Raw genomic sequence first — 72089 nt, forward strand, 5'->3', positions numbered from 1 at the left:
TGATCTTCACTGCTTTTGAATGCTGAGGTGTTATAACGGCTGCAAACAGAGGGTGAGTTAAAAAAATATGATAATTATAGCGTTTTTTAAATCATGCCATGCTAAACAAAAGGAGCAATCAAATCCTCTAATTCTCCACCACCACCTAAAATAACCCCCAGTCCCATTGCAGGAGATGGAGGTTTCCTACATGGAATTTGACTTTCGTATTTGGTAGCAACAGGAAGGTGGAAGTAGAAGTAAAATCGGTAACAAGTCTTTATCTCTTTTTTAAGCCTGTCATCATAAGCGAAGAGAGGAAGAAAGCCATGAGCAAAGGTTATCATGGATGTGACCATTACCCAGAGCTGACCAGAAGCAAAAAATGTGGACTAGAAATTTCCCTGGCTGTTAACCTAGGATTTATTAATTGGTATATATCCTGGAGAGGGATTTGTGAGCATAATGATTAGAGGCATCGGAAAGAAAAATGTTTGAGATTGAAGTGTGATGAAATCATAGCTGTGGATTTTTGAGCAAGACAGCTCCACTGTTTGTCTTCACTGTATTCAAGGGGAATAAATTTTTTTTTAAATGCAAGATTTCAACTCTGTATCTGATTTTTGTCATGGAATATTTTATTCATACAAAAAAATCCTTGAAAGGTCTAAATGTTGACCGTAAAAAAGTCAATATAGGGCTAAACCTTAAGCTTTATGGGTTATCTGAAGTCATTATTCTATTATTCAACAGCAAATGAACCTGAGATTTAAGATTACAGATACTATAGAGCATGTGGAATATCACTGAGATGCAGAGGACATTACAGCTAACCACAATAAAATGGCTCTCAAACAGAAGTTCGGAAACAGTGAATCACAAAGCACGAGTAGTCTGTAAGCAATTCATAGCAGAGCATATGTTATTATATTGTTGACAACAAGATCATAATACAGTTAAAACAGTTTTGAAAAAAGAGTACTGATCTATTAGAATAAAAATGTTACCTACTCTAGAATAACCGTCTTAAGAAGTAAATCATAAGTTTATGGCAAATTATTAAAGTTTACTTGCAGTTTCACCTGTTGGACTAAGACAGGAATCCAGATAGCTGACAAACAGGCAGTCCTTCTATTTTGATAAGGATCTCACCTGGTTTGTGCAGTGCTTTCAGCTGAAATACTGTAGCAGTTGATAGGCTTATATTAGCAGCAGCAGGCAAAGGCAGTTCCTGATATCCCTTTGCAGCCCCTTGTAAAATTTACACTACTTAATTGTTTTCATTCATCTTCTTTCAGCTCTTCTATATATGTAATAGCATACATTCCCATAAAGAATAAATCCTCTATTTTGTTTACTTCAAGAAGTCTTGCATAAAAATTCCATCATTTTCCCTCACTCTGTAAAGGAGGTATGATTTTCTTTGTTAAAGCAATTGGAAATTAAATTGTGTTAGTCTTATTATCATGTTTATTTTTATGTTGTATCTAAATGGGCCCATACCAGCAAAAACTGGTAAGGCTGATCAGTGATAACACAGTACTGTACCTATCTGTAGCCTCCTCTGTAGATGTATTTGAACCCCAGCAAAAAAAGTAGCTTGGGAACGCATTTCTGATTTTTCTCATGATTGAAGTCAAAGACTTCCTTTTGCTGTATGTGTGACTGATTTAAAATCTATGCTTAAATATTTTGTGAGCTATAATGTTGTAATTATTGCCCTTACAAAACTCAGTCAAGAATAGAATTTGATTGTGCCTGTAGGGAAGATCCATCAATACTCCTATTTCATTTTCTAATATTCCATATTTCTGGACCAAAGAAGCAAGAAGAGCTGGAGGGTCAGATAACATAGTTTCAATGTTGTCTATCTACAAGCTGTCAAACACTTATCATTTTGAGGCTGAGATTTTTTTGCAGCTGAGAATTCATTAATCTTAGCTTGCACTTAGTATGTGGGCACTGTAATGGGAATTGCTGAGACTAAGACTGTATAAAAAGCACTGAACAATAACAAATCGTGTGACTATACTGTAGTCATCACCATGATTTGTGTAATGCAAATCTATCTGCACTAATTTTTAGCTAGACGAGTTCTCAAAACATGGAAGTCGAGTGAAGGCTACTGACTCAAGAATTATATTCGACAGGTTTTCTTAGTTGCTAACTCAAATGTGTCTAGATCTCACTATAATTACAGCAGCTGTGTTGCAGACACTGGTGGCAAAGGTTCATACATATCCTTCCTGCTGTCCAGGAAGATTTTGAGACTTGTCTGTGTGAAACCAGGATGTCTGCAAAAGCAGGTGGTCACTGTGTGTAGTGCACAGTATGTATGCAGAGAAATCCCAGATGATAATGTATAAGTCTGATGAAGGAATAAGCCAGAACTCTGCAGAGGAAGATTGAAGTGACAATTTGCTTATATCGAATGAAGTAGGAGGTTTTGTGGTTAAAATAGGGAGTGAAAACACATCTGTTTGTATCCCAGAAACCATTGTTTCTTCAAAATCACCAAGAATGGAATGATTTTATGAAAGTTCTCATAGCAGAAAATAAAACATACTTTTATTTGTAGCTTGGGCTAAAGGTATTATGTTCCAGCTTTGGCTTTTATGGCCTATGGTACAATACAAGCAAAATGCACTACAGAAACTTAGGCCATATGGGGCAAGGAGACTATTCAGGATTAATGATTTGGCTATAAAAATGAAAAGAAAGAAAAAAGTTCTTCCAGAAAGGTATAGATGGAGCTGAACAGACTAGAATTAAGACTGTAATACAGTAAACGCTGTATTTTATCAAATACTCATACATCCATAATGTTTGCAGTTATTTATTGGTCTAAAACTAAGTTAACTAGTTTACATTTTTTCATCTTGGGTACTTTGACTGCATTTTCTGCTGCTGTTATGCTTCAAAGTCTACAGAGGAATTGAATTCCACGAAAAAGTACAATTATAAAGTAAACACTGTGCTAAAATTTATTCATCTTTGACATTTCTCTTTAAGATCTTGCTCAATAAATTTATTGACTCATTTTTTGGCATTCCCAGTAAATAAAGTTTTATTAGACATTGAAACTCATTCAAAGAGGTAAGAGAAAAGTGAACTACATAACTAGAAAAGTGGGTTTGCTGGATGACAGTCAGGTATTGCTTTAATATGATTTGCCCATCTACCCTTCCAGAGAAAGAATAAACAAACATATAATCTTATAAATGGATGAAATGCAAACTTGAGAGCTTATGCTATTTATTATAGATTGCTCTGGCACACAAAGCAAAAGTTAAAGTTAAACTGAGACATCAGTTCCTTGCTTACATGTTCTCACAATATCCAGAGAAACAAATGCTTTAATTTTTTCAGAAAAACCAAGATTTTCTTATCCCTTCCCTCAAAAACAAACAAACAAACAAACAAAACCCTAAAACTTTCACCTCTTTGAGTGATATGTAATTTTTATGTTGAAGATTTTTTCGCTCACATGGCTCAAATATCAATTTTTGGTCAAGCTCTTGAAAGTAAAAATTATATATTCAATCATTACCTAATTAACATGAATTAATGAGTTGTTCTTAATCACTTATTCAAAGACTGTACCAGTAGAAAACAAAAAAATCAAACACCTGGTCCCCCACTTTTAAACCAAAATAGCAACAGTAACAAGACTTAAAAAATCAAATGTAAAATATTCTTTAAAATAATAGCAGTCTGTAATGCATAGCACATGTACTTTAAATATACAGTGTGCCACCTTCCAGAGATGGCTAGGAGTCCTGGCTTGCAAATTCCTAGTTTGTGGTTCACAGATTTCTACTGTCTATTTCTACTGCCTTATTATAACACAGCTCAAAGCATCATGTGTTAGACTCTGACCTGCAAAGTTCCTCAGTAGGTTTTCTGATATATACCCTGATATAACCATAGTACAACTGAGTGGAATGACATCTCCTTCCTTCTTTCCCATATAACTTCTCCAAGATCCTACATGAACTTCGCAGGATTAGCTGTTGGGAAGGATGACATGGATTCCACAATGTGCTTTTTCCACCACCCAAACGTCCTAAAAGGAGCAGAACAGGACAGACCTTTTTCATGATACTTATTATAACTGTATGCTTTTTGCTGATATTTCACTTTGAAAAAATAAAGTTGTTTATATTATTGACTGTGAAACTACAGAACTACTGTGAAATTGATAGAGCAGGTTTAATACAAAAGCTTGTTATTTATAATCTTCTACATACTGCATGAAAAACAGCCCTTGAAGTTTCACAAGAGTTTTAATTCACCACATGTGGATTACATAGCAGTTGTCTCTGCAATTAATTCTTGACTCCATGTTCTGCTAAAAGAAAAAAAGAAAAGATCTTCTATTTGCAGTTTATATACTAGAATACCTAAATGAAGGTATTTCAAGAATGCATATTTCCTGACTCAAGAATGTATAGAAATATTGTAGCTGCAAAAAAAAAAAAAATATTATAGCAATAACAAGCTGAGATGTGTGGGTATGTGGACATGCATATAAATATATACGTCTATACATATATATAAGTATATACGCACACCCACAGATAGATAGATAGATAGATAGATAGATAGATAGATAGATAGATAGATTTGCACAACATCTATCTTATGTATTTTGTATATAATATATATAGGTAACTTTGTTGGTCATGAGCAAAATACTTCCTTAGCCATAAAAGAGCAAAAGGGCATAAAAAGATTGATTCCAATGGATTTTCCAGAATGATTCATTGACTAAAGGCTGCCAGGGATCACAATGGTAGCTGAATAAACAAGCTCTTTGTAGAAACTGTAAAATTATTCTAAAACAACATACTTAGAAAGTTACCTCATCTTGCCATAAATTTACATTTGTTCCTTTACCATCCTTTGCAAGCTATTCCCATATTAATTACATAATTATATTTTGTGTTGTTTAAGGTTAAAGTTGCTAAATTGTGCCCAAGGGACTTCGTTCCAGTAATGCCTGCCACAACATTGCTCTGAGAGCGCATTGTGAAGCAGCCTTAAAAGGTGACCTCCAAATCTTTTATGAGTTACTGCTTTCTAAGATAACAGTTCTTATCTGGTAGTATAACCTGTGGTTCTTTGTTGCAAAGTGCATTAATCTGTACCTGCATTTTGTTGGATTCTGGCAATTTGACCAAGTGATTTAGATTAAATTCTAACAGTAAACTGCCCTCCTTTTTATTTACTATCCCATCAATCTTCATGTCATATGCAAATTTAATCAGCTAAGATTTTATTTCATCATCTAGATTGTTTGTAAGAATGTACTGAATACTGTTGGACCAGGAATCTCTCTCAGGGGACCTTGCTTGGAACAGCCCTGCTCATTGATATCTGCCAATAAGCCCGTTTTTAATTCATCTAATGTGTGCCCTCTTGATTAACAATCTTGCATTATAGGAAATTAAAAATGCTGTGTGACACAATTGCAAAAGCCTTAGAGAAGTCCAAAGATGCTATATTTTTCACAAAGGATACTCTTCCATAAGACATGAGCAGTATTCATGATATTTTTTGGTTTATGTTCTTGAGTGAAAGAGCCCTGAAAAGAGGTATTATTTTGTAAGATCAAGGTGAAATATCTTTTGCTTCCTCAGTCACTTCTTTTAGAGTCTTGAAAATATTTTTCGCTGCCTCTTGTTTGTCTCTGAATACTGACATGAGCTGGGAGAACCCAATTACAACCACTGGTAATTAAAAGGTTTCCTTTTTAAGTCCGAAACATTGTACATACAATACACATGTATCTACACACATGTACAAACACATGCACTGTATGAGTAACAATCTGTATCTGTAATTCTTATTTTCTTTAGACCCTGCCAAAATTTGTTTGAGCTTTTCAGTTTGTTTCAAGAAGAAAGACATTAATATCTCATGTGTCAAAATGTGATTTCCTTACTTGGAATACACCCATTCATTACAATGGAACAATGGGTGCAAATACAGAAATCATTTTAGCTCTCTATGATTATTGTTCTGCCATATTGTGACAATATTTATGACAATCTACATTTTTTTTCCTAAGTCTTCTTTTCTGCATTGGCCTGCAACATTTGTGCATGTTTTCTTCTATATCAAGGAAAGGAAGTGAACTTGAACATGTAGTGCATTTTGTCCCTTTTTGATCTTAGGAGAAAACTGGCCTTTGACATGCCAATTCATTATGTTTAGAATTTAATTTACTGGTAGGTTATGCAGTATTATGAGCAGTGAAGTCTGGTTCAAAGTGTCCTTACCTTTTGATCTTTACTGAAGTTTTACTTCTCTTTCAAATGAAGATGCAGTTATAGCTGTTCACCTTCACCAGTCCTTTGAATGCTGCTTTGGATCATAAAATAAAGACATGTTCTTGTTTAAAGTTCATAAAAGACTTAAAAATCTTTGTAACTTTTAATAAGATGCATACTTTAATTAGGTTAAAGGGAAACCTACTAAATATATTTACTATTTTAACTGTTGACTCTCTAAATCAAATTCAGAAAAGTAGGAAATTGACAATTTCTACAAAAGTTAAAAGACTATTTTTATTTTTATGTTTAAAACCTATAGACTTTTTGTAAATGTTCATAGGAAAAACTGTGCAGATATAATTCTCATCAAGATGTAAACTCTGTACAACTAATTAAATCTTAAAGGAAGATATATTAATAGAAAAAAGCTTAGAATAATACCAAAGCTAAGTAATATTTAAAGGGAAGGACAGATATGTGACAACAAATAAAAATAGAGACTGAAAAGCCAGCTTTCACAGAATTAATGAAAAGCCTAATTTAATTAAGATGGTCACTTCTGATTGTCAGGCAAAGCTGATCTCCTAGCAGCAGCAATGCTGTGGTAATTTTATATTTGTTTCTTTTAATTTTAATAAGCTGGTACAACTTTGAAAAACAAATATAATATAAAAGCCTGAGCAAATTGTCTGGAAACCTGTACCTGCCATACTAACAGGGGGATGAGGGAAAGCAAGGTATAGAGCTAAAGAAAGAAAACAGAAATCTGTCTCATTTGTTTTTCTTTCCTCTCATTCATACATGAACACATGTTTAAATTAACCTCTCCAAAGGGTAAATTAAGAACAGGGGCTCAAAGGGAAGAATGGTATAAAGAAGGAAGCTTGTCCACTCACTGATCCCTCTCTGTACATAGCAAACATAGCATATGTCCTGTGAAGCAAAGGGCGAGCTTCAACTTTTTAGTCTTAGGGAATTATAACACAAGGAAAGTTAAATTCAGTTTTTCTGTAAGAGGAAGAGGAATACATTTGCATCTCGATTTGGATTGACCAGTTGCTTTTGGTCTGGCTACTCTGGTAGGTATTATGTACCTCAGTGTGTGGTGCAGGACCTTAAGGTGGGCAGATCATCCTTCCTCCTATACACATGGTATTTTCCAGAACATATGAAGCCTAGGTTAGTATGTCCTTTTTATGCATACTGATGCTTGTACTTGGTGGTGGATCCAGAAAGATAGGGTAGGCTTCTATATATGGGCTTCTTAGTAGAGTAAAGGTTCTGATTTCCAATGAATTAGTCTGCAATGCACTTAGGACAACTGACACCTCTACCATACTCTAAATGAACATCACTTAGTGCATTGCTGGAAGTGCCTTATCAACTAACAACTTGCTCAGCTCACTTTTTTCAAAGTGATATTAGCTCATTTTAAATGAAGTCCAGCTATTGGACAGCTATTGGAGCAGGACAACTGTTCAAAGAGATTCTTTTGAATATTTTTGTGGTAGTACAGAAATTAATTAAAGATTCTTGACATAGCAAGTATAGAGAAAGTGTACAAAATAGAAGGGAAGTGTGCTGAATATTGCAAACGCAGCCTTATCACTAGTCACACACCAGAAATTCTGGGATAATTATCAGAGACTCCAGACTTCATGGGCTATGCAAAGACTTTGCTCTAACTGCCTGATAGCACCATTACGCCTTGGAAAGAACTTATAGTGATAAAGGATCAAGCTGCTATTCCTATCTAGTCTGTCACAGGTCTAGTAACCGCTCAGTTTTGTATTAGCAATGGTTGGGGTCGGTATTAATGAAGATGTGCAATGTTGTTATTACAGCTATTTATTGCAGGCTATGAAAATAAGATAAAACCTGACTTTTGGAGAAGTGTCACTCCAGACGGCTGTGGTACCATGACATTTTCCTTCCGCATGCTTTTCATCTTCCTGTCATGCACACTTGAAGCTGCTTGTTGAAAGTGTTAATAGTTAAAAGTACTGTTGTTGGCCTTTGCTATGAGAGCAAGTCCATGAAAACCACTGCAGGGAACACTGTCAAGATCCAGGACACCAAGATCCTGAGAATATCTGAGATCTGGCCTTTACAAGCTTGGATGAACTCGTACAATATTCCTTCACAATCATTCAGCCACGAGTAGGGTATCTCAGCTCCATGCAGCATTGCTGTAGCCCCAGAAGCCATATGCAGAAGCAGTAAAGGCAGAGCACATCGTATATGGCATTTACAGTAAACCTTTGAAAGACAGACACCAAACAGTTCTGGAGGCTCCTGTCATTACTGCGAGACCCCTAAGTATTTCACACAGTCCAGACTTCGTTCGCATTCTGCTCCCTACAAAATTGTTCTCATCTCTAGTTTTACAATGTACAATAGTGGATGCTGTAACCAAGCCACCCAAGCAGAAATATTAATGATGTATTTGATTTGCTATGACAAAAAGGCTGTATTAGATTAGTATTAGATATCATTAGACATTTTAGGGAAGATTAATTTCACAATAGGTAAATCACTACCATCATCAATTTGAATGAAACTCTCTAAGAGCATAGGGTACCATTTCATCAGCTGATGGAGGCTGCTTCCTTGGGTTTTCATTTTAATGAATGTCATTTGGCATAGCACAGAGGTTTTGCTATCTTACAGCACAATAGACAGCAGCCAGAACTGTAAACACAGAGTTTTATTCATCCTAGAAATTTATGCAAGAACCTACTCAGATCTGCCAAGAACTGAACAGAAATAAAATATGTGTTTTAAACTATGAATATAGAGATTTTCTGTTTGGATAATAACTTCGTATGGGCAACAACAGGAATCTGAATGCATTGATATTCTGATATGCCTCCTAGCACTTCCACCATTTTCCTCAGAGAAGAAAGCAACTGTAAAAAACCCTTTTGGTTCATTATAGCAAGAACGCTTCTGTATCACTTCCATTTCCATACCCGCATAGGCAGATACATATACTTCATGGATTTAGAAACATTAACCACATTTGTCCCCAGTGATATCAGGTAAGTCTTTTTGCAACAACATATGCAGTCTGGGAATATTAGGATTCTTTTTCTGCTATAAGAAAAGGAGAAGTTTTAGAGTTGTTTCATTTTTTATTTAGAATTATTTGGTAGTATTTTCCTTGCAGAAAAGAAAGTTTTAAAATTGGCAATATTGCAAATTGCCCAGCATTACTAGAGTCTCTGACAGAATCTGTGTCAAATACTCTGGCATTCATTAAAAGACATTCAAATACTTGTGGGATTCAGGAAAGCTGGGCCTCTATTCTTCATTGAGAGCTCTACAGATTCTTTTTACTTCTTAGTTTTTGGGTCACCTGATCTGTTTTTTCTGTTAGTAATTTTTAGGGTACGTTGCAGGAAATTTTTTTTAGTCTATGAGGAGAGGTATTATATTAAAATATTTGTAAATTTATGTAAATGCATTCAATTTAAAACTTTTTTGAAACAATTTTTGTTTTAAAACAATGCTGAAGTGGCATGGTTATAATAACCAGGTATCTTCAGTAAAAGAGCACTGTTAGAGTCTGTGTCTGAGTACTGAAATAAAAAGATACTTTAGCATTTGTGACTCTCATAAACCAGAGGGACAAAGAGTCTGACACATGAAAGCAGCATACTGTTTAGTAATGGCAATTGGTTCAATTGTTTGCATAAAAGATTCACTCTTCAGACTTGCATTATCTTTGAACTCTTTTGCATAGCACCAGTATCAGTGATACATATTCTTGCATTGTAAAAACAGGGGCAAAGTGGCACTGACATATTTCTGCTGTTTCTCGGGGCACAAGGTCAGACTTGCAGTGGTGGTGACATTTGTGGTGGTGACATCAGGGCATCTTTGTTTCCAGACCTGCACTGACAACGTTCTGCCTTGCCTCATAACAAAGCATCATCTCTAACTCTCTTACTTTTTGCTCAATAAAGCAGCAAGGACAACTTACATTTGCTCCTCACATATCCTCCTCCCATGATCTTGATTACCACAGTCTTTACAGATTCAGTTTTGTAGAATTGCTCTAAGCACAGAATCTACATCAACTCCAGTTTCCAGAAGAAACCCCAACGAAATTCAAGGAGAGTTTCTTTAACAGAGTTTTGCAGAAAATAATTCGTCTGCCTCCAAATTAGAGTGGCCATGATATTTAACTTGAAAAGTTAGGCAAAGGTGTGGTAAAGAAAGAAAAAGTGTGGTCAAAGGCCTTTTATGCTGTATTCCACTACATAACTGCAAGTGAGCACCTGCAGTTGCATCTTTAGGCTTTCCAACTGACTTTAGTATGTGATATTATTCATTGCCCAGATGAGGCTTTTAAGCTGGCTTTCAATGGAATTGATCCTCAGATGCTCTAAAAACTCTGTCTTTGGAAGCCTGCCTCTAGATTTAGGTGTTGAAGTCTAAGTTTTATCTTCAACAACTCTGCTCAGTTTCCATCTAGCTCTGGGGGACATTTATTTCAGCTGCCTTTCAGTAGCTCATTCCTGGTCTTTTCCAGAATTTCACATTTGCATGTTTTTGTAGTTTAACCCTGGTAGGCAGCTAAGCACCACGCAGCCTCTCACTCACTCTTCTCCAGCGGGATGGGGGAGACAATCGGAAGGGTAAAAGTGAGAAAACTTGTGGGCTGAGATAAAGACAGTTTAATAGGTAAAGCAAAAGCTGAACACACAAGCAAAGCAAAATAAGGAATTCATTCACCACTTCCCATTGGCAGGCAGGTGTTCAGCCATCTCCAGGAAAGCATGCGTAATGGTTACTTGGGAAGACAAGTGCCATCACTCTGAATGTCCCCCTCTTCCTCCTTTTTCCCTCAGCTTTTATTGCTGAGCATGATGTCATATGGTATGGGATATCCCTTTCGTCAGCTGGGGTCAGCCATCCTGACTGTGTCCTCTCCCAGCTTCTTGTGCATCCCCAGCCTACTCGCTGGCAGGGCAATGTGAGAAGCAGAAAAGGGCTTGACTCTATGTAAGCACTGCTCAGCAATAACTAAAATATCCCTGTATTATCAACACCGTTTTCATCACAAATCCAAAACACAGCCCCATACACAATACTAAGAAGAAATTTAACTCTATCCCAGCCAAAACCAGTACATGGGTATGTTAATGGGTGCCACCTTAGGGCCCATGATAGCTGATGCCATAAAACTTTCTGAGCTGGCAACTCTTAACTTCTGCTGGCAAATCAAATCTGAAGATTTAAGCGACATCATTAAACTTCTGTCTCACAAGCTTCTGCACTCTTTTCAGCTTAGATTCTCTCGTGTGGTGTAGTGCTCCTCTGGAGAGTATACTCATCATCTGAACAAGCGATATCATCTCCTCCACTATTTCCACTACCTGCCTTCTGCTCTGGGCTTGGCCTCAGGCTCCTTCATTCTAATGTATCTGGTGAGAGACCCTTTCTCCAGTCCCCTGAAACATGTGACTCTACTCATCTGCATCACCTTGATTCAAAATGTATTCTTCCCTCTACAAGGGATTGTGGGGAGCTAGATTTTTGAGAAGTAGCTTGTTTTACCTCTGAACCTTTTTAGAGTACAGAAGTGATATTTTTGGAGCTGAAAGCATTTCTGCTTTAAATTTTTGTGGCATTGTAATTTGAAAGAGTAGAAACAGAAATTCCTACATTCAAAATGGAACCTGCATCCTGATGCAAGCACTCATAAAGAGTTCCCAGCCATCAACCAGAAATCATTAGCTGTTTTGAGACAGATTTCCTAAATTGTCACACAGGAGCAAGCAATAAAAATGTTTTGTAAATGAGAGACAAAACGTCTGCAGTATATGATTTTTGACAACCGGTGAAATGATTTCTTTGCATTTCACTAATAATCAAATATCCATATGTGGAATTACCAGAGACTGAAATTTACACATTTATGAAAAATAAATCAATGATTAAAATAAAGCATCCATTTATTTCTCAAAGGCTACTCTCTTGCAATAATGAAACTAAGTGAAGTCACAACATTGATGGGACAATCATCAATTCTGTTCCAGCTGTTTTGAGACATTCCAGCTGAGAAAGCAGAAGTAAAGCTTAATATTGTTCACTTTCTAACTCTTGCATACAGGCTCTTTTGGGAGAAGTGGAGAATGACCTTAGGCTCCGGTGCTTCTCAGCTGCCAGAATAGCTCCTTGGGCAGCTGGGCTGCTGTAAATTGCAGTATGGATTAGATTGCCCCTGGCTGATTCTGAAGTCAGGGGAATAAAAGTATGGCTTTGTTTCCATTTTCTCAGCTATGCCAGCTAAGAAGCCAGCCTTAAAAGTTCATTTCTTGCTAAAGGCATGCAAGGGTGCCACAGACGGAGCTGATAGTCATGTCTGCCTGAAGGACTGAAGGCTATCAGCTAGCCTGTGAACTGGCACATTCACTTGTATCCTTCCATGTGTTTGCACAGTGCTTTGTGCAATGGATGTCTAATGTTTTCTGGTGCCTTTAGGTACCCTTGTACTTCAAATAAATAATTCTATGCTATATATATGTGAGCAAGAGAGAATATTCCTCAGTATTTGTCCAATAAACTGTCTTATTTTACAAATATTGAATATTCTGAGAATTTAAAAACATTGACAGGAAGAGAGGATGTGTATGCATCTCAGGACAGAAAATCTAATTATATGCTTAAAAATCTAGAAAATGATAATGTTTAAAATATTCTGAAAATGTATTGTTTTCTAAGAAGAAAACTTTAAAATTATTAGATTATAATGTTTTAAATTGCTTTTTAAGAACTGCAAACTGATTCCTTTTTCAGTGATTTAATTTCAATAAGAAGAAGACTTCTCTAAGCTCTGGGATGTTCGCTTTGATGGATTTCAGCTCAAACATGAGCTAGCTCGCAAATTCAGCTATCTCCACCCCATTTCTGTAAGCATTCAAAACTAGTAGTAGAATCCCTTGTGTGATTCAGCATGCTGTGTGAGCTCTGCTACACAAGGAGCCTTACCTCGGATGTCTCAGGTCAACAGTGAAATCTATTAATAAACATGTATCATGCATCTATCTCAGTAGCCTTTCACCTTTGATTTTTACATATGTACACTCACACAGGAAGGAGTATTAAAAAGCTTTCTATTTAGAACTTACACTGTATAGACTCTTTGAAAGTATATAAAGCAAGATGCTGCAAAGTCTACAAAATGATACCAATACCCCCATGATACATCTATTATAGAAGAAGTAAAATATTATAAGAGGTAAATATCAATGTATGTCTTCCTATACCCTTAAGAATTTAGTCCCACAAAGAAACAGCTCAAACCTTTTTCAAGTTTTATGAGAGCTTCTTTAAATATTTAGAGTTGGGAAAGCCACTTCTTTTCTACCTCAGGCCGATGAAAGAGGAACTTCCCTTTAGTCTTTTTAAAACATGAAAGGGGCAAGATCACTAACATCAGAAGCCTCCTCCCTTTTCTCTAAGAATGGTTCTTTCAAATCTTCAAGCAAGAAAATACTTTTCTCTATAGTTTCCTGATCTCCCACAAGATGTTGAGCCCCATACAGTGCTTTAATCCCACTGGGCTCTGTGTGGGGGTGTGCTGGTGTGGTCATGTCCGTGTGTATGTTAGAGGAAAAGATAACCCTTTCACTTTCAAACACTAGGAAGACTGTAAGAAAGGATGTTTTAGTTATATGCTATTACTTTAGCTAGTCTGCCTGCTTATGTAGTCAAGAATTAAGAACAACAAAATATTATTATTTATTATAGTAAAATAAAACAAGGAAAAACTATACCATAAAAATTGTACCATAAAAAGGGTATAACGCAATTCTGTTCATTTTTCAACAATGAATGTACCCAGACTCCCGTCATTTTGCAAAATCTCACCTGTTTTTAAATACCTTGGGAAAACAATGTATATTTATTATTTAATGTATAATGGCTACCATACATTAAAGGAGTTGGTACAACTAAAAAAGGGAGTACCCATCTCTCATCGTCTCAGCAGTCCCCAGCCTTTCACATCCTACCTTCACAGTAGTCTACAGAATATGAAGCATGTGAAAATGCAATGTGAGTGTGCATAAATACGGTGATTGAAAGAGGAAAAAAAAATCCTAGATCCGTGCCCCCTCCCAGGTTATATACCCTCAAAATTCAAGCTGAAGGGAATCATGCTAAACATCTTTGTGCAATCTAACAGTAACAGTATAGAAAGAGATGAGGTTGGACTCTCAAACCATCAGACCCCAGTAGTTCAAGCCATAAAATCTGAGATTAGATCTTAAATCAGACTTGAGTGGTAATTAGGTCCTCAGGCCTTACAATGGTCCTGCAGACCTTCTCCTTCTATGTCCAGAGCAGTGTCTTGCTTACATAATTAAAATGAGTTACTTTCATACACTTTTTAAGCATGTTGAAAAATGCCTTACACACACTCTTAAAGGAAATAGTCCTGTGGTGTCATAGGGTTAGCTGATTTACTTCAGTTACATGCACTTACTGAACTTTTCGAAGTGCTCGACACTAAAAGCTACTTATACATAATTTATATCATACTTGCTGGCTGAACTCTGTTCTCATACTTCATGCCTGCCGTTCTCATGAGCATAATAGCAACAATCTATCATGTATATGTATAGCGTTCTGACGCTGTTTGTAGGCTGATAAGGACAAAGATACAATGAAAAGATAAATAGATGGTGGTTGCACCAAAGCCCTGGGTTTATTAGAATTTAGGAGGGGAAACTTTATTCTTTCACATTTGCATTTACTCTTGGGTACCATGTCTTATACTGCAGTACAGTACTGTAGTGGTAAATGTTAACTGTCCATGTTTCCTTATAGGACACGGTTAATTAATACAAATTCCAATTGTCTTCTGTTCTTATTAGGGCAATTCCAGCTTTCTTGGAGCCACTGGGGTCTTGCAAATTCATAATAGCTATGGAGCTGGACTTTATATATATACTTTATTCCCAGTAACATCAGGGTAAATAAATAAAGATTTGTATTTAAATATTACCATCTCAAAAGGATTTATTGAGAGTTAGCTGATCATGTGGGGTAAATTTCATGTTTGTGGTATATAGGACTGCAAATACTTTTTTTCTCAACTTAGTGATGGAGGCCAAGAGGTATGATCCTTCTCAGTGAGTCTTCCAGAAAGCTGGACCTGTACAACGTGCCTTCTTAAGGCAGCATGTGGATGGCCTGAACTCCATCTTCTTTAATGTGTGCCTATGTGATTCTTTCCACAAACAAAAAGAGAAAAACTAAGGATTATAACAATCAAGCAGGGAAAGAAACTGGCCTGAACTCATATGTTAAAGCAGAGCTGACTATAAATTTCTAAATTTCAGTGAATGCATAGTCTCTTTCAATTGCCCCTATCTGTCTCAAACCTTTCCCTAATTTTTTCAAAAAGTGTACAAGATTGACAAAGATTTACAGACCTCTAATATTTATGTTTTATTGGTTCACTATGGACACACTGAAAAGCAAAAGCCTTCATTTCATTTTTCAGCAGACAGGAGATTATATTAACAAAGCCTTCATAGAAGCTCTACGGGAATCTTCTATAAAGTACTTTCATTGTCCTCTGGGTAACTACTGTCACATGACCAACTGCATAAAGAGAAAGTAAAATGTAATGATTTGACCGGACTATCCTGCTGGCAGAAAATACTAAATCAAAATGTTTCTAGAACTTTGCAGCTTTGTGGTTCATAAGTACTGATCTTAATGTCTGTATTGTCCGGTAAGAAAAAAAAAAGGATCATCTTAAAAGAACGTGCAGTAAAACATGACTGTAATTAATAATAGAGGGTATTTATCATATGCATTAGTTTTTTTAAGGTTATAAGTGATTATTTAGGATATATTGAGGATATGTTACTCAGTGGCACTGCTGTCAGAGATTAGCTGTGAATAAAGTTAGTTAGCTCTGAATAAATCAAAAACTTTTTGTGTGACAGAGCAGCTCCATGCAGAGACACCAACAAACTATGAATCAGTTTCCCACTGAGAGGCAGGCTTAATTAGACAGGTGGAGTGCTGCACTAACATAACTACGCTGCCCTTCATTCTGATGGTGGTTTGGGACTCTATGCATGGCACTGCTCTGCCTGGAGGGCCTTATTAAAACCTTCACATTTTAGGAAGAAATCCCGTCTCCATTCAAGTCAACGGTGAGATTCCTATTGCCTTTAACAGGACTTCTTATCTGTTTTAGAATCCATTCCATTAAATGTGTAGGTACTCTGGTGCTCTAACAATAAAGATGAAAGTGTGCATGAACAAACTTAGAAAGGCTGAGGAACAAAAAGATACCACAAGAAACTTACATAAAAAGAAATATGAGAAAGTTCCACAAATTCATTAAAATAAAGAAAAGATGAAAGAAAGCAAATGTCTACTACTTGACAGAAAGGAGGACCAAATAACAGTTTGTTGTGGTTTAACCCCAGCCAGCAACTAAGCACCACGCAGCCGCTCACCCTTCCGTCCTCCCAGTGAGATGGGGAGGAGGATCAGGGAAAAAAAGTAAAACTCATGGGTTGAGATAAGAGCAGTTTAATAACTAAAGTAAAATAAAACATAATACTAACAATAATGACAATAATAATAATAATAATAGTAATAATGAAAAGGAATATAACAAAAAAAGAGAGAAATAAAACCCAAGGAAAGACAAGTGATGCACAATGCAATTGCTCATCATCTGCTGACCGATGCCAGAGCAGCAATCCGCCCCTCCTGGCCAACTCCTGCCCGTTTATATACTGAGCATGACGTTCCATGGTATGGAATACCCCTTTGGCTAGTTCGGGTCAGCTGCCCTGGCTATGCTCCCTCCCAGCTGCTTGCACACCTGCTTGCTGGCAGAGCATGGGAAAAGAAAAAATCCTTAACTTAAGATAAGCGCTACTTAACAACAACTAAAACATCAGAGTGTTATCAACATTGTTCTCACACTAAATCCAAACCACAGCACTATACCAGCTACTAAGAAGAGAGTTAACTCTATCCCAGTTGAGACCAGGACACAGATGACACAAGGAAGTGCAAAATCTTCACTGTATTTTTTCTTCATTCTTCACCAAAAAGGTTAATTGTGACCAGAAGCTTAACATAATTAATATTAGCAACTAAGTGCTAGAACTATAAGCCAGAATCTGTTAACACACAGAAAAGTTCTTAGATGAATCCGATCTGTTCAAATCACCACGACTTAACAACATTTTCCCCTAAAGTATTTATGAACTAAAATCCTCTCTGAACCATTAGCAGTCACCTTTGAGAACTTTTCAGAACAGATAAAGGCTGAGGGAAAATATAATGGAAAAACACAACTAGGAAACTAGAAAGGGAAAGAATATTATGTACCATCTGCCTAGCTTATACATAAAATGATACTGCAATAAACAATTAATCAGTGATTTTCTCTCTTAGTACCTAGAAAATCTGAAGTTGATTAAAAGTAACCACAATAGAGTTACTGAAATCACAACATAACAAAAGGACTACAAATCACAACAGGCCAATCTGATATCCTTCCATGACAGCACAAATAAGTGGGTAACAGGGAAGTATTTACATACTTTTTCTTTGCTGACATATGACGATTCCATGTGACACTGTCAGAAGTATGGAAATATGTTCTCACTGGAAATTACTGTAAAATCAGTTGAATCTCTTAGCAGAGACATCTTAGCATCTGTTCACTGTCAGACTGAAAGAAATACTTGAGTGCAACATTATGCAATATTTGCATTTACAACTGGAGGACTAGTATTTGTGGATAACATTAACCAGGAAGGTTATAGACATTCTGGAAGCTAGAATTATATTCAGCATGATTTTGATAAACTGGAGAAATGGTAGAAAGCAGTAAAATACAATACAACAAAGATAGATGCAAACTTCCTAGGAAGCAAAAGAAAATGTGAAATACAGAATGGCTCACTAGGCAGATATACTGCAGAAAAGGGTCTAAGGATTACAATGGGTTGCAAATGGAACATTAGTCTATGTTGCAAAACCAGCAGAAAAAGGATGATTTAAAATATGTAAGTCCTGAGACATACGGAGTAACTATTTCACTCTAGTCAGCATTTGTGAAGCCTTCACAGGATTACTGAATGCAGTTTTAAGTACTAAGGAAAGAAAGGGATGAGATAGAAGCAACAAAAGGTTAATAGATATGGAAAATATGACCACTGAGCAAAGGCTGAATGAAAAAAATGAAAAACCTTTCTTATTTAGTCTTGAAAAGAGAACCTTGGGGTGAACTGATAACAGTCTTCCAATATACAAATTGTTGTAAGGAGAGCAATCACCAAAAGCAAACAAAAAATAATCAGTTGCAGTAGGAGAGATTTATGTTATATATCAGGAACACCTTTTTATTACAGTTAAGAACGGATTACCTACATCGCTTGTGGAGTGCCTGTCATTAGAGATTTTAAAGAGTAGTTTTGATAGATTACTGTTAAGATTGGTCTAAATATACTTGTTCCAGCCTCAAAGCAAGATGATGTGATATTCTGAGTTCCTTTGCAGCTCCACATTTCTAGGATTCTGCATTTCTTTGAAAAACCTTTTAATTTAAGCTTTTAAATTGTGGTTACTCTCAAAATGTCTTTTGCGTATTTAACAAAATGCTAAGGATTTTTTTTTGCTCTACCAGAAAAAAAGCATTAAAAATATGATACAGCCTTGAAATTGGAAGATTTAGCAGTGTTTCTACTTGTTTGTTTATTTAATGCAACACAGTGTATAAGTGAGGGAATAATATTTTCCTTACAGCTAAAAAAAGGTTTCAGTAAAAGAGTTTAGTAAACCTTTTTCTAGCTCACTGTTGAATGAAAGGAGCAATCTTACAGCATAGCAATTGTAGAAGTAACTGTTACTTCAGCATATCTTCTCTAATGTATGTATTTGTATTTCACCATAAAAATTTTTTTCTGAGTGACTTGGATCATGAAGCTTCTTGAAAAAATTCCACATTATCTGTATTTATAACTTCTCTTAGGTCTCCATACAAAATAAATGTCACAGAGACAGGAACTGACTTTTACTAACTTGTGTGCAAATGGGAAACAAATCTTTGATCAAGATCTTTAGTCACTAAATAAATAAGGATTATCATAACGGATAAAATCTTGGCAAAACTTCCCTGAACATCAGTGCAGTCCTGATTTGGTTGAACGGATTAATCTATGCCTTTAAAGGTGTATCTGTTTCACTAAGAGAATGAAATTTAATTTAAATGTGAAAAGGTAAAATGAGCTGGCTTTTATGTTGGTGACTTAATCATGAACAGAAGGAGAGCTCTGATGTGTGAGGTGGTCCAAGAAGAAAAAAAAAAATTACTGTTCCACCTTAACCATGGATCTGTTAGCATTAAAAAAATAAATTTCTTGCTTTGTATTGAAAATATAATGGCTGTTATATCAAGTCATTCCTGTTAATGATACTGGAATATTCTTTACATTAAGTTCCAGTTAGCTATGCTTTTCATTCCATCCCTGGTATTTGTGGGATGTTTAGAGTCAGACATAATTTCATTATTATTCTGATTTCTCACAAACATTCATTGTTAAACTATGCGGGCATCTTACATTGACCTGTAATGTGACACCTCCACCAGGATGAGATCTGTACTGCTCTAATTGTGAATTTCAAGTTGCTTACAATGAACTGAGAACGCCATACACTTTTTAATGTACTCACAACTTGTTTTTGAGTTAAAACAAAATGAAAAGTTAATGCATTAAACTACCTCACTCTTTGGGTAGTCCCTTGAAAATACCTGTCATCTTAACAGGTTCAATCATTAATCAGACACTTAAGAGTGGCTGAGTAGTAGCAATGCAGCTTATTTTTGGATTTGCTTTTTATGACTGTTACTTGAACTCAATCTGGACAACACATACCCAATGGATATAAAATGCCTTCATTTACAACCCCTGAATTTTGCCAACATTTTTTCAAAAATATCACTGAAATAAATGAAACATGTCATAACAGAATTCACCTCTTTTTCTGTAACAATAACACTAAAGATTAAACACAAAAAAAGCAAAAATAAAGATAATTTCAAAATTATGTTTTAAATAATTTTTTCCAAGAATCTTTTTAGTGTTTACTTCTAAATACTTTACCCTCTAAGAATAGATTCTGAGGGGAATAAAAGTTGCATTTTACTGCTTTTGATGTTGGAAATGAAATAGGCGGGCTTACCTTTCACTGACTGTGACTTAGGTTATGGACTAGGATCCAAACAATGATATTATTTGGTCCCTATTCACATATATAATAAGGAACATAGAGAGAATAATTTCAATAAGGTCTCCATACTTGTGGTTGCAACCATGTATGTTGAAGCAAATACTGTTTCGGTGCAAAGCAAATGAGTCCTCAATTACTGTATCCAGCTTTCGTATTTGTCTTTTTAGAGGTACTTCACATGGTCTACAGAATTTTAACGTCCCTGATCAGGCACCAGCTGAATGGAGTTTTTTTGTGTACAACCCTGTTTTAGTCACCTTCATTTGACCTCATTTTTTGCTACATCTGGTATTAAGCTTAACCATGATATAAAGTTTTATCTCCCTCAGTATACAACTGAAGTAGTTATAGAAATAATGAATATTTTTCTTAGAATACTTTGGCCATAGAATGTATAAAAATGTCTGAAACATATTAAAGAGATTTGCCTGGAAAGTCTGTTTTCAAGCCCACATTATCACTGAGAACATTCCTTAAAACAATATTTGAAATGTTTTCTAATTTATCTTGAAGTTATTTAACTGGGACAAATCAGGATAAAAAAGGAGAAGAAAGTATAGGCTTCTTTGAGCATTTGTTGTACTGAAAAATACCAAAACAATGTGTTAATAATTATTAGTCCATAAGGTATGTAGTATTTCTGGTCTCTAGTATTTGGTATTTGTGTACCATCTATGAGTTTTGAATTTTGTTTGATATTGGAAGCAGAAATAATAATCATCTAACAGATTTTTAAAAAAAATCCCCTAAACCACCTTAAATGTGTGTTTCTTTCTTTCATATTATATAATCTAGTATTATTTATCTGAGTGATTATTCACAAAAGAAATCATATATTTATTGGAGGTGAAATGTTACTTTACAACACAACTGAGGAACAGGACTTTCAAAACCTTCTAACTGTCCTCTTACTGAGGCAATTAAACGAGTCAGATAAGAGATCTGACTGCACAGTTCACTACTAAGACAATGCATCCAAATGAGACTGTCATTTCGAGACCATCTAAAGAACCTGAAGGTGCACAAGTCCATGAGACCAGATGTAATACATCCGCAAGTCCTGAGGGAACTAGTGGATGAAGTGGCTAAGCCACTTTCCATCAAATTTGAGAAGTCATGGCAGTCCGGGGAAGTTCCCACTGACCGGAAAAAGGGGAACATAACCCTATTTTTAAAAAAGGAAAAAAGGAAGACCCAGGGAACTACAGGCCAGTCAGTCCCACCTCTGTGCCCTGCAAGATCATGGAGCGGATCCTCCTGGAAACCATGCTAAGGCACATGGACAATAAGGAGTTGACTGGTGACAGCCAACATGGCTTCACTGAGGGCAAATCATGCCTGACAAATTTGGTGGCCTTCTACAATGGGGTTACAGCACTGGTGGATAAGTTAAGAGCAACTAACGTCATCTACCTGGACTTGTGCAAAGCATTTGACACTGTCCTGCATGACACCGTTGTCTCTAAATTGGAGAGACATGGATTTGACAGATGGACCACTCGGTGGATAAGGAATTGGCTGGATGGTCGCACTCAAAGAGTTGTGGTCAACAGCTCGATGTCCAAGTGGAGCGCAGTGATGAGTGGCGTTCCTCAGGGGTCGGTATTGCGACCAGCAATGTTTAACATTTTTGTCGGCAACATGGACAGTGGGATTGAGTGCACCCTTAGCAAGTTTGCCAACACCACCAAGCTGAGTGGTGTGGTCGACACGCTGGAGGGAAAGGATGCCATCAAGAGGGACCTTGACAGGCTTGAGAGGTGGGCCCGTGTGAACTTCATGAAGTTCAACAAGGCCAAGTGCAAGGTCCTGCACATGGGTCAGGACAATCCCAAGCACAAATACAGGCTGCGGATTGAGAGCAGCCCTGCAGAGAAGGACTTGGGGGTGTTGGTTGATGAGAAGCTCAGCATGATCTGGCAATGTGCACTGGCAGCCCAGAAAGCCAACTGTACCCTGGGCTGCATCAAAAGAAGCGTGACCAGCAGGTCGAGGGAGGTGATTCCCTCTACTCCGCTCTTGTGAGACCTCACCTGGAGTACTGCATTCAGCTCTGGGGCCCCCAATATAAGAAGGACATGGACCTGTTGGAGCGAGTCCAGAGGAGGGCCATGAAGATGATCAGGGTGCTGGAGCACCTCTCCTATGAAGACAGGCTGAAAGAGTTGGGGTTGTTCAGCCTGGAGAAGAGAAGGCTCCGGGGAGACCTTCTAGCACCCTTCCGGTACCTAAAGGGAGCCTACAAGAAAGCCAGAGAGGGACTTTTTAAAATGGCGTGTAATGGTAGGACAAGGGGCAATGGCTTTAAACTGAAAGAGGGGAGATTCAGACTAGATATAAGGAAGAAATTCTTTACTACGAAGCTAGTGAGGCACTGCAACAGATTGCCCAGAGAGGTGGTGGATGCCCCCTCCCTGGAAGCGTTGAAGGCCAGGTTGGATGGGGCTTTGAGCAACCTGGTCTAGTGGAAGGTGTCCCTGCCCATGGCGGGGGGGTTGGAACTAGATGATCTTTAAGGTCCCTTCCAACCCAAACCATTCTATGATTCTAGATTCTATGAAATTAATTACTTCATAGAAACATGACGAGCAATTAAATGTAAGTGTTGATCCTGGCAAGTGTATCTTGCCATAGCTTACTCCAAGCTTCTGGGTTGTAAGATTAAAAGATTGAACAGATTTAAAGTTTGTTAAAATTACCTTCTCCTGTTTATCTACAGTGTATAAACAGGTATAAATTTAATTTTTTAAAAGTCTTAGTTAAAAGAGACCAAAATACAATATACTTTTGGACCAATCATTATTAATCCATATATCTTGAATTTTTAGTAGTAAATATTGTCAAAAACCTGTTATTGAATTCTACTTTGTACACTCAATCCATTGAAATAATAACAATTTTAAAAAATCTTGAAAATGGCATTAAATAGTTCGGGTAATGAGTACATTCTGTGAAATCTATTTGTAGTAATTCAATGGGAAAAATGAAGTAAAAGTCATTGCCTGATGAACTTCATTGTACTTTAAAAATCCATTTCTAAAGAATTGGATAGCACTTCATGCAATTACAGATGCTGAAAAATAATAAATTAAAAAAATTAAAATTTTTGAAAGTTTATATGGAGCTTTATATTCATAATCCCAAATTTATTTCAGACAAAAATCAGTAGTAAGATACAGTAGAATCATAAGGTTTGGAATTATTTGCAGCTGGCTTTGGGCACCATGGATAATGCATTTTGGTTAGTATCATGTTTCTTTTGAAGAATCTTTTAGAACAGAAATGACACATCAAACTTCCCAGTATGGATTTGTGTTCATGTACACAGACACATTTTTCAATGATATTGAATGATACATTGAGTACTGTAATTATGGAGGGATTTGAAAAGAAACATGTCACAAAGCAATACAGAAATATACATTACAGTACAAAATGTAAAGTAAGACCAAAAAAAAGTTGGAGTATTGAAGTATATTAAAGGATTAATTTTTAAGTTACAAAAAATATTTGCGTTGTTTGTAAGACAAAATGTATTTATTAAGTAGTGAATGATAGCTTTCTTCTAGATGATAAAATAAGAGTGTATACATTATAGAAAAATAAGCAAAAGCATAAAACCACTGACAAGCCAGCATTTGTGTCAGTCTCTGGGAGGGATGCACTGACTGATTTTAAAGAGAGATGTAATGAAACTGATATGTAACATGGTGCAACACAAAGTGTTATTCTGATTTCAGCAGTCATGCAGATGGTCCATGCAGTGGCCCTGACTCTTCAGGAAGACACAGGAGAAGTCGTTTTAAGAGAGGGCAGTTCCACAGGGATCTCACAGATGTTTCCAGCAACCATTCTAGGGCTGGCAGGTGTATCTATACCCTGCCATGGAGAATGGCATAGAGATGTTCAAGCTAACATCATGTCAGTAGGGATAGCCGCCTGGCACAGAAAAGTACTGTGTAGGAATACTAATTCAGACACTAAAATCAGTGCAGATGAATTAGCAATGCTAAATGACATAGACGGTGCCTCAATGAGGCACTTGTACTGCTTTTGGTACTGGTGCTACTATCGCTGCCAAGCTTTGGTGATTGCTTGCGTCATGTGCTAGCCTGAGCACAGAGTATTTGTTCAGATGGAACTTCTTTTGCATCTACAAGAATGTCAAGTGTTTTAATATCTTTCTTCAACTTTAAAACTCAATATATAGGGACAAAGAATACTAGAAATACCAAAATAAAACTGTTACTAGGGCATATATGACTAGACTTTTTAAACAAAATTACAAAAATAGATTAAAAAAATTGGGGTAATAAGAAGAAAGTATTTTATGCTTATTGCCTAGATAAGAAATAGTATTTTCCCTATATCCTCTATGGTCTTAGAATTATTTTTATTTTTGAACTTCAATATACATTTTACTCAGAAAAAATATTTCAAGATATTGCCTTCATAAAGTGCAGTTATAACATAATCATATGGGATTTTCTAAAACAATCACGTTGACCATTCACCAAAGTCAAAATTGCTACTGACTTTGGTTATGGCAAAGCCTGATGATCACTAAATGCTCCACAAAGTGTTATGAAACCAAATTTCTGAGAAATTTGAAATGGTAAGACTTTTAAATTTCTTCTAAACATATACTTCTGCTGAATTTTTGATCCTCTGATTGTGTTTACTAATCTTTATTTATTGATCTCTATATACTGGTAATCTGTTATTCATGCTGTCTTTGAGATCTCTTTTTTAGTTTTAAGCAAACTGTTGCAATCTGTTTGCTTAGAGTCCCATGCCAAAAATATGCAATGAGAACAGCATGTGTTATCATGATGTATTAGAATTCAAGCAATAGGTGTTTTTCACTTCTAATCACCAGAATTTGCATTTTATGAAATAGCAAAAATTTATCTTAATACCTTTCCTGATTATTGTAATTGGAGTGTAACTACAAGAATTGTGTCCATGCAGTAGAAAACACATAAAAGCTCCCTTTATAAATGCTATGATGATTTTTTTCAAAGCACTCTTATATTGAAAGACTACTGCATGTTACAGTGTGCAGTTCTTGTATTAGAGCCAGTTTTGTCAGCTCAACAGAGCCTTGAGTGTGTTTAGCATCAAGGGAGGCTGACGCAGGGTTCTGCTTCAGGGATTTGTGAGGCTCATTATCATACCATATGAGTTATAATTACACTTCTTGAGAGTAGGAGGATGCTTTGTCAAAATCTCCAGGATGTATAAGATAACATTTGAAGACCTATTTGTAGCTCTGGAACAACAGACAAATGAATACATTGAAAATATAATATGGGTCTGTTTGCTGTGTACTACACTGGTACAGTTGTCTTTATCATAGTATCTATAGTTTCTCAGGGTTCCTACTGTCTCTGCTTCTGTTTAGAGAAGTTTTCATGATGTTCCATGTCTCATAATGCTTTGTAGCCCAAGTAAAATTTGTATTAAATGTACTTTAAAATTAGATTCCCCCTAATGTTACTTTAAGGCCCTTCTCCAGGCTCTGATAATAGCTGGAGGAAAAAAAAAGGATATGATGAAGGAATTCTTTTTTTTTTTTTTTGTGCTCTTGATTTAGCCTTGCTGCAGTCAGTGAGCATTCACCATTGAATTGCCTCTAAATTCAAGCTTTTGCACATATGTGACAGAATAAGACATGAAAGGCAACAGTCTGATAAACACTTCTTTCAGTGCCTGTGCTGACTCAGGCAGTCCCTACATATCTGGCACTCCTTATCTTCATTTCCCTTGGTTACAAATAACTAGAGAAAATGGCTTATTTTTACTCTGGATCAATTTTTCAGTCCCACAGCACAGACCTGCAAACAATTGTACTAGCTTAACTGAGGAGATGGCATAAAGCCTGCAATGATTGATGAGAACTCCTTAAGACAATAGTGATGCTGAAAGAAATGTTCTTCAAAATGCACTGCAAAGACATACATTAAATGAAATTCCTTCTTCTGATGTGTGTAAATGTGAATAAGAGAAAGGGAAGAGTTGTTTGGAACCAACCATGCATTCATTTTTCTATTGTGCACTACTAATTTTTTGGCAATCCTGATACTTGTAGTATATAGCTTTTTTTTTTCATCAATAGATGAATCAGATTTTTTTTTTTTTAAAGTGCAAAACCCCAAGCAGTTAAGAAATGAAATCCTATTTAACCACAACTACTCTTCCTGTCCAGGAAAACGAGGCGTTATTAAATTGCTTTTTCTATGTTTATTAAACTGGCTTCATTCAAATTTTTTTTTTTTTTGTATCTTCTGAGTGCATATTACTCTTTTCGCTTCTTGAATTCCTATAGCATGATTTAATGTGATTCTTAATATGGTTAATAAATCTTGAATAGATTTTCTTAAGTATAAAAGTACTTCACTGATAACTTGTCATTAACAGAATGTACCCAGGAAAATACTGGATAATAGGTACACCAGGAGCCTCTGCTCTCACAGAAAAATGTGACCTGAAGAATTCTTTTTACTAATGGATGTGCCCATCAGCTTCCAGAAGTCAATTTTCTACTATGTTTTGGGTTATACTGCATTATTTTACTTCTAACGAGTTATGTTAGACTAATGTAGCATTGTATATGGGCAAAAAAGATGGATACAGTTCTTTGTTTAAATTAAAGTCTAATCCAAGTTCTTCTAAGATCTTAGTTTTAAGATCTTATCCTTTCCAAGGAAAAACAGATAACAGTGTCATTGATTCTCTTAATTAAAGTTTCTGCCACTGAATACTTCTTTACAAGAGAAATACAATAACAATTACAGTTGTGCACAAAGGAGTCCACAGACTGTGAAGGGACTATTTCATATGTCTTCTTTTTTTAATCTCAGTAACAGAAGCAAAACATTTATTTTTGTTTAAGAGGTTCTTCAGCATTTCTAATCAATGTCAGATACATCTCTTTTTCAGTTATTTTTTCCCCAGTAGGTTCCCTTTCCTTCATCTGCATTTCATCTTGATTTTTGCAAATATGATTGGGCCAAACCTAAGTCTACTTTTCTGTATAGTGGTGTGCCAAGAGGATGCCTTATTGATTATTTGCCATTCCTTCACAAGGATTCTTTTTTTAATGTAAAATTCATTTTATAGTAAAATATCAGAAAAAAGCACATTCAATTTTGACCCTCAGTCTCCAAGCCACTTAAGAAATATATTAATACGGGCCCATTAAAATAGAAATTAACTTCAATAGCACCAGGGACACAGAGATGAATTCTGAAATAACACACAGCTTTTGGTAGTTAAAGGCATTTGCCATTCACCTCCTTGTTTTCTCTTATAATTTGGAGAAATTTTCTGACAATCATTTTTAGCTTCAGTAAATATAAATTTTCATTGTTACATGAGGAGAATTAAATAAAATTTCCTTATAAAAGGACATTTATTCTTCTCTCTATTATTTTAATTACCACTTCAGGGCACTATGTACATTCGTCACAAGTACTGAAAAAAAAAGACTTCAGGATGACTTTGGAATAAAACTACTCATATTGTTATTCCAATGCCAGGGTTAGAAGTCGTTATTCTGCTGCTGAGCTTGTTACCTCTTTTCCTTCCAGGAATCTATTTCACTTTAAATATTATTTTGAATTGACAAAATTTTATGTAGCCTTTTCCTTTTAGCACCTTGTCAAGACAGATTTGCCCCTTCAGCTCTACTCTGAGCCATTTTTATTTTTATCCTGTCTGATTTAGTTCTTCTGTGTATGATGAATATTTGTTCCTGTCCTAGCTACAGTGTATGTGTTTTTAAATACCAAATTAAGAAATACTTAGCTAATATTCCATGTTGATGATCCAGTGTACTATTAATTCATAGCTCATAAGTTGAAAGAGAGTCACTTTCAAGACACAAGGAAGTGTTCAGAGGGCAAGAATAATGAGTCTGGATTTGGACTTAAACTAAGGTTTCTACAATAGATCACAGCTTAGGAGACTGATTCACAAGTATGACGGCTTACTTGAGTTGCTGCAGAAAGTCTTGACCCCGCTGTGTGGCCTGCCTTGCTGTCTCCTTTATGTATAAACAGGTCAGCCAACACAAAATGCTGAAATATCTTCACTTCAGAGCTTAGTATGTTAAAGTAAAATAGCCTCAGTGAAAATTTCCTTCTTTCTATGATCTGTAGTTTGCTCTCAGTGCAAAGGAGTGCAAACCTCCAAATTAGGAGCAGAGTGTACAGCTGTGGATAACGTTTTCTCTAGCTATTTATGAATCTGTTCATTCATATATACAAGGGCTAGTGTAATTCACAGATCAAATATTTTTCAAGGTCACTTACAACATTCTTCACTGCAATGACTAAATTTGCTGCGGGGTTTTGCTGGACTTTATCTCTTTCAAGAACACTCAAATTTTGTAGTAATCAGACTTAAAAAAAGTTTATTAGTAATTATATTTTTGTCAAAAATAATAACCTCTCCATATTGCTTGTTTTTGTTTTCTAGTTAGTCAAATATTTTACTAGCTGTAGGCTATAATATCTGTCATTTATTGTAAGAAATGGGGTGGAGTAGAGTTCTTCCTGTCACAGCTGATGACACCTAATTATATACCAGAAAATAGAACTCCCTGGGGAAGAAAAGAATTCAGATCATGCTCAAGTGCAATTGTTTAAGGCTATTTTGCATGGTGTGGGTATTTATGAGCTCTGTTAATAATAAATGAACTAATGTTGTAGCTCTACAATTTGCAGACAACCTCATCTGACCATTGAGAAGAAGTTGGCTTTCTGGCAATAATGAAAGTACATAAATATTAATATCTTAAGAAAAAAAAATCTCATCACTGTGTAATGGTTGAAAGTACATAAAATGTAATAAAAAATATGAAAACTATTGGGCATTGCAATTTGGAGTAGCTAACTATGTTTCTTCATTTATGGTTTAAAAGCCACATTAGATATTCTCTCAGTAACAAAAGCCATTATATTTTTACCCTTCAACCAGTTACTTAACCAAGAGTATTAATTACTTGCTGAATTACAATGCTGGAGAAATATACAGAGGCACAGAAACTTCATAAGCCTTTGCATATAACTTTTCGGCGTACTTTTTATACCCGTCTAAAAGCTAAATGAATGTTACATAATTCCAGGTAAGTTAAAAAAAACAAAAGAAATGAGCCCCATGTAAAAGAGTGCTTCACATACTCTGTAATTTTATCTTGATAGAGACACAGAAGCCCACACAAATGCCAGTAAATGCCTTCTAAGCACTTGTTCCCAGTTTGAAAATGCTGATAGTTACAAAGCTTGTTAGCATTTTGTTTGGGGCTATTCTTACTTTGTTACATAATTAATTCCACAAAAATTGTACCATACCTAACAGGAAAATAATTAATTCATGCTTTCTATTGTTTATGATCATCATTACAATGCCTATGGAGCAGGACAAAATATAAAACTAACATTTGCCTTCATTTCTTAAAATCTGAGGACATGCATTTACCCACTCTGATCAAGGTGGATACCTACACTTGTAGCACACTTCATAATTAGGAAAACAAGAAGCACCCTCTGAATTGGGAGTCAGGATAGCTCTATTCCTTCCACTTGGTTTTACAGCAGAGAAAGTTTCTGCTTACTGAGGGATTTCTATGCCAGTATGTGATGGAGGTGCATCCTGGGAGTCCTACACATCCTAGGAACTGGGTCAGGAGTGGAGAGAAGACACAGAGAAAGTGTTAAAAAATTTTTACAACTCTTCAAGTCACATATGCTTATTTTCCTGGTGTGTCCAGCAATACTGTGCAAGCTTTTTTTTTTTTATTTTCCTAGAGCTAAGCTGTCAGTTATACCAAACAGGGACAGAATATTCTCATCTCTGAATTCAATCAACATAACCAGTGTATTGGGTTTGCGTGGCAAGGTTTTGGTGGGGGGGAGCTACAGGGGTGGCTTCTGTGAGAAGCTGCTAGAAGCTTCCCCTATGTGCCAGTGGGTTCCAAAACGGACCCGCCGCTGGCCAAGGCCGAGCCCATCAGCAACAGTGGTAGCGCCTCTGGGATAGCATATTTAAGAAAGGGAAAAGAAGTTACAGAGGAGTAGCAGTTGCAGCAAGAGAGAGGAGTGAGAAGATGTGAGAGGAACAACTCCGCAGACACCAAGGTCAGGGAAGAAGGAGGGGGAGGAGGTGCTCCAGGTGCCACAGCAGAGATTCCCCTGCAGCCCATGGAGGTCCACGGTGGAGCAGACATCCAGCTGCAGCCCGTGGAGGACTCCACGCTGGAGCAGAGGAAGAGTGTGAGTCCTCCTCTGCCTGAGGAGAAGGAGCGGCAGAAACAACGTGTGATGAACTGACCCAAACCCCCATTCCCCGTCCCCCTGCACCGCTCAGGGGGGAGGAGGTAGAGAAAATAAGGAGTAAAGTTAAGCCCAGGAAGAAGGGAGGGGTGGGGGGAAGGTGTTTTAAGATTTGGTTTTATTTCTCATTATCCTGCTCTGATTTGACTAGTAATAAATTAAACTAATTTTTCCCCAAGTAGAGTCTGGTTTGCCCGTGACAGTCATTGGTGAGTGATCTCCCTGTCCTTATCTCGACCCACGAGCCTTTCATTATATTTTCTCTCCCCTGTCCAGCTGAGGAGGGGGAGTGATAGAGTGGTTTTGATGGGCACCTGGCATCCGGCCAGGGTCAACCCACCACAACCAGGGACTGTAAAAGATTAAAAAAATAAAAAAGACAAGGTAACAATGCAAGTTAATTGCTTTTATCTCCTGTCAGTGAATTTAGTAATTCTTTTCAGTAGCATGAACACGTATCTTTATCATCACAAAAATTCATATGACTACTCATATATTTATATATCAGATCTAAGTGTAAAATAATGGAAGGATACTCTGGCAGGACAGGACGGACATAAAAGCATGAGGATATGAGCAATTGTAACCCTGAATCTGAAACGCAAAGAAGTACCAAGGGTACAGCTATATTTCAAAGTCTACAGTAGCAGCTACAGGACAGAGCTGACTTCTTCCACAGCTTGATACAACTCTATATATCAAGCCATTTTATGAGCTACACTTTAATCAAAAGTTATAGCTCAAAGATAGTCTGATAAAATTCCTTTCTTCTTCTTCTCTCAGAAAATGTCCATTGTCTATTTATTTAGGTAATTAATCTGTTTTGCATACCACCCCTCCAACCCAGAGCCTTCTCTTTCAGAGAGATTAGGAGAATCAAACAGAAGAAATGTACAGGAACTAAGAAAGCATCTTTTTTTCTGGTCCTCTTCCTGTTGTTGATGCCTATTATGCAGATGCTTTTGCAACAATCTGGGTACTGCAATGCATAGGAAATATGAGAAAACTTGCCTGTGTCGTAGGCCCAAGTTGGCATTTTGCTGGTTATCCCCAAGCTCAAAGAGCTGGGCATTTAGTAACTCAGGCACAGTGTAAAAAGGGACAGACGGGAGCAAGTTATAAGATTCTTCAGCAAGGAGGCCATTATTTCTTTTCCAACACGTAACAAATAATAGTCTCTCTTAGTATTGTCTTGATAATCAATAACCTGTACTGATCTTGTTTTGTATGGTGTTGTTCTTTAAACCTATGTTGTATTATATGCATGGACATACATGTGCATCCACATACAAACGCGTACAAAGACTACTTCAAAATTTTTCTGTTTAGAACCCCACCAGCTAAAAAACCCTAGCCTTAAGTGGTTCTAATTATTCTATAACTCTTCTTGCCTATGTACTCTTATATAGTTGCTATAATAGAACTGTGTGATCCCCAAAATTCTAGACATCCATCTCATTTCTAACAAGGCATTAATAGGGTCAAAGATTCACCCTCATTCACTGAGCAACATTAAACATGAATAATTGGAGATACTCTTGCTATTTTTAAACAGCTAAGGGAACCTCTATACCAATAATTTATTTAAACCATTAGTAGTGAGATGGCAATATTGAATCCATTAATAATTTCCATTTTATGAATTTCTGTTTTACTTTTCTGAATCAGAAGTGTAAAACTATCTTACTGTTAGCAATTTTCAGAAAGCTGAGGGACTTCTCTTCTCTACTTTCTTTTAATTATGATAAAGCATGGGGTTCATTGCAGTTGACCAGTACATGTTGGAGAGGGCAAGGCATACTTTTCTTTTCTTTGAGATATTTCTAATAGGAAGAAAAAGAAAATCATAAAGTCTGTAGGTCAGCGTTGGTATAACCAACGTCTACCAAACACACTATTCTTCATTGAAAAGAATGTTCAGGCCATCTTCAGGGCTAAACGCAGATGTCCTTGTCCATGAAAAACTGAGTCTTATACCACTGAAGCTGATGATCCAGGTCTTCTCATAACACCTCCACATCTCCCTGAGGTCAAATGAGTTTTCCTCACTTGTGCAAGATGGTTTTCTCTTGAGGTAGGGTGCTATTCCACACACAAAAGAATTAGAATCTGTCCAAGTGCTCTATCATCTTTATTAATACATAATGAAATGTTTTCCTGGTTTTAAAGAGTTATATAAACCATAGTGCTTTTTTTCCCCCTCATATCTTATCACTCAGATAGTCCCATTTTGTTTCAAACCACTAGTTACTATAGCAAATAATGTACTAAAGAGTGAATATAGATAGCACAACTGTCATCTAGATAGATAATATCTACATGCAATATGAGACCAATGGCTTAGATTTCTGCTTTTAAACGTATGATGTTTTTCTGATTCATTTGAAATCTTTCCTGTTTTCTAGCTGTAGCTTATCTCTCTAAAATGTTTCTGTTGTTGTTTAATCACTTACTGGCTAAAAGTATGACTAAAAAAGGCATAATTTGAAGTCAGGTTCTGACTGAATATAAGGGAAAATTTTTTCACTGTTAGGAGAGTCAAGCATTTGGAGTAGACTGCCCAGACAGGTTGTGAAATCTCCAGCCTTGGAGTTTTCCAGACCCAGCTGGATACAGACCTGGGCAAGCTGGTCTGATCTATCAGTTGGTCCTGGTTTGAGCAGGAGGTTGGACTAGAAACGTCATCAGGTTCCTTCCAGACTGAATTATCCTATTAACATATGCTGCTAATACAAGTAATTATTGAATGCTAGGTGTATTAAACTTTTCACTTTCTTATTGACTCTTACTTAATCCTAATCTCTCCCCACAGTTTCCCCCAGCCACACATAGAAACAATACTGTTAAATTCTACCAGTGACAGGGACAGTGGAGCTTAGCACTAGTCTACTATCTTGGAGAACAGAAAGTACTTTCCTCCTGTCTTAGCGCCTAGATGTTTTGCATCTTAGGTACCCTAAATAAGACTTTGTGTTTTCTATCATGCCCTGTCTCTCCCTCTAACATCCAGATGTTTATAGACAGTTGCAGATTTAATCTTATTTTGATCTGCCTTGATACTTTAAAAGAGATTTCATCATGGCACTTTGGCTTCATGGCCTAGGGATAAAATAAGGATGGACAATTTAGCATAGCTTTATTTGCAGAACACTGGGCATTTCTCTTGTTCAGCATGTTTTATACGAGATGGAAAGCTACCTGTGAAAAAATAATCTCTCTGGCTTTTCACAATTTTCCCACCTTTATCCTTAGTCTCCATGACCAATTAGTTTTTGAAACTCAAAGCTCAGATTTAGTTTTCTTCTCACTCTGTTTCAATGTTAAAACCACACTTCTATTTCCATTCTATTCCCCCATTTACCCTTTCTGGTCTGGACTGGATTTCACTTGAACTGGACAGTTTCTTTCTGCCACAGCCCAGTATTAGGATCTCTAGAAGCACACCATCACCAATCTACAATTGCTGTTTAACAATGTCCTGGAGCTGCAAATTGAAAAGAAAGTCCTCCTTTATACTAGAATAGAGAATGTTCTACATAAGCAAAGATGTGTGAGGCAATAGTTGCTAATCAACTTTATGTTGTATATTAACTTTATTTTTTGAAAAGCTTCTAACAGAGTAGATTTTCATACAGAAGACTAAAGGAATCTCTTTCAAACAAAGGCCACTCCCAACCAATTTCTGAATAGCTGCTCCAAAGTGTGATGCTATTATATGTTTTAAAAAAAGGCTGGTAATTATTTATCATTGGCAAACAATATATTCTTTTCTGCTTGCTTTCTCAGAAATAAATGAACTGGTTTATATAACATTAAAGTTAAAAAAAAAAGAAAATAAAATCACAAAGAAAATCAACCTGAAGCAATCATTTGCAATGGAAAATGTATACCTAAATAGATTAAGTTTATTGATATTCTGAGCAAACGAAAACAGAATCTTGTAATGAAAATAATCAGACTACCTTAAAAATAAGTAATAACATCACCATTTAGTAAAATATCTGTTCAGATATGCTTGGAGAATTTAATTCTTACCATTATTAAAGGCCAGTGTGGTTGCAGAAACAAAGCCAAATCAAGCAACTGTTCCCTTTTCATTTAAATATGATTGTGTTGGAATTATACAGTTTATGTATGTCCTGGTATTGAAATCCCAGCAACTTCCTACAGTAACCATCTCTGGAGTATTCTGTGCACACACACTACAGTCATTTTGCTTTCAGTGGCCTTCAGTCACTGTCAGCTATGGATCATTAAATATTGAGCATAGCATGCCATAAGAACAGATTCACTGTCTAGGTCTAGTTCTGGATGACAATAGTTAGTATGCATCAGTGAAACATTGTGGGACTTGAGATAGTTCATAACAAGCAAAGTACTTTCAGCTTCACTGTATGCAAGGAAAATTCAAGTACATATGTAAAGAGCTGGCCCCTTTTCTAGATCTCAGTCTGTAATCTCTGGATGAGACTCTTCTCACTCAGCGCCCAATGAGTTCAGTGTGATCAAAATGTATGTCACCCAAAGCATTATGGAAATCCACAAGGTCATTCAACATATGGTCTGTCCACAGCTGAAAACTGTCTATATTTTTACACAACCATTGCAGAGTTGAACTGAAGCTATTTTCATGACTTATTGGAGACATAAATGTGACTCACACTCCCATTCAGTGCACTCTTGCCTTATGCATCTAATTATTTGAAAAGACTATCAGGTTGCAAACCAGGAGGAACATCTGCCCATGCACACATGTCAAACTGTCTGGTCATGGGCATGAATCTTGTATGCTCAGGAAATTTGTAGAACCATCTACAGTTTATTCATGTGCTGGTGGGGATCTTATACAAGTTCAATAACTGAACATGGCTTGGGCTGGCATAACCCCGCCTGTGCAATTTGGATTATAATTTCTATTCCCCTTGCTTTTCCTCTTCTGTAGTACACTGCTTGACATCTTTCTAAACTGACAGCAGAAAGAAAGTTCTGTCTGAATGCTGAGGAATCTTACCGATTCTTAACATTCAGATGCTTTCTAAATAAATGTTGTCCTACATTTTCCATTTCTTAATGTCTCTTTCCTACAGGTTAGCTTCCTTTATAGGAATGTTGGCTTCTTCATTCCTTCACTACTGCTGTCCCCCTGACCAACTACAACAGAGAGAAATCCTGTGCCTGAACAAAGTAGCTAGAAGGGAACTCTGTCTTTTCACTGTACAACCTAACACCAGCTTGTATAGGTGCCTTGTCGTGGTTTAACCCCAGCTGGCAACTAATGTCAGCAACATGCCTGTGTCAAGATGGTTGGGTATCTACAGCTGAGTGGATATCAACTGAGTGGATATCAACTGATGGGTGGATATCAACAGAGGAAGCATTTAAACCTTCGCAGTATGAATTTGAACCAACCCCGTTTGGCCAGATCCTAGGCTTTTATATTTTCAGTTTCCCTATTGCTTTTTGAGACCTGGCAGGTAGGTAGATTTTCAGCATAATCCTTGCTCTGTTTTCCAGTCTGTAGATGTCAGTTAGTGATCTCTCAGTTGTGGTGATGTATGTATGCAACTGAAATGATTCCATAAAGATACAGAAGAAAAAGATTTTTCTAATGATAAAGCTGCCCACTATTTCTCTATTGTCCAACAAAACCAAAATGAATTCTTCAAGAGATTTAAGAAATGGTACACATTTTCTTCTGCAAATATTAACTATAAAATGCAGACTCATAGAAAGCCAAAATACTTTCAAATTACTACTATTTCAGCTCAGTACAGTAGAATAAGACCTAAAGTAAATTCTACCATTCTCCCAATAACTTCTTCAGCTGCAACTTAAAATGGCTCGATTAGATAGCGGCTCAGTCTATCTAGCTAGAAGGAAATAACTTTTCCTTCTATCTCTTTTCTGAGCCTTCAGCTTCTGTTGCATACGCATGAACTCCTAATACTGTTCTCCAGTAAACAGTCTCTTTAGAATGCAAATATGTCCCAAAATAATTCTGCCACACTGAATCTCGCTCCACTGAGTCCCACCCTATAAGAGTTTGTCACTTATTTGAAATAGATATGAAAAATACATTGCAAAAAACACTTCTATTTTTGAATGCTATTAACTCATTAACTCCCACAATCAACTATATAGACTGTCTGCAAGGAATGTGTTGCATGGTTTGTCAATTCTTTGCTCAGTCATCCTTTGTGTTCAGTACTAACCTAAACTAGAGTAATCATAGAGTAATCAGAGTCAATAATGATGCTGGAAGGGACCTCTGGAAATCATCTGGTCAAATCCCAAAATGTAACTCAGGTTGTTTAGGACCTTGACCAGTCAAAATATTGCCAACAGCTGATATTTCAAAACCTCTCTGGAAAATCTGTTCTGGTGTTTAATCACCTTCATTGGGACCTTTTCTTTTTCCTTATGCCTGGTGAAAATTTCCCTTGCTGCAACTTGTGCCTATTGTCTCATGCATGTCCCTGTGAAGTCTGGGTTCTTCTTCTTCGTAACCCTCTTTCATGCAGTTGAAATTTTCCTCTAAATGTCCCCTTATCTTTCTGTTCTCCAGGCTAAACAACTCAGCTCTCTCAGCCTCTTCTTGTGCAACATGTGCTCTAGCCCCCAACATTCTTAATGCTTCTCCACTGGACTTGGTCTAGTTTCTTCAGCTCTAGCACCGACAACCTGAAAGCTGGATACAATATTCCAGATGTGTCTCCATAAGTGCTAAGTACAGTGAATAATTGTCTCTGTCAACCTGAAAGCTACGCTCTTGCTATTGTAGCCCAATACACAGTTAGCCTTCAGCACCACAAGAGCACAAGCAGATTCATTTTTTGCTTCATCCAACGAAAGTCCCAGCTATCCACCAGCCTGTGCAATTGTATGGGATTATTCAGAAAGGGTTTGGCTTTTCTAATTCTATCCCTGTATGCCTGAACAATGCTCCTCTTGTCCTCCTTGGTAGCACATCCCTTCAACTCCTTTTTTAGTGTTCAGGCTCAGAAAAGAGTACTGTGTTCAGCCAAGGAGGCTCATGCCTTACCCACTCATTTTCTTGCATATTGGGCTAGAGTCTCGTGCTTTGAAGAGGCTGGCTTTAAAGACAAATCTCTTAATTTGTGCTCTTTTGCCCTTCAGGACAGACCCCTCAGGATCCAGCCTATCAAAAAAAGCCTAAATACTTTCTCCTGAGGTCCAAGGGGTTTATTTATGTACCATTTCCCTCAGGATCTTAAACTATTCTGTCTCATGATCATTGCAGTCAAGGCTGTCATTAGCTGTCACACCACCAGTACACCCATCAGAACCTGTGTCAAAAAATTGCACCCAACATACTGGAGAAATCAGTTGCCAGTTGTGCTGTCCCATCAAATCTCTGCAATCCCAGCAATACCATACCTCCGCAGATCTCCATAGATTTCCTGTTCTTCCTCTTTGTCCCTCCTGCTGCACAGGTCTGTGTAGAGAGGTGAGGCAGCAGCAAGCTGCCCATCCTACTACCTCAGCCAGGGAGCAGGGCAGGTAGCGGGGAGGCAGGGGCAGCCCCAGCCCAGGGCATGGGCCAAGGCCAGGCTGGGACATTAGCCCATAGGTGGGGGTCAGGATCAGGCCTAGCAAGGGGTACTGGGGTCAGACACAGCCCTAGGATAGCTGGGCAGGGTCATGAGGATGGGGATGGGACAAGGCCAGTTGGGGATGTGAGCCTGTGGATCAGGGACAGGCCATCTGGTGTTCCTGGGAAATTGCCTTACTTTGCATTACTTTGTCAATGGGGATGTGAGAGCCTCCCCTGTGGTTGTTTCTCGTCAACCAGTCGTCCCTACTGCTGTAGCTTGGCAGTCAGGTCCTGGGGCAGTAGGTGAGACTTTGTCACAGAATCAGTTCATTTGGCTCCCAGGAAGGGAGAAATCTATAAACGTCTCTCATCGGCACCAAGCGGCCCTAAAGTCTTGTTCACTTCAGTGGCCTATAAAAAGTGGAGAAGGGGCAACAGAGGAAATTTTATACTCGCTTCTTCTTCTGAACTCGTCCGCAACTTGCTATACTGCTTTCTAGTCCACAGGAAAGAGGAAAGAAGAACCCTAACAAACCTCTCTAACTCTGAATTTATAGTGACTTTTAGCATTATTCCCACTACAATGAACAGAATCAAAACCTCTCAAGATATTATTATTATTACTATTATTATTATTGTTTTAAAACTTATCTATTAAATTAGACCAACTCATGTCCACAATGACAAAAAATTCTGGAAAAAAATAAGTGCACTGTATCAGGCCTGTTTCAAAAACAGCAGTAACATTAAAGCTCAATGAATGCAAAAACATGGAAAGTGCTTAATATATTTTATTTGATTATTTGTTATGGATTACCATAAAGAAAATGCAGCTTATAATAGCAAGCTGTCGCAGAAACACTAGATAGATAGCAATGTATTTTAAAAGTCCATTTTCTTTAATGATATCTAAATATAATGGTCAAATTGAACAGGAATGTCATGTTGTATTGAGATATAATAACAGATTAAACAGGAATATTAGGTCATAAACACTGTGACAAACACAACTTATTTACAGGTTCAGGATATCAGTTGGGAACTTGTACATCACTACACGAACTGTAACCAGATCTAAGCTTAGGCTGATGACTCAAAATGTGCAATCACTCACCGATAAGGCGAGGTACTCAATCCCCGGGGAGTTTCCTTAGATGGCGTCCAGATCTAAGGGGAGAGTCTCCAACTGCAGACCTGCTGCTCCGAGGAGGACTGGCTCAATTTGCCCTCTGGGGGGGCTCCATTTATACCCTAGGTCAGATCGGGGCTCGTGGTCATATATGGTCAGTGGTCTGGAAACTTCTCTTAACCGAGGGGTTTCACTGGTTGAGGTGTTTTTGGCAGGCTTGGGTAGCTGGGGTACGTGACTTGGGGCATGCTCTCTGTACGTGACTCCAGTCACCGCGCAGCTGGCCAGCTCGACTCCCAAACTGCGGCTTCTAGTTTAACACTTTTCTTCCAGCAGTCGAGAAGTTTCGGCCTTTATCAGAGCGGGTGCACCTGCCACACAAGCCCAGAATAGAAATAGAAGGTCTTGACATACAGGTTTAATTCTTAATGTCTGCCAAAAGACTAGATCTGTTTTATTAAATTGGTCTCCTTTATCTTTGTTGCCAATATAATATATTAAAATGTTTACGCTTAATATACTGTATGAGTTCTACTAATACATTGTTGTAACATAGCCCATTATTTTACTATCTCATTTCCATGATTGTTGTTCTTTTTTTTTTTAAGGTTTCAGTTACTTGCAAAGCACAAAAATGGAATGGTCAGTTGAGAGAAGCTTAATAACAACAACAACAACAACAATGACAATAAACTTATTAGACAGGGAACCATAAGAAATGGGCAGGCAGTAGATATTGCTGTCATTTTCTGAATAATAAAAATGAAACCTGAAATGTCCCACCATTAATCTATTTCTGGTAAAATTAAAAATAGTGGAAATCCTCTGTAGTTTGGTATTATTTTGATATTATAACCCTGTTGTTCTTTCTAAACACTTTAATAGCTTCCATTTAAAAATTAACTCAGTTAGCTAATTAATTTTAATGAATTTTAATTACATAGCTTTTTAACGATATCATTTATTGGTAAGGAGGACTAATACCTACATTTATTCTCAGTTTATGAAGTCTTCCACATGTGACATTATTAACATTAAGATACTATTGCTAAGACATATATCACCATAGAACACAATGGCATAAAACCTTAGAAGCAGCAACACATTTCTTTGAGTTTTCAGTTAAAACTCAGCATTAGAAAGCCAGTGCAGACTTACAGGTTTTCCAGCTGCAGCTCACAGTTCTTAAACAAAATATAAAGCTTGCGAAATTTCTTCTGCTTCAAAGCAGTAAAAAAGTTCAGAGCCAAACTTTTATGAGTGCTAACAAAGACACAGTGTGGAGCCATGGCAGTTTACAATCTGGCCTCTGAGAGTGAAAAGAGTCAGAGAAGTGACCACAATGTTATTATATGTTATTTCAAGCCCACAAAATGAGTTTGATGTCAGTGTATTAAATGGTATAAATAAGTCAACAGATAGGAATAAAGCAGATGAGAATCAAGACCACCTCTCCTCCCCAATGCAGCACAGAAAGAAGCATCTTCCTGGTCACTGGTCAGCACAACTAGTGTGTCCTAAAGACTTCCCTCACATACTCCAAGAAGGCAAAGAAAACATGGCCATTGTGTTGAGAAACCTTCTGACTGATGCCCCAAGAGTTATTGTCAGGGAGAAAATTACCAGTGACTAACAGAGATTTGAAGTTAGGAGAGGCAGTGTGGAAATAGAGTAGTGTGTGTGAATCCCCCAGATGTATTTGAAGCTTGCTAGTAGGTTAAGGAAAGACATCTACTGGAGGTTACTTATCTTTGGTTCGTTGTTACGGTCTGTATCACTTTCAGCTTCTGGTTAAATGTGACTCTCAAATATTTTTGGGTAGTTAGATAGGTGATACAGCTAGCATATTTTTCATCTCAATTTAGCTAGAATATTAGAATTTTATCTTTCAAATTGTGAAGGAAATGTGTCAAATTGTTCAAGGAAATATTTCTACCCTCTAGCCTTTAAATCAAGGTACACTTCTTTCTGCTGACTTGCAGTATTTAAACTCACTCATTCCTACGTACAGAAAATCCACATTAATAATGTGTTAAAACTGTCACACAGAAAGTCCCAAGCATCTCCCTCTTTCAAAGAACTGCAGAATCACAGAATGGCAGAGGTGGAAAGGGACTTACATCATCTCCCTCAACCCACCTGCACAAAGGAGTGTCTGCTAGAGCAGATTGATTAGGGCCAGTCCTGTCAGGTTTTGAATATCTCCCAGGATGAAGACTCCACAACCTCTCTAGGCAACCTGTCCCAGTGATCAATCACGCTCACAGTAATTTTTTAATTTTGTTTTTATATGTTTAAACAGAATTACTGTATTTCAGTTTGTGCCCATTGCCTCTTGTTCCTTCACTGGGCACCACTGAGAAGAATCTGGCTCTGTCTTCTTTACCCCCTCTCATCAGGTATTTATACACACTGATAAGATCCCTCCTTAAGCCTTCTCTTCTCCAGGCTGAACAGTCCCAACTCTGTCAGCCTTTCCTCATGTGACACATGCTCCAGTCCCTTAATCATCTTTCTGGCCCTACACTGGACTTACTCCAGTAAGTCCAAGTCTCCCTTGCACTGGGGAGCCCAGAACTGGACGCAGCACTCCAGATGGGGGCTTACCAGTGATGAATGGAGGGGAAGGATCACCTCTCTGAATCTGCTGTCAACGCTTTGCCTAATGCAGCCCAGGATGCTGTTGGCCTTCTTTGCCATGAGAGTATGTCACTGGCTCATGTTCAACTGGGTGTCCACTAGGACTTGTAGATACTTCTCAGCAAAGCTGCTTTCCAGATGGTCAGCCCCAATATGCACTGGCACCTGGGGTTATTTGTCTACAGGTAAAGGACTTTGCACTTCCCTTTGCTGAAGATCATTAGATTCCTCTCAGCTCAATTCTGCAGCCCATCGAGGTCTGCACAATCATCTGGTGTATCAGCCTCCCATCCCAGTTTTATATCATCTGCGAACTTGCTGAGGGTGTCCTCTGTCCCATTGGCCAGGTCATTAATGAAGAGGCTGAACAGTATTGGACCTACCCCTGGGGTACACCGTTAGTAACTAGCTGCCAGCTGGACTTTGTGCCACTGATCACAATACTTTGAATCTGGCAGTTTGGCCAGTTTTCAGTCCACCTCACTGTTCACTCACCTACTCTATATTTCATCAGTTAGTCTATGAGGATGTTACAGGGGATGGTGTTGAAAGCCTTGCTAAAGTCAAGATAAACCACATCCACTGCTCTTCCCTCCTCCACTGAGTTCATCATTTTAGTATAGAAAGTGATCAAGTTGTTCAGGCATAATTTTCTCTTTGTAAATCCACGCTGACTGCTTCCAATCACATTCTTCTCCTTCATATGCTTGGAAATGGCTTCCAGAGTTTTTGCTCCATCACCTTTCCAGGGATTAAGTTAATGCTGACAAGTCTATAGTTCCCCTGATTGCTCCTTTTTGCTTTTCTTGGAGATAAGAGTGACATTTGCTCTCTTCTAGAACTCAGAAACCTCCCCCAAGCATCATAACCCTTTAAACATGATCAAGAGTGGCTTTGCAATTACTTTGGCCAGCTCCCTCAGCATTCATGGATACAAACCCTTCCCTACTGAGGGCAAGCCTTCCGGCCTCTGGATGTTCCTATAGGTCTTAGGGCCCAGGGACTCCTGAAGGCAAATTTTGCTATTAAAGACTTAGAAGAAGGCAGCTTTAAGTATCTCAGCCTTTTCCGTGTTCTTTGTGATCAGGTCTCCTGCCCCATTCAGCAGTGGGCCCACATTTTCTCTAGTCTTCCTTTTGCTGACGAGGTACCTGTAGAAGCCCTTCTTGTTGCTCTTCATGTGTCTCACCAGATTCAACTACAGGTGGGTTCTGGCTTGCCCAGGCCTATCCCTGCACACTCGAACAGTATCTCTGTAGTTTTCTGAGTCACCTTACCTTGCTTCCACCTCAGGTATGCTTCTTTTGCATGTTTGCGGACTTCCCTGTTCTTCCATGCAGGCCTCCTGCCACCTTTGACTTCCTGAACATTGGGATGGACAATTCTTGAGCCTGGAAGAGGTGATCTTTGGCAAGCATAGAGCTCTCATGGACAAGTGTCTTTTTCAGGACTGTATCCCATGGGATTCTTCCAAGCAGGTCCTTGAACAGCCCAAGTTTTCTCTCCTGAAGCCCAGAGCTATGGTCCTACTTTTTGCCCTATTCCCTCCTCTCAGGATCCTGAATTTCACATTTCATGGTCACTGAAGCCAAGGTTGTCCCTGACCTTCACATTCTCAGCTAGTTCTTCCTTGGTTTTAAATGTCAGGTCCAGCACAGTATGTTCTGTCATTGGCTCCTTGGTCATTGGTGTCAGGAAGTCATCATCAATACATTCCCAAAATCTCCTGGATATGCCCTGCAATACCTGCGGCAGGTATCGGGGTTGTTAAAGTCTCCCATGAGGACCAGGGCTTGCAAAGATGAGGATTATTCCAGTTGTTTGAAGAAGACCACATCTACTTCTGCCTGATCAGGTGGTCTGTAGCAGATACTGACTAAAACATCACCCATGTTCAACTGCCCACTGATCCTGACTCATAAGCTCTCAGCTGGTTCACCATCCATCCCTAAGCAGAGCTCCACGTATTCCAGCTGCTCTTTTACATCGAGAGTGACGCCCCCTCCTTTCCTTCCTGGACTATCCCTCGTAAAGGGCTTGTGTAGCCCTGCAGTCATGTAGGCTATCCCACCATATGTCTATGATCCCAATGAGATCAACCTCCATCCCCCACAGCAGTTCCCCTGCTGCTTCCTCCTGGAGCTGCTGTATGGCTCACACTCAGCCAGCTCAATAGCTTCACTGGATAGAGCTCTCAGCCCCTACTCAGCTATCAGGGCACTGAACCTGTTAAGGATGTTAAGGGAGCCACCAAATCCAGATGTTCCAGGACTCCCGCTTCGCCCTTCCTTGTACCTGAAGCCCAGTCAATCCTGAGACCGTGGGGGTCTCTTCGTCACTGTCTGATGGGCATGGCTGCTTATCCTATTTGCAATTTGACCAGTAAAGAGGCTGAGTATGTATCCTAGAGAAGCATACACACATACACACGTGCATACCACTAACACATGGCTGGCCACCCAGATTGCCACAGACAGGCCACTGCTTTCAGCAACACCCACATATATCACTACCAAAGCCCACATAAAAGATAAGTACAGACAGTCAAGCCCTGTTCCTTCTTTCTGGTTGACCAGGACTGAAGCTCACTAGTGAAAACACCCATGCCTTCATTCTCTCAATTTGCAAGCACACTCATATTCACAGCTCCTTTGAATATCAGCATGGCCTCTACATCCATATAACACCATTCTCAGACCCTGGACTCTTTACTCAGCCGCTGCCTCATGCATGCAATTTTTCCAGATGTGGGTCTCCTCCAACACACCTGCTAGTTTAGCTTGAAGTTTGCTAGTGAATTACACATGCACACATACGTACACACATGTCCAGACACTGGAAATACTAACAGAGCCAAGTCTTTCCAGTTGCTGATACTTAGATCTCTCACACATACATACTCACCTTATAAACCAGTTCCTCTCTTTCAGGTTCATTGCTGTCTACTGAATATTTTAAAATTAGATAATTTGCACATTTTCTCTTTAATGCATTAATGCTACTGAATAGGTAAAGGAATGAAATTCGATGAAAGCCCTCGTGATTCTGAAAACTAAAATAGCCTCTTGATGTCCAGTGCTGTATAAGAGTATAGCTAATTTTGACAGAAGAACAGAGGTAGATTTTTACTTAAAAAATGAAACAAAAATTTCAATCTTTTTAATCTGTAAAGCCTATGTGGTCTGAAGCCGACTTTTTCCTCACAACTTTTCTAAATTGACAAGAAGAAAATTCCCTGGTTTTGCTTGCAGTGCAACACTATTTTCACACTGCTAAACTGCAGCCAACATACTATCAAAGCTTCAAGAGAGAGTCAGTGTGCCAGGTCTTTCTTCTCAGTTTAATATCCCTGACAGTAGAATGAATACCGATGACAGCATTAAATGTCTTCTGGCAGGGCTTTGCTAAATCTGAGGGGGGGGGGGGAAATCTAACCACTCAGTAAAAGCATGCATGAATCTTTAAAGTCAGTATAAGAAAAAAGATCTCCTTATGTGCAAATTGAAACATGAAATAATTGAAAGCTGTACTTTTTTTTTTTTTTAACTCTTTCTGGAATGGCTAGCAATGAAGCGAAAGCTAACTGTGAATAAAAGACACAATGGCAGAATGGGTAAAGCAGAAGGTGATATGCTAATTTTAGGACAGTTTTGAATTTTTTCTAGATACTTTTTATAGCATTTAAGGGATACTGAATAGAATGACAGTAAGAAAGTGGCAGGTATTGCTCTAATAACTCCCTTAACAGCTTTCTGAGGAGCACATTGAAAAACACATTAAATTTTGAACAAGACAGTTAAAATTCCTTCTGCTGAAAAATGGGTGATTATTTTATATACTGGCTTTAATAAACACAGCAGAATACCAAACATGAAAAAGTCACATACCCTAGTTACCGTATCTGGTGTAAAGTTAATGATTTTTCCAGTACTGGCAACCTGGACAGGAATATAAAGATACTCAGTACAACTGTTAGTGCCCTACTAGGTCATAATGCAATGTGTAGAAAAGAAGTGCTCTACCCAGGATCATCCATTTGTTTTCTGTCTCTTCTTTTTATTCCTCAAATTCTCTGAGTAACTCCAGGAATAAACTGTGGCCCAGACCTGATAAATATATAAATTTTGCTTTTGTATCAAAACTCAGTAGTTGGTTGCTTTTGTATTGTTGGAAGTCACCTAAATAATAATAAAAGAGCAATATGGGAACATGCCCCTGCATGCATTCATTTTTGAATCAGAAAATATAGTGAGTCTTGAGTGCAAATGCTGTCAAGCATTTAAACTACCCTCCTCAAGTATTTATTCAGAGCTCATTTTCATAGAGCAGATGAGGATATAGTTACTAGACACTAGGCAAAGCCAGAATACAAAGAACATTTTTACAAGTAAAGAGGAAGATTTTTTAGTCTCGGAGTTGCTGTTGTTGATAAAGCTGTTGCTGGTGATACAGATTTATGGTCAAGACACAGGTTATTTACAGTGTTATTGTAAAATAACACTGCAGTGTTACCATGATTTACCATGTAGTTTATGCAAAATACCAGGTGGTATTTTACAGTAGCTGGGGAAATAATGCCACTGTTCACTGTAGCCTTCTGACAGTGACAATGATTTATGATTTCACCTGAAGATGAGAGGTTATGGAGTAAAAAGAAGGCCTTTGGTCATGTATCTTCCCCTGGCATCCTGCTGCTACTTACGTGTCTTGACATCCTCGTCTTAAAGTACCGAATAAAATGGCCTTGCATGGCACTGGCACCATTTTGTTATAAAACAAGTTATATTTTACCTATGGGGAAAATTTTAATAAAAACAGATAATTAACTCATTAACATTATCCTTCATGATTTCTTAAAGGATTAATGACTGTTGGCATATCCATTTTTAGATGCCTAATTTAGCACCCTGTTCATAAACTAGGTACTTTAGAAAACAAGGTACATTTCAGGTGTTATTCTTTAGCAGCCCAGTGGAAATATATATCTTCCTATTAATACAAATTTTCAGAGACTTGTTTAAAATATGCTAAACTAGAAATAGAAGGGGAGTCATGTATTGGGTTTGAGTGGCAAGATTTTGGTAGTGGAGGGGCTACAGGGGTGGCTTCTGTGAGAAGCTGCTAGAAGCTTCCCCTATGTCTAATAAAGCCAATGCCAGCCGGCTCCAAGACAGACCTGCCACTGGCCAAGGCCGAGCTAGTCAGTGACGGTGGTAGTGCCTCTGTGATAACATATTTAATAAAGGGAAAAGGTTACTGGGCAGCAGCAATTGAAGCTGGAGAGAGGAGTGAGAAGATGTGAGAGAAACAACTCTGCAGACACCAAGGTCAGGGAAGAAGGAGGGGGAGGAGGTGCTCCAGGCACCGGAGTGAGATTCCCCTGCAGCCCGTGGTGAAGACCATGGTGAGGCAGGCTGTCCCCCTGCAGCCCATGGAAGTTAATGGTAGAGCAGATATCCACCTGCAGCCCGTGGAGGACCCCATGTTGGAGCAGGTGGATGCCCAAAGGAGGCTGTGGCCCCGTGGGAAGCCTGTGCTGGAGCAGGCTCCTGGCAGGACCCGTGGACCTATGGAGAGAGGAGCCCACGCTGGAGCAGGTTTGCTGGCAGGACTTGCGATCCTGTGGAAGTGACCCACGCTAGAGCAGATCGTGAAGAACTGCACCCTGTGGGAAGGACTCACATTGGAGAAGTTCATGGAGGACTTTCTCCTGTGGGAGGGACCCCATGCTGGAGCAGGGGAAAAGTGTGAGGAGTCCTCCCCCTGAGGAGGAAGGAGCTGCAGAGACAACATGTGATGAACTGACCACAACACCCATTCCTGTCCCCCTGCACTGCTGGTACAGAATTTGGGAATAAAGTTAAGCCCGGGAAGAAGGGAGGGGTGTGGGGAAGGTGTTTTTAAGATTTGGTTTTATTTCTCATTATCCTACTCTGATTTGACTGGTAATAATTTTTTTTTTTCCCAAGTTGAGTCTGTTTTGCCCGTGACAGTCATTGGTGAGTGATCTCCCTGTCCTTATCTTGACCCACAAGCTTTTCATTATATTTTCTCTCCCCTGTCCAGTTGAGGAGGGGAGTGATAGAGTGGTTTTGGTGGGCAGCTGGCATCCAGCCAGGGTCAACCCACCACAAGTCAGTAAGATGCTAGGGACAAATAATATCAGAAGGATCTCTGCCAACATTGTCAAGCAACAAATGATAAAGTAGAAGCAGGTAAAGGTGAAATTCTTCTGTATTTTTAGGTATCTAAACAGATGATGTTCAGAAAAACTGAATACCTAACTCTCAGGAACTTCAGTAATAGTCCACAGAAATAAATATTCCTAAAATAAAGATAACAACCTAATATTTTCTTCAAGTAGGGGGGCAATCCTTTGCTAAAAAGATGTGAGTGAAGCTAGCAGTGTTTAGGCCATATGTTTCTTATCTGACTACCTACAGTAGGCTCTCAAATCCTAATAGACCTGTTTGTTAATTTCAATAGAAACTTCAGGTGCAAACAATGTCTTTATGTATTAAAAACTTATTTTCTTGTATATGTACTTATGGATCACTTACAATAAGTGAATCACCTGAAGCTCCCATTAACTTCAGAAGATAAGTTAAGGCTCAGTAATTCTGAAAATCAAGTCATTAACCAAGCAACTTTGGCCTAGTCTGCTTTTTTCTTTCTCCTAGGACTTTTTCTTGAGTCTCTTCCCCAATAATGAAAATTCTGTGGGTTTGTCTACTCTGTATGCATACAAACTCACAAGAAAGCACTTGCACTCTCATCAGATTTTCTTCTTTCTGCCTCTTCTCCTCCTCTAGCTCCCTCCACAAACAAAAGAGCAAACCAATGTTGTTCTTGAGGTAAAAAGTTCTTATTGTGTCAACTCCAAAAAAGGACAATGAGAGAAAGGATGAAGAAATGAAATGGGAAGTTTCACAAACAAACAAACAATCTTGAGGCACAGAGACAAAAGAATAGTTTGAGAGTGTGATCAGTCCTCGTCTGATCACACTGTGAGTGTTCCCCTCCTCACTGACATCTTGATGCTTGCTGGTTTGAGTTTGCTTGTAAGACTCATGTCTTTCACTCCCTTGGGACTTATCATTTGGTTTGGTCTAAGTACAGAATTAGACTGTATGACATATACTTAGGTTCCTAAAAGTTGACTTGTAGGTCTAATATTCTGTGGTTTTGAGATTAAGAGAGTTCTGGTTACTGAGCTCCCTTTGAATATGCAATATAGAATTTGATGGTGTACTGTCCTATATGAAAAGAGACTGACGGAGAATTGCAGAGGTGCTAATTCACAGTAAAATGTACCTGGAATGGCTGAAGTGGTAAGCAGTCCTGGCTCTTTACCTTGACCATCTGACAAAATTTATTTTTCCAAACATATGGATATCCTGAATCTATCCTGAGTGGGATATTTATATCCTGAATGGGATACTTGTTCAGTCCTGACATGTTTACAGCCTAGAATATTAATATAAGCTGCTTAAAGAAATTTAGGAAGCTGACACAAATCTGCTGGTGGACTAAGGAAGACCAATGCTACTTTAATATTCTGTGTGCAAACTGTGATGGCCCAACAGCGAATACATATTCTGCTTAGCAATCTCTGTTGCCAGTGTGGTGCTTTGTCAGATGGAGCAGGGCTTAGGGCACTATTCACCTGAGCTGTGCCAACCAATACCTTACTAAGTCAGTTCCCCTAGATTCCAAATGTATTCCAAGTAGTTTCATTAACAAATACACAGAGTTTATGGCTAAATTACAGGAAAAAATGCAAATATTGAAATCCTAACAGTCGTGCAACAGAAAGTGCTTAAAAAAAGTTAAAATTGCATTTCATAAAAAAAAGAAAAAGCTGCTTCTTTCCCATACTGGTTTTAACAATAGAAACTATTTAAATATATTTCTTCACAGTGCACTTAATTGTAAAAAGAACATACACTTTGTTCCAGAAATAGTAGTTTTTTCTTTTCTTTGAGAATATATATTAAGCTCAGTCTGCTTTTCTTCAGTTATTCAGATAATTTAGCTGATAATTTACATCGCCATTTTATGGAAATGATTAATGTTATCATCTGAAGAAAGGCTGTCAAATGTAGAAAAGATATGGAGGAACTACAGAAATGTCATTTCCCACTGAATACTCCTCCTAAAGAAAAGTAAAATTAATCTGATATCTTTACGTTAATGGCTCAGAGTGGATCAGAGATCTGAGATCTTGGACTTGGTAGGTTACCATTAGGACTGTAGGAATATGGGAATACTCTATTACAGACCAGGCATTTGAATTCCTAGAAGGTGTTTTACTTCCATTTTAAAATCAGGATATACTCTAAAAAGTATGTTTAACAGTGTGTTGATAATTTATTTTTATTGCCTCAATATTTTTTTGAATAATGTCATTATTCCACAATCCAGCTCTTACATGTAAAACCTTGGTCTCATGCAAAAGTGGACAAACTTGATTAATTTGTGATCTAAGTTAATGCTTCTTATAAGTCAAAATATTTCTTATTTCTTTGAATCTGAGAAATAAATTCCACTGTATCCAGCTGAATTACAGTCACTAGTATAACTGACCTAACTGTGCGTAATAGGTGTGAAGCTGTTCATTTCTGAATAGGCTGAGAAGAGGATTTTGACTTAAGATATTTTAATTAAATCATTTCATTGAATGAGTAAGAGAGAGAAGAGAATCTACTTTCATTTTCTTACAACTTTATTACTTTTACAGTTCTAATAGAAATAAAAGCAATGTAAATCTTATTACTAGTAGTAAAATGCAGATATATGCCTCACAGTTAGATCAGGATGAATATTGTTGAATTGTTAACTGAAAAATCTGCTGATGAATTTTGCTGAAATGTCCCCAAATGCACCAAGTAATGTTTTCAGTTATATAAATATTTGTCTATAGTTGTTCCTCCAGAGTAAAGACAAATAGCATACTGCAAGAATAAAATACTACCGTTACACAATTCCACTACTAACTACACAAGTACATTAATCTTTAGTTACAGAACAAAGAAAGGATTACTTTAAAGAGATGAATAGAGTATGGCAGGTGATTATTGATGGTGTTTGGTCTAATATGTGCACTGCTAAGCACAGAAATTGGTAAAATAGAATAATTACTTTTCATAATGGGAAAAATGAATAAGGACATTCTCTTTTTCTTTCATACAGTGAAACCCTCATAATAACTTAATTATTAGTATGTTCTTGTCAATACAAATGTAGTTAATGATTATTGATTCTAGCTGAAGCATATACTTAAAGTCAGAATGATCTAACTATTTTAGTTTTAGCAAAAGGCTTGTTTAATCATAAAATATTGGTTTTCATCTTTTCGTTTTTTTCTTTTTTATCTGGCCTATATATATTTTAAGTCAATCTATTCAATGCTTTTTTACCTCATAATAGATGGTACTATCAATAGATGATAACATGGAAATACATTCATGCATGTTAGGTCAGAAAAATTGAGTTTTCTTCCATTTTTTCATTTGCACTTCTCTCCATATATTGCAATCCTTTGTTCCTGTGTCTCTATTTAATGCAGAAAGCAGATTTCTTACCTGATGAATCAGCACTGCCAAACCTCATATATTTTAATGCCTGAACAACTCTTGGGGTAGTAATGAAAACTGCCACTTCCTAACAGGTGTTTTGCTAAGTCTAGTGAAAAAAAAAAATTTGCATGTGGATTTATAGAGTGCTGAGACTTAGTTGCAGCTTTTTCTTGTTCTGGTTGAAATGTATTAATAATAGCATCAATGCCAATTATAACTGAATAAATTCATTTTTTCCTTATTTTTATATCTATGCTTTGAATTATGGGGCAAAAGAACTAATCTTTAATTGCTAATGCCTCCAAGCATCTAAACCATTAACTGTGAGCAGTCAGCTAATCAAAATTTTCGTGGTCCATAGGTAACACAAGTAGTATAAGATTTTCTACCTTGAGACTAGTAGTCTATTGTCTTGTTCTTTTTTTTTTTTCTTCTATCAATTTATTCATTAATCCAGAGTTGTTATTTTAATGGCACCACTAAGAGAAGATGGAAGGATGACATGGCTATTTGTGGCACTGGAATACTTTGGGCAAGGAAGACATTTACAGTCATGTTTCCAGATGTTTTAGAAATTATCTTCTTTTCCCTCTTGAATAATGGAAAACTCTAAAAGCTCTTATGCATTTGCCTCTGGTTTCCACTGTAGTTCCACCTTACAGAGAATCATGAGATCCTGTCATGGTTTAACCCTAGCTGGCAACTAAGCACCATACAGCTGCCCGCTTACTCCCCCACGTCGGGAGTGGGGAGAGAAAAAGAAGACTAAAAGTGAGAAAACTCATAGGTTGAGATAAAGACAGTTTAAGAGGTAAAGCAAAAGCCACGCACACAAGCAAAGCAAAAGAAGGAATTCATTCACTACTTCCCATTGGCAGGCAGGTGTTCAGCCATCTCCAGGAAAGCAGGGCTCCATCATGCGTAACGGTTACTTGGGAAGACAAATGCAATCACTCCGAACGTCCACCCCTTCCTTCTTATTCCTCCAACTTTAAATGCTGAGCATGATATCCTATGGTATGGAATATCCCTTTGGTCAGTTGGGGTCAGCTGTCCCAGCTGTGTCCTCTCCCAGCTTCTTGTGCACCCCCAGCCTCCTTGCTGGTGGGGTGGTGTGAGAAGCAGAAAAGGCCTTGACTCTGTGTAAGCACTGCTCAGCAATAACTAAAACATTCCAGAATTATCAACACTGTTTCCAGCACAAATCCAAAACATAGCCTCCTACTAGCTACTATGAAGAAAATTAACTCTACCCCAGCCAAAACCAGCACAGATCCATAGACACATCTATAATTGGCTTTACCTAACAAAAATCTACTATAATAGAGTGTCCTTAAAGCTAGTATTCTGACTCGTTCAGCCAGAGTATTTGCTGAGTAATCCCCAAACTTCAAGATTTACTGTGAAAAGCTTTCTATCCCAATGTCAGAGATTTCAATCAGGCTCCATATTACGGGAAAATATTGGGAAAACTTCGCTAAAATGGAAGAGTAAAGGAGATTTTAAAGAATCAGACAAAAGCAGTTGTAAATCACTGGGTTCCAGGAAAAAAGGGGAAACAAAAACCAAGCAACCAACCAAACAGATGAGATAATGTTCTTGAAAATTCACTTTTCTGAGTTTATCTTATGTGCAACATTAGATCACATCTACAATTATACCTGCTTATAAAATATAGAAAAATGTTTATGCTCTAGATGGGCACAAATTACAACTTTTTACTTCACAGAATTACTTTTCACTTTTGTATTTAGCACACATTGAACATAAAATTAAGAAGCAATGAGTAGGGTTCAAGGGAAAGTGTGGAGAATTACGGAGCCCCATTTGTTAACCAAGCAAATGAAAATGGTACTTAATACTTCAGCTGTGCTGGGCCTTTCAAATATTCACATATGTAAAACTCTACTTCTGAGGATATCATTGCCTCAAGAAAAGTTCAAGAGAAAGGGACTATAGGAGTAACACTTATAACTAACTTCCTAGTGCAAGAAGAATTTTTCACTTTCTATAGTATCTATAAGTCTTATTAGGAGCATATATGTAGTGCTTATATTCTTATATATTCTAGTGCTAAGTCAGCTGATTTGAAATGACCCTAAAATCACATAATCTTAGCACAAAAGTACATGAGAAATGCTTAGCTGTGTCAGACCACGAGTCTTCCATACAACTGGTAGTCTGCATCTGACAGCCAGAACAGAAAAGCTACTGTGAGATAATATGCAAGTCCTACCACTTTCTGCAACTGTTTAATTTCCTTTTTTCTCCACTAAGCACTGGATTAGCAATGGTAGAAAATACAACCTTACCTATATGCTTTAGTATCTGCTTTGTTCTCTTGCTTGTGAATTTGTTTAAACTTTATTTGAATATGTTGGGTTTGTATGCTTCTGAAGCCTCTCATGGCAACAAATTCTAGAGGTGTATAATTTGCTGTTTAAAACAAAACAAAACAGAAAACATTTCTTTTCTGTTTGATTACTGAAACTCTTACTAGTTTCAATAAGTGCCCCCTAATTACTTTGTGAATAATTGCAGGACTTCGTGAATAGCAAACCTATATTCACCCTATCGCGATTTTGTAAGGCTTAGTCAGATCCCCATCCATCTTATCCAAAAAGAGGACTCCCAGCCTCATTAGCCTCCCCTCACAAGACTCTTGTTCTATACCTCCATTGCTTTGGCTGCCTGCCCTTTACCTTCTCTAACTCTGTCTTTCTTGAGAAGTGAAGACTAGAACTGCAGATAGCACTCCCAATGTGGGCATGATGTGTTTTTATATAACAGTAAAATGACACCTTCTGTTTTGCTCTCAACATCATTTCTGACATTGCCCAAATGGGGTTTTTTTGCCTATTTTGATTCCTCTGCACATTGAGGTAATGATTACAAACATGTGGCAGTGGTCATTCCAAGATCTCTTTCTTAAAGTATAACTGCCTGCCTTGAGTTCAACATCGCATAAACACAGGTTAGAGTATTTTATATTCACGTAGTCCTCAGTAACTGGAGAAAAGGAATATTGCACCCTTTTTTAAAAAGGGTAATAAGGGAACTACTGACCAGTCAGCCTCACCTCAGTGCCTGGGAAGATCATGGAACAGATCCTCCTGGAAGTTATATCGAAACATATGGAAGACAGGTGATTAGAGACAGCCAACATGGCTTCACCAAGGGTAAATCACGCCTAGCTAAGCTAGTAGCCTTCTATGATGGAGTGACTGCATCAGAGGACAAGGGAAGAGCTACTGATATCATCTACCTAGAATTTTGTAAGGCCTTTGATACATTCCCACACAACATTCTTGCTGCTAAATTGGAGAGATATGGGTTTGATGGACGGACTGTTAGATGGATAAGGAATTGGGTGGATGGCTGCCTCCAAAGAGTTATAGTCAATGGCTCAATGTCCAAGTGGAAACCACTAATAAGTGATGTCCCTCAAGGGTCTGTACTGGGACCAATATTATTTAATATCTTCATCGATGACAGAGACAGTGGGATTGAGTGCACCCTCAGCAAGTTTGGGATGACACCAAGCTGAGTGGTGCAGTTGATACTCTGGAGGGAAGGGATGCCATCTAGAGGGACCTTGAAAGGCTTGGGCCCATGTGAACCTCATGAAGTTCAACAAGGTCAAGTGCAAGGTCCTGCACTTGGGTTGAGGCAATCCCCAATGTCAATACAGGCTGCGGAATGAATGGATTGAGAGCAGCCCTGTGGAGAAGGACTTGGGGGTACTGGTGGATGAAAAATTGGATATGAGCCAGCAATGTGTATTTGCAACCCAGAAAGCCAATCGCATCCTGGACTGCATAAAAAGAAGTGTGACCAGCAGGTTGAGGGAGGTGATTCTTCCCCTCTACTCTGTTCTTGTGAGACCCTACCTGGAGTACTATGTCCAGCTCTGGGGCCCCCAGCACAAGAAAGACATGGACCTGTTATAATAGGTCCAGAGGAGGACCATGAAAATTATCAGAGAGCTGGAACACCTTTTGCATGAGGAAAGACTGAGAAAGTTGTTGTTCAGCCTGGAGAAGAGAAGTCTCTGGGGAGACCTTGTTGAGGCCTTTCAGTACTTATAGGGGGGTTATAAGAAAGATGCAGAGAGACTTTTTACCAGATCCTATAGTGACTGAACAAAAGACAATGGTTTTAAACTGAATGAGAGTGAATTTAGATTGGACTTAAGGAAGAAATTTTTTATGATGAGAGTGGTGAAACACTGTAACAGGTTGCCCAGAGAAGTTGTGGATGCCCCCTCCCTGGAAGTGTTGAAGGCCAGGTTGGATGGGGCTTTGAGCAACCTGGTCTACTGGAAGATGTCCCTGCCCATGGCAGGAGGGTTGGACTAGGTGATCTTTAAAGGTGTCTTCCAACCCAAACCATTCTATGATCCTATAATTCTATTTTTAATTCAGTACATTACTTCATACTTTATTTATTACAATTACTTCATTTACCTTGAAACTCATCTGCCACCTTTCTAAGCTATATTATAAGATCCTTCTGGTCACCTTTCCGTTTGCACAGCATTTAACTAACCAAAAGAAGCTGCTACATGAATGAAATTCTGTATAAATGAGATTTTGATTGATTTACTCTGTGTTATTATCTCTCTAGGTCATGTTACCTTGTGACTTGAACATTTTTTTAACCTTAGACATAACTGCACAGATGATTTAACCCAGAATATCTCCATGTAGTTGCCATTTGTTCTTGTTAGCATAGTTCTTTTTACACAGTCATGCCACTTTTTGAGTCCCTTGTAGCTAAAACTGCCTGTGGCAGGGTGATAATGGGTATGATGCCTTGATGGTTTGTTCACAGTTCAGTGTCACTCAGTACACAAACTGGTTTGTTGCTGCTGCTGTTTATGAGACTTCCCTCAAGTTCTGTCTGTGGCTTCCTTCAGCTCTGTCAGCTCATCATCCAGTTCTTTTGGCTCAGTGTTACTAGTATGGCTGCCCAGTGCTGTCGCCGCACTTTCTAGCCCATCCCTTTTTTAAACAAGCTTAGCTCCTCTCCTATTTCCTGTATAGCTATTCAAACCATTCCTAGCTTTGTTCCTACCTTAGTACTGGAGTCCCCTCCTTGGTCTGATCTAGAGCCAATCTGATCTAGAGCTCCCATTGAAAAGGCCCTTTGCATTCTCAGAGGGCTTTTGCTAACTATTTGCTGACTCATTGGATCAGATAAGCTAATGTGAGACCAATAGTTTTATAAATCTTGTGTGAACCTTTTAACTTTTTCAGCAGCCTCAGTGCTAACCTATTAGGCTGGACCAGTAAGGGTCAGTCAAGGTTAAAACACAGCTAAAAATAGAATACTTAAAACATGGAGTTGGAATAATCATACGATAAACACAGAAAAAAAGAAAAAAAAAGGTTGGAGGGGAACCCTGGGAAGTGATCTGGCCTCAAAGCAGAGCTAACTGCAAAGTCAGAGGAGGTTGTTCAGGGCCTTGGCCTGTTTCTGAACGTCTCCAAGGATGTCTCTGGGCAACCTGGTTCAGTGTTTTATCACCTTCATTGTGATTTTTTTCCCCCTAATAGCTAATCAGAATTTCCTTTGCTGCAACTGTTGTCTGTTGCCCCATATCCTTTTTCCGTGCACTTCTGAGAAGGAGCTGACTCTGTCTTCTCTGTAACCTCCCACTAGGTAGCCAAAGAGAACAATAAGATCCCCTCTTAGCCTTCTTTCCTTAACCCGGCTCCCCTAGCATCTTCTTACTCTTTATGTAATTCAGCTCCTTTTATCATCTTGCTGACCTTCTGAAGGACTCACTCTAGGACGTCAATATCTTTTTTTACTGAGGAGCCAAAACCCAAACACAGTGCTCCAGATGTGGCCTCCCAAGCAGCACAATAGAGAGGAATAACCACTTCCCTTGATGGGCTGACTGCACTCTTGCTAATAGAGCCCCATATGGGGTCAGCCTCCATTGCCACAAGGTTGTATTGCTAACTTGAAACCTCTTTAGAGTAAGCACTGCGTTCCAATACTAACTGGGAATAGGTGAGAGCCCTGGTTTCTTAAGTGGCTTATGCTGTCCATGCAGAGGAGAGGTACTTTAGACATCTAGGGATCTTTCGATATCAAAATGCATAGCCCTACTAGGTTTCTTGATGCTGAATGTGTGTCACGATTGTGACAGAGAAGTTATGATGAATAATGAAGAGACACTAATCTAGGGTAAGTCAGTCTCAGTTTCTGAGTAATTATTAATAAATGTTACGTAACTAATCCTTTTTCACTTCTTCACACATGAAGAAATCCTGTAACATTATTTGTCTTCTTTCAGATCTCACTGTAGACACATCTTTGTGGTAATGATGTGACTGTGAACAAAGCATTTACGTAGGGCTCGTTGGCACCGTACAGACAATGGTTATTGCCTTTTGTTTGAAGGGAAGAGTGACAATTGTGCTGCATTCCTAATTATGCAGTATCTTGCTTGCCACCTTGACAAAAGTTGTAGTTGTAGTACATAATGTTACATTTTCTAGCTCACAGATGGCTTCTCTAATCAGAATAGCTTGCTGGAAGTTCCATGAAGAAAAAAGCCCAACAACCACCAACCCAAATATTTTAATCTCTGGTGTGTCGTTGCTTAATTAGGTCAATAGAATTATACTAGAAAGCAAGCATGGTCTTTGGTTTATCCACTAAAAGAATGAACCTAACTGTGGAAGAAGGATTTAGACGAACAGCATTTTAGACAATATTTAATCATTTTCTTTCCAAGTCACTTGAAACACCTCTTTCTTGATATTTCACCATAAAAATTTTATTTTTCTTTCAATGTCATATGAACAAATTACACATAATATCCTTACCGTCCCTCTTCTACTTGGTGCTCTCAACAAAACCAAACATAAAATCTCAGATAAACATTGGTGAGAAAGGAGAAACTTCTTCCTCATGGGGACAATCAGGCAGTGGAATAGGCTGCCCAGAGAGGTTGTGCACTCTCCATCCTTGGAGGTTTTCAGGAGTGACTGCACAAAGACCTGAGCAACCTGGTCTGACCCTCTTTTGAGCCTAAGGCTTGACTGGATGACTTTCTGAGGTATCTTCCAATCTGCATTACCCTATGAGACTACAAGCAAACTAAGAATGGTAAAATGTAAAACAAATTAAAGAAGGGGATTAATCAAGTCTGTTCCTTGACTCCTGAATTAAATCAGGCCATATATCAAGCCAACACCCATTGTTTTTATACTCCAAATACAAGTAGGTTGGAAAATTGAAAAGTTTCAAGTAGTCTAAGTTTGGGGATATTTGTCTGGAGATTTTGGTTCAGTTTATAGCTGTGTATATCTTTGGACTTTTTTGGAATTATTTTCTAGTGTTGTTCTTTCAGCCCATCAAGTTAAAAAAAAATGGGCTTTCTTGTAAAACAGAAACAAAGAGAAACACTTGAAAACTACTTAGAAATTTATGAGTCAGTGTCTATTAAGTTGGAAGGATAGTAGTCTGAACATCTTAAACATATGGGACTTTTTAATTCAGTATAACCTAACAACAGATGAATTGAAAGATGATTCCTTCCTCTTGTACATGGCCAAGGACAGCAACTAATTAAAACTCATTTGTTACAAAAGATTTATAGTTATGGAAATTAAACTGACTATATTAAGGTTTTTGAAGAGACTGAATTTTCCTTTTAATAAGAGGATTAATAATATAAGAAATTGAATTCACTGCAAAATGCAGTGCTTTTGAATACATGCAGCAGTATAGAAATAAAAAGGAAGTGTTTTAACGAGATAAATTAAATTTGACTATAATAGCAGGAACAAATTTGTGTACATTTTTCCTAATTATACTATTTTTGAGTACTTAATAAGGTTCAATATGCAATACACACAAATATAATTAATTCTTTCCATAACGTTAAAAAATCACTTGTCAGGAAATATCCTATAAACCTTATAATTATATATCACAAACACATTTATGTTCTCAGTTCTGTCATTGATTCAGATCCTGTTCAATTGTTAAATTGATATGCTTTCCTTGATGACGGTGAGATATGTAATTGTCCAGCTGAAGGCTTGCTTTACCTGAATATGACTATTTTTGAACTTATTTGTAGCATTAGAGATGTTGGCTAAGATACTAATAGAATGCATCTTAAGGAAAGGTGTGTTTCCGAAAACTTTCAGCAACTGGGACAGACAAATTATGTCAGGAGTAAAGAGAGGTAAGTAAAATGATTTTTTCTTCTTCCTCCAAGAGCTAAACAGCAGCTTAGTACCATGGCTTGGATTAAAATCCTTTGCCCAGTGATTTTTCTGTTATTTCATTTAAATATATCTCTCATTCGCTTGGTTGGAAATGAGCAGCAAATGCTAATAACACCAATGCCAAAAGAATTCTCTGTAAAGAATAAAAAAAAAGGTGTGTTTAATATATTCTGTTGCTAACAATGTTCATTCAGAAACATATGCACCTTATAGTATAGCTTTGCCTTTCACATGGGTGCTTTGTGATTATACTGACATTTTTTCTTTCATCAGTGTTAGGCTGCCCACGGTGGCACTCCATACAATACAGTGATAATCACTATTTTCATACAGCTTTAGTTACCTCAAGAAAATACTCCTAAAGCAACACAGTCACTTTGTCAAAAATATTACTGAATATGTGAATAGTAACATAGAAATGAAAACAGAAAGGGTACTGGGTGGTTCTCTTCAGGAAGTTTATCTTTTTTCCTGCTATTAGGAGTTATCACAAATCTTGATAAGAAGGAAGAATATAATATAAAGTACAAAAATCCTTATAAATATAAAACATGCTTGCAGCATAATCATATACTAGAATCCTTCCCTCAGTACCATATTAGTACCACTAATTAAAACCCACTGTAGTTAAATATATTATCAGCATGTTTTCACATATTTTAAACAGGTCCAGTTCTTTTTTTAAGGATCAATAATGTACAATAGAGATATCGCAAAACACTAAGTAGAATCACTTCTTAATTACCTATTTTAACCGAGATACGAATGTCACCCTATGATAATTTTTGCATCTTAAAATAATTACGCTGAAATTGCCATCTTCAGTTATTATTAATTCTACTGAAAATAAAGGCTTCTGGTTACCATAGGACAGAATGGCACAATGTGTTTAGCTACAACCACACTGTGCTGGAAGGAAAGAATGCAGCACCACTGTTGTTAAAAAATGAGATTTCCTCTGAGTTCACATACCCTTCAAGCTAAAATGTGGTTTGATGTCTCATGGTCAACTCAGGTACTGGGGATTAAGTTAATTAAGAGTTGCCCTAGTCTATTAAGGCTCCCTGTAGACTAATTATTAAAGTGCCTTGGACCATTACAAACCTAGAGCAATAGAAAGTCACAAAAGGGTTGCTTATATTATGAGCACTCCAGTACCCAGTAGATTATCTTTTGCACTAAAGAACTTCCACAATAGAAGGAGATTGCCTTCTCTGCTTTTTTGCCATCTAAGGAATAGAAAAACATACCAATAGGAAATCTGCATATTCATTATTGTTTCTTTTTTATATAGTTGCATCCATAGGCTTTTATCACTTGTCAAATTCCTTATAGCTGGAAAAGGTCCTCTTTCTAATTTCCTATTTTTGTTTTCTTTTTCTAGATTGAGTTAGCATATATAGAAGGCTTAGAGATTTTAAAAACTCTAATTATGAAATAAAAAATATAGAAAATCATTAAACAGAATTTCTTACAGAAGTGCAGAAGCTGTCTACAAGGCCACTGCTTAGAAATAGCAGGACTGTTTCCTATATAGCATGACTTTTTTTCTGTATTTTTTTTCTGTCCCATCTTTTAAGAAACCAGAAAAAAATGAGGACTCAGGGCAAGTGATTCTATTATCTCAACCCCAGTTTCACACCAATGTAGCTCTGCTCATTTCACTAAAGGTTATCCTAGTTTAAAACCATGTCACAGAGAGAGCAGTAAGACCATTGAAGCGATAGAAGTGATCACATGGACAATATTCTTAAAATCTAGTTTCGTTTACCATATCTATGTATTTCCTTTTAATTCTTAACTGAACTGAATATCTCCTAAGTGTAGGTGCATTATGTCTCTGACAACAGATTTTCCCTAATAGGGCTAACTGTACTTGCCTGCTAGCCACATGAGTTTATCAGATATTTCAGTAGAAGCATCCAGGGCAACTCTGTGTGCTTTTCAAAACCCACTTCTGGTTTCCCCTAAAATTTCGAGCCATAGGTACAGCTGATGAGGCTGCTCAGCACGAAAACAGGTAATTATGTGGTCTTTCTTAAAGGGAACACTCATCTTCAAGTGTATTACCAGAACAGAGAAACAACCTTGTACATAACACAGTACACTAGAAGTAACAAGCTTTGAAAACACTGTTCAGTGTAATTGACTTATTCTTGTGCTTTCCTATTGTACTGTGTGATTTAACAGTTCTGTTTACTTGATAAATATGGGCCATTTAAGATTGTACCATATGGAGGAGAATGTCCTCTCTCTCACAGGCACACACAGTGAACAAGATGAAAATAATTTCATTTCATGGCCTGACTATTTAATTGGAGACACACGAAAGAAACTTCTGTATTTAAAATACAAATTACTCTTCTGATCTTTCTATAATATCATCTTATCATTTAATTATTAATAGTCTTTGTTAATCATATATTATGTATTATAAATTATGCTTTTACAGTTTTAAATAGATACTATATCTGATTGATTTGACAAAAATAACCCTCTTACCTTTAATTGTGGATTTGCATAAGTTTGCAGTGGAGAAATATTTTACAGTAGTTCATTAATCAATGGTAGAGACAAAAGCTGCAATAGTATAGCTGAATGACATAAGACTACATTTAGTAAATTACAGCCATCTCTATATGCAAAGGTGTATCTTATTAAAACTGTTTCCTTCCGATTTAGAGTTGTTGAAAGACTCACCTAGGACAATTCATATAATAGATCTGTAGAGTCTTATACATGCAGATCAAAAGCTGACAAATCCAGTTCAAAATAGAAATCTAGAATCAGATTTGAAATAGAAGGAGGAACTTATAAATGATGCAGATGTTCTAAGTCCAAGAGAACAATTCTGAAGCCCTCTGTTAAGCTACTATATCACAGTAATTTAGATCATTATATCACAATCATAGAATGGTTGAGGTAGGAAGGCAGCTTTTGGTATGATCTAGTCCAAGCCCCCTGCTCAAGCAGGGTCAGCTAGAGCAGATTGTCAAGGACTGCATCAAGTTGGGTTTTGAATATCTCCACCACAACATCTTTGTGCAATCTGTTTGACCACTGTCTTGTGTTCAGATGGAATTTCATGTGTTTTAATTTGTGCCCATTGCCTCTTGTCCTGTCAGCGAGTACTACTGAGAAGAGTCAGGCTCCCTCTTCTTGAATCCTTCCCATACACATTGATAAGATTGCCTATGAGCCTTACCTTACCTTACCTTACCTTGCCTTGCCTTGCCTTCTCTTCTCTTCTCTTGGCTGAAGAGTCCCACCTCTCTCAGCCTCTCCTCATGTGACACGTGCTCCAGGATCTTAATCATCTTCAAGACCTTTTGCTGGACTCACTTCAGTATGTCCATGTCTCCCTTGCACTGGGGAGCCCAGAACTGGACACAGCACTCCAGATGGGGGCTCACCAGTGATGAATGAAGGGGAAGGATCACCTCTCTAAATCTGCTGTCACACTCTGCCTAATGCAGCCCAGGATGCTGTTGGCCACCTACACTGCAAGGGCACATTGCTGGCTTACGATCAGCTGCTTGTGCACCAGGACTTCCACGTACTTCTCAGCAAAGCTGCTTTCCAGATGGTCAGCCCCAATATGCACTGGCACCTGGAGTTATTCCTCCACAGGTGAAGGACTTTACATTTCCCTTTCCTGAACTTCATTAGATTCCCCTCTGCCCAAGTCTCCAGCCTGTCGAGGTCCCTCTGAACGACAGTACAATCATTTGGTGTATCAGCCTCTCCTCCCAGTTTTGTATCATCTGCAAACTTGCTGAGGGTGTCCTCTGTCCCATTGGCCATGTCATTAATGAAGAGGTTGAACAGTATTGTCCCCAATATCAACCCCTGAGGTACACAACTGACCTCCAACTGGACTTTGTGCCACTGATCACAACCTTTTGGGCAGGGTCATTCAGCCAATTTTCAATCCACCTCACCTGTGGATTATCTAACCTATGCTTTGTCAGCTTATCTATGATGTTAAGGGAGACAGTGTCAAAACCTTTACTAAAATCAAGATAAACAACATCCACCACTCTCCTCTTGTCCATCAAGATAGTCACCTCATTGTAAAAGGCTATTGGGTTGATCAGAAACTATTTCCCCTTTGTAAATCCATGCTGACTAGTCCCAATCACTTTCTTGTCCTTCATGTGTTCAGAAATGCTTTCCAGGAGGATTGTCTCCATCACCTTCCTAGGGATCAAGTTGAGGCTGATTGACCTGTAGTTCCCCAGATCTTCCTTCTTTCCCTTCCTGCAGATGGGAGTGAAATTTTCTCTCTTCCAGTCTTCAGGAACCTCTCCTAATTGCCATGACCATTCATAGATAATCGAGAATATCCTGTCGATGACATCCGCCAGGTCATTCAACACTTGTCGGTGCAACCCATGAGGTGCCATGCATACTTACATCTATGTGCAGTTTGTTTAAGTGCTCCCTGTTCTAGTCCTTTTTCACTGAGAGTAAGTCTTCCTTGCTCCAGACTTTCCCCCTGGTTTCAGGGGTCTGGGATTCCTGAAGGTCAGTCTTACCAGTAGAGATTGAAGGAAATAAGACATTGAGAATCTTGGCATTTTCTGTGTCCTTTGTCACCAGATCCCCCTGTCCCATTCAGCAGCAGGCCCATGTTTTCCCTTGTCTTCCTTTTGCTGTTTATATACTTGTAGAATCCTTTCTTATTGCCCTTCACATCTCTTGCCAGATTAATCTCCAGGTCTACCTTGACTTTCCTGTCCCCACCCCTGCGTGAGTGGCTAGCACCTCTGTACTCCTTCTGGGTCACCTACCCCTACTTCCATTTCTTATACACTTCCTTTTTATGTCTTGGTTCAGTTAGGAACTTCTTGCTTATCTGTGATGGCCTCCTGACATCTTTCTTTCATTTCCTGAACATTGGTATGGACCTTTCTTGAGCCTGGAGGAGGTGATCCTTGAATATCAACCATCTCTCCTGAACCCCTCTTCTCTCCAAGGCCATATCCCATGGGAATCTTCCAAGCAGATCTCTGAAGTGAAATCCTGAAATCCAAGGTTGTGGTCCTGCTTTTTGTTCTTTCCCTCCCCTCAGGATTCTCAACTCCACCGTCTCATGGTAACTGCAGCCAAGGCTCTCCTTGACATTCTTATCTGTTACCATTTCTTTCTTGTTTGTAAGTATGAGGTGTAGCAAAACATGTTTCCTTGTTGGCTCCTGGATCAACTGTGTCAGGAAGTTGTCATCAATGAAATCCATGAATTTCCTAGATTGTTTGTTCCCTGCTGTGTTGTCTTTCCAGCAGATATCAGGGTGGTTAGTCTCCCATGAGGACCAAGGCCTGTGAACATGAGGCTTCTTCTGGTTGTTTGAACAAATTTGACCCCAAAGCTCTCATCTGGCTACCAATCTGTCCCAAGGCAGAGCTCCGTGCATTCCAGCTGCTCTCTCACATAAAGGGCAACTCCACGCCCTTGCCTTCCCAGCTGTCCTACCTAAAAAGCCTGTATCAATCATGACAGCAATCCAGTCATGTGAGCTGCCTCACCACATCTCCATGATCCCAATAAGGTCATAACCGTGGGTGGGGCTAGTATTGCTTTATGTGATATTTCTGGGCAGCGTGCACACAAACAAATGTAGGGTTAGTATTGCCTCATATGATATTTCCATGCACTGTGCACACCAAGGACAGCACTGGTACAGAAGGGGAACAGAGTTGGTATGGGTTAACAAGTCCAGATAGTGCTTCCATGGTTCCACAGTAAAAGAGGACAACCTGATCAGGGAAGCTGGAATTCCCTGAGCCTGTGGGCTGGTCCGAGTCACTCTTCCAAAGAAGAAGTTATGACCTGCTTCCTGCTAGCCTGCCTGATAACCTTGGTTGTGTAAGTCTTTGCGTGTTCAGTTATTAAGTTTAGCCCAGTATTAGTGAACTACAGGATTTGTTTACATTGCAACCAGGATAATTGTACTACTGAAACAACCCAGATAATTTTAATACTGATTTGTATTTGTATTTGTTACTGTACTGTTATTTGGTGATAAATTGTTTATCCCTAAACCTGTTGCTCTGGTGTCTGTTACCATGTTCCAAATTTGTAACTTCGTGGGGCAACCTTAAGTCCTTTCACTCTGTAACTGCAGACAGACTTCAGTCTATCAGTTCGGTGTTAACATTCCCAGGTACCATAAACTACTTAGAGAAACATTAGCTTTTAAAATACTGACCATGTGTTGTGGTTTAACCCCAGTCAGCAGTCAAGCACCACGCAGCCGTTCCCTCACTCCCCATCCCCCCTGCCCCTGCTCCCGGTGGGATGGGGAGGAGAATCGGGAAAGAAGGCAGAACTCATGGGTTGAGATAAGAACAGTTTAATAACTAAAGTAAACTATAATACTAACAATAATAATAATGAAAAAATACAATAATAATAGTAATGAAAAGGAATATAACAAAAAAAAAAAAAAGGAGGGGGCGGGGAGGGAAAAAACCCCAGTGATGCACAATGCAATTGCTCACCACCCACTGACCAATGCCAGAGCCGCTATCCCCCCTCCCAGCCAACTACCCCCTGTATATATACTGGGCATGACGTTCCATGGCATGGAATATCCCTTTGGCTAGCTCAGGTTAGCTGTCTTGGCTATGCTCCCTCCCAGCTTCTTGCACACCTGCTTGCTGGCAGAGCATGGGAAATTGAAAAGTCCTTGGCTTAAGATAAGCGCTACTTAGCAACAACTAAAACATCAGAGTGTTATCGACATTATTCTCACACTAAATCCAAAACCCAGCACTGTACCAGCTACTAAGAAGAGAGTTAACTCTGTCCCAGCCGAAACCAGGACACCATGTCTGCATAAGGCCCATTCTTAAACACATAATGGTTTCAAAAAAAAGATATTTGTCTGCATCTACATATTCTGCAGGGTTTAACCTAATACCTATTATCCTTGTGTTCTGGCTTTGTACAGAACCTGTATAGCCTAGGCCAGATACATAATGGGTCTTTTGGAGATTTCTGTAATTGTGGCATTAATGTCAACAACAACAACAACAACAACAATATTAATAATAATAAAAATTTCTATTGTAATGAAATGTCCCACTCACTTTTTTTCTTTTCATGACAGAGTAGCTATGGTTTTAATTTCTTGCACTAAAATAAGCATACATTTGCCATTTGGGAGGATACAACAGTGGACGTGATGTAAAAATTTGTACGTTATTTATGGAAGTATTACCACAGTTACCATTTTTAACATGTTTCTAAAAGTTGACAGAAAGATATAAACACCTACCTAATAGTGTGGTTCAGAAACCATGTGGTGTGTACTGTACAAACATAAAAGTAGATATTTCCTGCATAAAGAAAGATAATAAAATTCCCATCTCTCCAGTTGCAGTATTAGTGAGAGCTACAGAATATCAAGAAGAACAGACCATTGCCTGTTGTTGTCATGAAGGTGATAAAGTATTGTTTTGTTTACCTTTCTGGTCTACACTGATCACACAATTGATCAAATTATAGGAAGATAAGGCTTCAGAGCAAGGAACAGAAAGCGTCCAAGGGCAGGAGGAACAAATCAGAATGATAATGAGAGCCACAAAAGACCTAGATATCATTAATTCCATTAAATTGCTAGAAAGCACTGGTCACTTTTTTTTTTTTTTCCCCAAATCAACAGCGTTAATAACGATGTATTGGGCTTACATGGCAAGGCTGTGCTAGCGGGGAGGCTACAGGGGTAGTTTCTGTGAGAAGATGCCAGAAGCTTTTCCCATGTCCAACAGAGCCAGTTCCAGATGGCTCCACGACGGACCCACCGCTAACCAAAGCTGAGCCAATCAGCGACAGTGGTAGCGCCTCTGTGATAACATATTTAAGAAAGGGTAAAAACTGCTGCACAACAGCAACTGGGAGAAAAGAGTGAGAATATGTGAGAGAAACAACACTGCAGACACCAAGATCAGCAAAGGAGGAGGGCGGAGGTGCTCCAGGTGCCAGAGCAGAGATTCCCCTGCAGCCCGTGGTGAAGACCATGGTGACACTGTTTGTCCCTCTGCAGCCCATGGAGGTCCACAGTGGAGCAGATATCCACCTGCAGCCCATGGAGGGCCCCATGTCGGAGCAGGTGGATGTGGCCCAAAGCTGTGACCCTGTGGAGAGCCCGTGCTGGAGCAGGCTCCTGGCAGGAACTGCAGCCTGTGGAGAGGAGCCCGTGCTGGAGCAGGTTTTCTGGCAGTACTTGTGACCCCGCAGGGAATCCATGCTGAAGCAGTCTGTTTCTGAATGACTACACCCTGTGGAAAGGACCCATGCTGGAGCAGTTCTTCAAGAACTGCAGCCCATGGGAAGGACCCATGTTGGAGAAGATTGTGAAGGACTGTCTCCTGTGGGTGGGACCCCACGCTGGAGCAGGGGAAGAGCATGAGGAGGAAGGAGCAGCAGAGACAACATGTAATGAACTGACCGCAGCCCCCATCCCCTATCCCCCTGCACTGCTCCAGAGGAGGAGGTAGAGAAGTCGGGAGTGAAGCTGAGCCTGAGAAGAAGGGAGGGGAGGCGGGGAAGGTGTTTTTAAATTTGTTCTTATTTCTCATTATCTTGCTCTGATTAAATGGCAATAAATTAAATTAATTTCCCCAAGCTGAGTCTGTTTTGCCTGTGATGGTAATTGCTGAGTGATCTCCCTGTCCTTACCTCGACCCACAAGCTTTTCGTCATATTTTCTCCCCCTGTCCTATTGAGGAGGGGGAGCGATAGAGTGGCTTGGTGGGCAGCTGGCAGCTAGCCAAAGTCAACCCACCACAAAGGATCACAAAGCTTAAGTCTGTTGTTTTTTTAGACAACACAAAGGAATCAACTATCCCTATTGAAGAGCTCCCAGCTCTCAAGAGAGATGAGAGATTTATATATTCAAATAATTCTTAAAAGAAAAAAAAAATCAGACAATAACCCCATCTTGAAGGCATTCTTTAAAGTCATCTCATCACAACATTATGCATCCTGAAGATACCCTGCTGTATCACATGCAGACCTTAAAGTCTGACACATGGCTGCTTGGTCAAATCACACAAAGCCACAACAACTCTGAAGGGAAAAAACCAAACCCAAAAGGAGAAGCAAGGGAAAGCAACAAAGAGGAGAGTACTTGTCTACTGTTAGTGGCAGTAGCCTATTTCAGTATTTAAATGGGTATGGAGTCCCTGTTTTTACAACTTTTTCTATACAGAATGTGCTGTACCTCTCAATCCAGTGATCCAATTGGTTACCATAGGAACAGCTGAAGACTTTCAGGTTTCAAAGGTTGAACCTATAATAGTTTCTATATATGGTTCCAGGAATAGGTCTAGCTTGATCCTGTAAAGGGATGTCTATGACTGCTAAACCCATGTGACACCCTGTGAAGCTACCTATATGCCTAATAATTGATAAAGAAAAAGATGTAAGAGAAAAACTTAGTGATTACAACAGGAAGGCTATCTAGTTAAATGAAAGACTATGGTGGATCAGCAAAGAAAGTGAACCCAAAAGGAACGCTATAGGAAAGACTCAGAAGAACCAGCAACTTTCTAAGCATATTAATGGGAATTTCTTCTGTTTTCTTAATTTCTAATAAGGTCTCTATATTTTTTAGATCCTCTAAGTTTTATTTCAGCAGCACAATATTCACAGTTGGATAATTATGCATAATCTGTTGTACTCACTGGCAGCTGTTGCACTTTTTTACGTTTAACACTTTTGAAAACTTGGGGAAAAAAAGCAAATGTGAAGAATGGAAAAACACAAATGTGCCTTCCTATTCCAAAAATGTATTTCAGTCTTTAGGGAGCTGTTAGGATTAAGATTAATGCACTTATCACCCTGCTAAGGCACCCAAACAGTCTTTGCTGCCCTGAGCGGCATCAGTTGGGAGGAGAAGGATCAGCCTTTGCAGCCTCCTGGAACAAATCCTCAATGTTGCTCAGCTAGCATCATCCACTATCTCTGTTGACACAGATCGCTTGACCCAAGGATTCCTCACTAGCCTGACTACCCTTCCTTGCTTTAGCATTTTATACCCTTCTGTGCTGGTATTTCCCCTCCCGAATCCTTCTGCACCAAAGAATTCCATCTTAACAACCCTGGCTCTGTAATTTTGCCTTTCTTATCTCTCCACAGACTTTCTCACAGCTCTTCTTAGCAGTGTGACTCAAGGATGGACAGCTGTGTCTTATCAGAGTTGGTCCTTGGAGTCTTGGATCCCCAACTACTAAAACAGGGAGGAAGGGAAAGCTTAGAACAGGTAGTTACAACACTCTCTCCCAAATTATTTATTAAGCAGATGATGGAAAGCACAAGTGAGGAAACAAAGGGGAAGTGACAGTTACCGTGGAGTGGAGATATGAAAAAAAGTACAGTGTCCACTGTTATCTTCAGAAGTGTTTGATCCCTTAGGCCGTCACCATAATAAAATCTTTAACAAAAGGTTATTGTTCTCAGAAGCAAGATGGGACAGAATGTTAGGAGAAAGTAAGGAGGCTGAAAAATACTAAGGATAAAGGAGAGAGGAAAGCCAGTCTTTATTTTTGAAGTTATTTGAATGTTATATGTAGATTTTAGAAATCTAAAATATTAAAGAAATAAACAAATAAGCCAAGCTTATAAAAACAAAGTGCTAATGATTTATGTCAACACATCCTGTGGCAGACTAACATCATAGTTTTGTGTGACGGCTTATCTATTATTCTGTTTATTCTTATTAAAAACTGCTGCTCTATGTTTGTGTGTTTCTATTCTATGTATGAATCCAGATTAAAACTAGGGAGAAGGATTTGGAAGGATGGGAAATATTGAAATACTCTTTTTTAACTGTATGTCCTAGTTTTGGCTGGGACAGAGTTAACTCTCTTCTTAGTAGCTGGTACAGTGTGTTTTAGATTTAGTGTGAGAATACTGTTGATAACACGCTGATGTTTTAGTTGTTGCTAAGTAGCGCTTATCCTAAGTTAAGGATTTTTCAGTTTCCCATGCTCTGCCAGCAAGCAGGTGTGCAAGAAGCTGGGAGGGAGCAGAGCCAGGGCAGCTGACCCGAACTAGCCAAAGGAATATTCCATACCATATGACATCATGCTCAGCAACATAAAGCTGGAGGAAGAAGAAGGAAGAGGGGGATGTTCAGAGTGATGGCGTTTGTCTTCCTAAGTAACCATTACATGTGATGGAGCCCTGCTTTCCTGGAGATGGCTGAACACCTGCCTGCCGATGGGAAGTGGTGAATGAATTCCTTGTTTTGCTTTGCCTGCGTGTGTGGCTTTTGCTTTACCTCTTAAGCTGTCTTTATCTCAACCCACGAGTTTTCTCACTTGCACCCTTCCGATTCTCTCCCTCATCCCACAGGGGGGAGTGAATGAGTGGCTGTGTGGTGCTTAGTTGCCGGCTGGGGTTAAACCACAACACTGTTTTATTAAAATATTAAATGTGAACAATAAAACTGTATGTCAGGAGGTGTGAGGTATGATTAGTTAGTCAAAACTTGGATTTCCTGATTTTTAGCTCAAGACACTGAATATTCCGTTGCCCACATTGCCCTGTCTTTCTGTGTTTCTTTGTTATGCTATGGCTTACACAGTCTACAGAAATGGCATTTCACATCCATGGTCAAATCTTCATAAGCAACACCTTCTTACCTTACCAAAAAATCTTAATACTACTGATTTTACTTGGACATATTGCACAACTTATTTTCAATTTCTAATTTTTTAAATTACATCTGGGGACCTTCAGGCAATGTAACCATTCTAAAGAGACAGTAGGACTTCACAGAGAAATTCCTGAATGCTAATGTTGACTCTTACATTGACAAGAGAACTCCTGAGGTCTAATGCCCATTTTGTTGTTAGATAGGTCTTTAAACTTTTGTGTGTTGTTTTCTCTGTCTGTAAAAATCTGACTAATCTCCATCTGTGGAGAAATTTTAAAATTTTGAGGTTTAGTTCAGCTACATCAGAATTGTTCATCTGCTTTGATACTCACAATTTGAGTTAGTGTAGGCAGTCATTATAGGGGTACAAGCATATTATTG

Source organism: Gymnogyps californianus, chromosome 4, assembly GCF_018139145.2.
Source record: "Gymnogyps californianus isolate 813 chromosome 4, ASM1813914v2, whole genome shotgun sequence".
Taxonomy (NCBI): Eukaryota; Metazoa; Chordata; class Aves; order Accipitriformes; family Cathartidae; genus Gymnogyps; species Gymnogyps californianus.